We start from the raw sequence: 72,089 nt of genomic DNA, 5'->3' as shown, positions 1-72,089 counted from the left end.
AAATATTGAAATTCTTTTTCTGCGAAATACGAGACATAACGCCAGGGGTTTAACGCGTCCCACACGCATTCTAAAAACAAGATCAGTTATACTTCCCATTCTATACGTTGGTAAATGACCTTTTGGTAACGTTAGGCTACACAAATTTCATTTGAGGCTTGTAAACCTGCTCCTCTGCAGAAATACCTTATCCTCTAACTCTCTAGTGCTATCTTCACTGCTGTTCTTGCCTTCATTCTCTGCAATGCAGCTGTGTGGGAAGGCAGCCGCTATAGGCTACCTGACGAGACACCGAAGTCAATATCGGAAAAATAAAAGAAAGAAGCTAGGTTCATATGCTACAGGTCCATCATTCTAATGCATTGTCGACATCGACCAACCCACGCGCTTGACTGCACTCCCTCCAGGATCAGCCAGGTTTAGAAACTGCGTGAAAAGCCTCGCGAGGGCACATATCCAGCCCACGCGTTGGCATCTAAGCACCAACTCGCCACCATTGACTACGCACTCTGGCATTAGCCGAGTTTGCCCGGTCTTAAGCCCAATTGTGCGAAATTCTATGTGCGTAGAGTTATAAGTATTCGCTTTCAGGGATATTTGGCGCATCTTTTTACGTAGGCTATTCGAACATTTTACTTTCTCGTCCACCTAATTTCAAACTCACGTCATGCCTGCTGAACAGATCATCAGCCTGAATAGATCCCTAGCCTTAACGTACAGAATGAATTCTCAATGCCGTTACCTGTAACAGAAATTATTATTATTATTATTTGTTTTGAACACATATACACAGTTAAGGCATTCTATCTAAACATGCAAAAATGGCGTATGAAGAAATGGAAACATTGGTATACATTACTGGATTGAGATCACTGTTTGTCAATGAAACTCGCAATAAGAGTATGAGTACACGAAACTTGTACTGATGAGCTTCGACAATGACTTCAAAGTGAATCATCTTCGTTGGCGGCCTGTAGATAACATATTAGGCATTCAGTAAACAAGCAGCCGAAAAGCAAACGCACGCGCCACTTGAAGTGATAAGAAAGCGCTTAAAGCCCCAACTTGCAAGGCACCTCATTTCAACTTTGCTACAGGCCACGGCGTCCGTCCAAACCGTGGCTAATTGCCGTGGGATTTCACAGTGCGGGCAGTAGCAGGTCCAGCGCCGGGAACGTGACATCATCACTTGATCACGTGGTTTTCTTGCAATCCGAAGTCAACGCTCGGCGCTCGCCGGATCCTTCGCTTCATGGCGCCTTCGCCTTAATAATGGGGGAAAACGGGGTCGAAATTCGCCGGTACACTAAGAACTGGGCCTCGCTTAACGGCGGTGCGTAATTTTTGTCCGACAATGTGTCACACACCCTTTACAAAAAGTGACATCTTGGCTGACACACGCCTCTTGCGCTTGCCGTGCCATCATACAAGGGTCTTCTCTGTGCGGAAACAGCTGCGCTGAGGCATTTGCATCGCGCCTCTCGCTGACAGCGCGTGTCACAAGCCACTTTCGCTGGAAACAGAATAGACAGCTGAGAAGACTGTGTTTCCATAAGTGCGTTAGACACGTGTAAGCGGCATCTTTGACGTCGTTGTCCTGCTAGGCCGATTTCGTTGGGGACAGGGCCGTGTCTGAAGGAATTAACTTGAGGAAAGTGTTCACACTGGCATGGAGTTGTTGCCTTTGGTTTGATCGACGTCCATACAGATATTGAAAAATTAGTCCCGTTCAGAGAGCCTGCAACGTGAAGCAACCGGCGTTTTGTGACGCGGAAAAGTGCTACTATAGTCTTCTTCCCGTGCACACGTTACCAGCCACAGTAAAAGAAGAAGCCGACACCTAGGCAGCGAACGCACATTCATTGTGTGGTTTAAAGGGACTTAACTATTCGTGGCGGGAACCATCGAAAGTGCCTGTCGCAGTCAGGGATAGCTTCCTTGTGAAACCTTCACCATATAAGCACGCAATCCGTGAACCACATATCAGCAGACAAAGGGGGCAGTCTTGCTAGCGAGGACAATGCTAAATGACACCGTGACATAGTATACATTGTTTTAGTCAGAGCAACCCACTCGAAACTTCGTAGCAACGCCCAGTATCCGCAGTCGTTTTGCACATCCTTTCTGCGGGAGGGGGGGGAGGGGGGAAATGGGCACCTACTGAAATAACAAAGGCAGCGAAGGAGTTTTCTGGTTGGCACATACTCAGTGGCACACATACGCAATGGCCTAAGTTATCAACTTGCCCGGACAGCAGACAGCGCATGCCTGGCGAATCGAGTTGACCCTCCTCATATCACCAAAAGTCACAGGGAAAACACGGGGAAGGCGGGAGACGGAAATTGAAGACGATGAGCGAAACGAGAGCAAAGTAAAAGCGGGAGCCCACGTATCGACAAGTGGAATTGTCTTTTTCAAGGCGACATATGCTTTCTTCGCCAGAGTATATATAGGTAGGGTCCTTCTAAATAGGAGAGGAGGTAAGGCGGGTGGGTGCGACAATGAACGAAGGTATGTTAGCGACGAGGGCGTAGAATTGAGAATAGCAGATTGCTGTGCTCAAGGCCGGTGACACGGCCGTGTGTCAGCCGGCGTGTCAATGCCCGGATGTACAGCATCCCTCTATTACCTAGTGGTAGTGGTAGTGCTAGTGGTAGTGAGATATCGTGTCTTTGAAAGAGATAATAAAAGGAGCAAGCACCTTCAAACTGATAGGAAAATTAAAGCTCCCGAAGTAGTTATACACACGAAGCGAAAACTAACTTTATGTTTAGAAGTACGGATGTGATTTAGATGCTTGAATATTCCTTCTGTAAGAAACAATACGTCGTTGAAACGATACAATCAATGAACGTGAGATTAAACGGACATCACACGGATACAGTTTAAAAAATTGACAGTGGCTCAGCTCGGCTATGCCAGGATATACGTAGCGAAAGCTAAGGCTTAGGATGGTTAGCCTTGGTTAATGTCGATTGCAAGTCCAGTCTAGTCTGGTTGTCTAGCTATTCCGGCGTTTAGCCAGTCGTTCTGCGCGCTGTTCGTCTGTTTCCTGGGCGATTCGTTTCCGCTTCATCTCGTTCCGATGTCGATTCCAGGCCTCCTCCTGCTTATCAGAATTGTCGCCTTCCATACTGCCGCCTCCACTGTGGTTGCGGCGCAAGCGAGATCTCCTGTTCAATCCTCCGACATGTTATCAGGCATGCGACGCAGCTGGCAAAGCGAGCGGAGGCGAGCGCTACGACAAGGAACGCGGGGTGACGTTATGTGCCTCCTCGGAGCGCCGCCACGGCGAAATCGCAAGTTCGCGGCCAGTAAAGCTTTCGATTTAAAAGCTCCCAAAAGCCGTCGCCGAGCATTTCAGCCAAGCAGGTCATAACTTTGATGAACTTAAACTCTACATCTTTCAATCAAAATTCCGTTCTGATCGAGAAATACAAAGAATCGTACCTTATCCATAAGTTCAAGAGATTGCAACCAATAGGCATACACATTTCGAAGGCATCTTTAGAATCTATTTTCTATGTTAAATATCAAGCTATAGGCAACGAGACTTAGTTTGATTGCTACGTGTTTTTTTTACTGCCTTTCCTTAGTTTTTTTCTTTTATTTATATATTCATTCATTTTCAGATATTTTTTGTTACGAGCAGCCTTTTCTGCTGCTCCTTTCCTTATCTCTTTCAGAAACACAATAGCCCACGACCACCAGCGAAGCAGGTAACAGAGGGGTGCTGTGCACATGTGCACGGTGGTTGACACGCCGGCTGACACACGGCCGCCTCACCAGCGCTGTGGACAGCACTCCTTTTTTCTGAGTTCTACAACCCCGTTGCTAACACATTTTCGGTCCCTGCCACATCCACCCGCTTTACGCCCCTCTTCCCTTTAGAGGAACCCTACCTTTATATTCTGTGCAGAGAAAAGCATATGTCGCCTTGAAAAAGACATGTCGACGTATCGAAACGTTGGCTTCCGCTTCTACCTTTTTCCCGGTTTGCTCATAGTCTTTAGTCATCCCTCTTAATTCGCTGTGTATTCGTCTTATTCCGCTTACTCATCCTAATTTGATAAACCATCCTCCTAATTCGATTAGTTTCATTCACTTAGTCGTCATTTTAGTTGGTTGTCATAATAATTCGCTTAGTCATGAATCTTACTTATCTTGTCTTTAACACGCTCGGGTCATCCGCTTAATCCGCTTGGTCACGCTTTTAATTCACTTCGTCATCCATCTTAATTTACTTTATCAAACACCTTTATCATCCATCTTGCATGCTTACGAGGGTATCAACCATTGATGATTATGGTTTTTGTACCTTTCGTGTGGTCGACGTGTTTTACGGTGGGTATAAGCCATTGAAAAGCGAACGATGAGACATATAAGGCTTTCGCCTTAAAGATACTGGATCCCTCGGTTTCATTTCGTCTTTCATCTTTCAAAGACCAAATGAGAACATTTATGACGTTTATACAAGAGAAAACAAACGCAATAGAACAGAAAATGGCAATAATGGATCAGGAGATCCGAAACCAACGCAAACAACAAATCTGACAACAAGCTAAAGACAAATTCAACCTAAGAAGACAGGGCCTCGAAAACTACAACGCGTCTAACACCGAGGACTAATCATGGCCAGATGCGAAACAATAGAAATTTGGCAATGGAATTGCAGGGGCTATCGCAAAAAACAAGGGCAACTCCTACAGTACATAAACACGCAACTCACACCACCAGATATCATTGCACTACAGGACAAAGGGAAAACCACACCAACGCTAAAAGGCTACACGTGCTATGAAAAAGAACGCACAACAATACTAATCAGTAAATCCCTCACCGCCATAGCACACGACAGCATAGACGACACAGACATAGACCACGGTATTGTCGAAATCATTCCAAAAAAGAAAAGAAAAGAAATGCAGCGAAACGCACTTCGCTACTCGTGTAATTGCGACTTCTGTAAGTTACATGTTCATAATTACCTATATACACCACAGTATAACTTTCCACGGCTCGTTTCGAAGGCAACACCGCATTCACTAGAGGCGCGTTTGTACCTTTTGGAAGCATCGAAATCGTGGCTGAGTGGTAGCGTCTCCGTCTCACACTCCGGAGACCCTGGTTCGATTCCCACCCAGACCATCTTGGAAGTTGCTTTTTATTTATGGAGTGCCTGCCGTGATTTATCGCTCACGGTCAACGCCGCAAAAACGCCGACGCCGACACCGACGCCGACACCCGACACCGACGCCGACGACACCGGCTTTTCTGCGACACGAGCTCCTTAACGCTATCGCGTTAAAAGACAGCAGTGTCTTTGTCATAAATCTCTATGGTCCTCCGAGTCAAAAAATGGCTGTGGCTTAGGTAAGGTTAAGCCCAGGATGCGAAGCATACTAGCCTTTATTTTAGTTGTTAAACCACTGTTTAGCTTGGTGAACTGCTGTTGCTTGGCTATATTTGGTTCGGCTAGACGAAGAAACAACTCATGCGTTACTCTGCTTAGCCTTGGACGCCCCGCATTGGACGCGGTGAGCGTCGAGCAACGCAGCGTTCGGCGCGGCAACGAAATGTGCGTCTGAGCAAGCGACGCACGCCTGAGCCTTAGAAACAGCTCGTTTCTAAGGCAACACCGCATTCACTAGAGGCGCTTTTGTACCGATTTGAAGCATCGTACTCGTGGCTCAGTGGTAGCGTCTCCGTCCCACACTCCGGAGACCCTGGTTCGATTCCCACCCAGCCCATCTTGCAAGAGTTGAGCCAAAGCCACTTCTCCTCTGTCGTGACGTCACGGTGTCACGTGGTTTCAAGGCGACACCGCCGCGCCTGAGGAGCTGGGTTGAGCCCTCGTAATATGCTTCGCATAAAAGAGGCCGACTTCCGCAAACGTTTTGCAGGAGCGAGCAAATTAGCCAAAACAAACGCCCTAGTAATTGTAGGAGATTTCAACGCCAAAGTTCTGACCTGGGGTTACAAAACACCAGACAAGAAAGGCATGCAAGTTAAGGAAGCAGCAGATATGTACGGCTGCATCCTCATAACAGACGACAGTACGCCAACCATACTAGGTAACAGCGTAAGCTCCGACACATGCCCCGACCTGACATACATCCGGGGAACAGACAAGGCGGTATGGGAAAACCTGCTGGAGAATCTGGGCAGCGATCACTACATCCTAAAAACGCAATTGGCAACCGGAAGAATAAAACGCAAAATTGGCACCACCAAAATGACAGATTGGAATGCCTTCAGGAAGGAATGCAAAACTATAGAGGGAAACATCGAGTCCCTAGAAGGCTGGGGAAACAAGCTCAGGGGGGTGCTCGACAAGTACACCAAAGAAATAGAAAGAACAGAGGAAATACCTGAGGTGGACTCGCGACTACTCAAGCTATGGGAGGCAAGACGCGGGCTCACTAAAAGATGGAAAAACAAAGGCTAAACAGGAAGCTCAAAAAGAAGATCGCAGAGATAACCAATGTGGCGGAGGAGTATGCGGCTCAGCTGACTAGGCAAAACTGGCAACAGTTTAGCGAGTCCCTAAACGGAACGCTTAGCACGGCAAAAACATGGCACATACTCAAGGCGCTCCTGGACCCAACAAAAACAAAATCTGAAGACAACTAGGCCATACACCGCCTGGTATACCAATTCGAGGGACCGGACTCTGAACTGCTAGAGCAGGTCAGAGTCAAATGTTTCGGACAAGACCACCCGGCGGCCTACACACAACAATACAAAGGGAAAGAAAACGAGCTGCTGGACAGACCAATCACAAAAGAAGAGCTGTACGCGGCTATAAGAAGCGTAAAAAAGAATACAGCAGCGGGCGCGGACAAAATCAGAAATTCACTTATTCGAAACCTAGGGGACGAACAGGTGGAACAACTCACCGCCTTCCTCAACAAACACTGGGCTGCGGAAACGGTACCAGAGGAATGGAAACACGCCGAGATTGTAATGATTCCCAAACCAGGTAAAAAGCTACAGGTAAAAAACTTACGACCAATCTCCCTCACATCGTGCTAGGCAAATTATATGAGAGGATAGTAACAAAAAGACTACTACATTGCATGGAGGAAAACGAGCTATACCCCCATAGTATGTTCGGTTTCCGATCCAAGCTTTCGACACAGGATGTCCTTCCCCAAATTAAACATGAGGTTCTCAGCAACATACCATACAACGTAGAACACATTTTAATGGCACTAGACATAAAAGGAGCTTTTGACAATGTAAGCCACGCTGCAATCCTGGAAGGCCTTAACAGCGTAGACTGCGGGAAGAAAGTACACGGATACGTCAAAGCCTTCCTCTCCAATAGAACAGCAACAATAGGTTTGGGAGAGATTCGATCGCAAAAATTCGCCACACCAAACAAGGGGACACCCCAAGGTTCAGTAATTTCCCCGATACTCTTTAACATCGCAATGATTGGCCTAGGGCATAAACTAAGCGAAATCGAAGGCATAAAACACGCCATTTATGCAGATGACATCACCATCTGGGCCACTAAAGGCTCGCTGTGCCAAAAAGAAAGCTATCTGCAAGCAGCAGCCACTTGCGTGGAAGAATACGTCGGGGAAAGAGGCCTTGAGTGCTCCACGGAGAAATCCGAGCTTCTGAGAATTACACGGGGCAAGAAAAGCAAAGAAAGCCTTAACATATGGCTAAAGGGGCAGCCGATACCGGAAAGCCAACAAATCAGGGTCCTTGGAATGTGGGTGCAATCCAACCAGCGCTGCACCCACACGCTGAAAACACTCAAGCAGTCAACAACCCAAATAGCACGCATGATCACGCGGGTGTCACAAAAGAGATATGGGATGAAAGAAGGAGACACACTTAAGCTGGTTCGCAACCTGGTGGTCAGCAGGGTCGCATACTCACTCCCGTACTTCAACTGCACCAAACAGGAAATACAAGAAGCGGACACAATTTTACGCAAAGCGTACAAAACAGCACTTCACCTGCCAAACAATACATCGACAGAAAAACTAATGGCACTTGGTTTAAGCAACACCTTCGAAAAACGAAAAGAGGCCCAAAGTATCGCACAGCTCATGAGACTCCAGCAGACCAAAACGGAAAGGGAACTGCTAATAAGGCTAGGCATCGCGGAATCAATCAAAGAAACCCAAAGAACGGAGGGGATTCCTGATGAATATCGGAAAACATTCACTGTTAGCCCCCTACCCAAAAACATGGACCCAAACCTCCACACGGCGCGAAGGGACGCAAGGGCGAAATACGTCGAAAAGTACCTGGCCACAAAAAACACAACAGTATACACAGATGCTGCAGTATACGCCAAGCAAAGAGGCACAAACATAGTAAAGACAGCTGCGATAGTAATAAGCCAGGACTACAAAGAGATCAGCAGCGCGTCAATGAAGGACTGCTCGGTAACGGAAGCTGAGGAAATAGCCGTAGCTCTAGCGGCAGTGAAGGGCTACCGATCCGAAAGGTCTTTAACAATACTCACCGACTTGCAAACTACGTGTCGGAATTACATAAACGGCAGAATAGGACGCAGAGTGCTTCACATCCTCCACGCCTGCACTAACAACAAAGTCAGGCATACGATTTTCTGGGTACCGGGACACGCTGGAATAGAAGGGAACCTAAGGGCGGACAAGGCAGCTCGAGAGCACACAAACCGAGCGGCCAAAAGCACCGACCCTGAGGAACCCATACTAGTCAACCAAAGCTACTCAGACACATTGAATTACTATAAGGGGGTCCGAATCAAATACCCTCCACCCCACAACAGCGTAAATCAGCATGAAGCAACCTCTTGGAGGAGGCTGCAAACAGGAACATATCCAAACCTAAACACACTAAGCAAGATGTTTCCCACCCAGTATAGAGACATTTGCCCCTGGTGCGGCGCCCATCCCACCTTATATCACGTTACATAGGAATGCGTTCAGAATCAGCAACTCCTTCAAATAAAAGACCCGAGTGCGGAGCAGTGGGAGAGGGTGCTCTCCAGCAGCGACCCGAAAGTCCAGCATGGACTAGTAAGGCACGCTCGCCGAGTAGCCACCCTCAGTGGTGCCCTGGAATAGATGGGGCAGATGGGGAAGATGACCGTGAAGATGGCCGACCACATCTGCCACCGCTAATTTCTACACCATTAAAGCAAATAAAGTTTTTCCTCCTCCTCCTCATAACGAGAGTCCCAAATACAGCAGCTTTGATGCCTTCAGATAGCATGTGTGGGTTTATTGAACATTTGTCTTTAACGAAAAGGTTCACGTTGATGCGACGCCTGCGGCAGGGAGAATGTTCCGCATCCGCAGCCAAGGCCGTGATTGGTGGCGATGGCTAACGCTCCCAAGGTTAGTTCTAGTAGATAAACACAAGTACCCCAGAAAGTCGATGCTCTCCAGACCAATCAGGATCATATGCGCACCACGCCATGTGAATGCCTCATCAAGTCGTATTCACTGTACCAAACTTGCGTTGCGGCATTAACTTGGGTGGCATGCGAAACTTGATTTCGGGGTCGAACTTATCCAAATGGCGTAATCATGGTCTGCTTGTGCTCAGTAGTTGCAGGTTGTGTATCAAAGGAGCGATCAAACTGCTTGAATCAGGTCCGGTTCAGTATATACCGACATAAAATATACGTGCCTGTGCGCCAATAAGCATTACGACCCCCCCCCCCCCCGAAGCTGTATAATTTAACATGCTTTGCTGTAGGGCCTTTGTTCAGTAACTTTCTTTGGACACGAGCGCGTACGTGAAGGCATCCGAACGCCCATCATCATTGTTACTTCTCATACGCCTCCTTTTGTCCTCGTCTCGTACCATCTGAGCCAAGTAGCACAATATATGACATTTACATCAAGCCAACTTCTCTGAATTTTTTCTAATAAATTATCTTTTCCCTCTGTCAGTTGGTCACTGAACTGGTCGGCTCGTTATGAGAGGATGTAATTGATCTGCCAAAAAGAAGAAATCCAAATCGTGTCTGTTTATTAGCGGGCTAGGTGTCCTCTACTACATACGTTTCCTCGAAATGTCAAAATAGCAGGGCATTGTCTTGAGGCCCGACGTAAGTGCTTCAAGGTATGCGGACATCCTACTATTGCACGTACTTCGCAGAAGGGAGTAGCCTGGAATTTCCAGCATTGAAATGCTATGCGTGACAGCGAAGAGACAATCTTTTTTGGCCGCATTTCGATGGAGGCGAAATGCGATGACACTCGTATACTTAGATTTAGGTGCACGTTAAAGAATCCCAGGTGGTCGAAATTTGCAGTCCTCCACTACGGCGTACCTCATAATGAGAAAGTTGTTTCAGCACGCCAAGCCACATAATTGTTTAGCTTCTTTTGTGGAAGCTTCAATAGAACCAGACAATGAGTTACCTCATCCGTCCGGCATCCGAAAAAGTAGCTTCAACGAGGAGCACCTTCAAATCTCGGGATACGCCCAGTCAGCGGCACGAAGGACACCCGCGGCGTTGCACATCGAGTGGCACTGCTGTGTACTACAAAAGCGAGACACGTTTGTGGCGAAGCTCGCGCTGAACTGCGAATCTCATCACCATACCTGCTATCGACTGCGAGCTGTGCAAACAGCCCACCAACACAAGGACGCTTCGAAGTTGGGCGGTAAACAGCATTGGAGCAGTGCTAAACTAAGTTGGTCCAAAAGGCTTCAATTAGGCGTCAACTGGTATTGACAATAGCACACAAGCACGTCCTGTCGTCCGTAGACAATGCTTGCCGTAACACTGATGCCCTTGTGGCATGGAATATGCAGAATTCTTTTAGAGCGCAGCTCTTTGGCGTCCGTTCCTGGGTTTCGCGTCGTCGTTGTCGGCGTTGTCGTCGGCCTCGTAACCAGCTCGCTGACGAATCTGCTCCGCCGCCGCGCATGCGCGCTGTCGGCTCTCCGGGCGAGGGAGGATGATGGAAGGGAGGAGGAGAGACTGTGGAGGAGGGCTGGCTACACAAATGGCTCTTTGGCGTCCGTTCCTGGGTTTCGCGTCGGCGTTGTCGTCGGCCTCGTAACCAGCTCCGCCCCCCTTTCATCCCCCCAGCGCTAGCAGCGACCGACTGATACCGCTTTCGTGAGTCCGCTACCGCACTCACGAAAGACGTCGTGCACTTCCTGCAACTCGCATTAACCGTCCATCGATCCACACCGATGTTAGTAGTGGGGGACTTTAATGTTGACATAAAGACAAACAGCAATTTCCTAACACTTATGCGGGAGAACATCCCGTTCCTCTCGCTCGTAACGCGTCCCACGGCTGTGACAATCTCGCGACGCACTTGTATAGATCTCGTCTTTGAGAATCAAGCATTGGTGTACCAAGTCGAACATATATCAGTCTATTTCTCCGACCACAAAGCTTCCTTCATGTCTGTCAAGAACTGTTAGTGGAGTCTTGGTTAAAGGAATACGTGTGAAAAATAAAAAAAAAATTGGAGGACGCTTAAGCTTCGCCTTCAAGAGTGGGACGCGACAGCGTTCCCGTCGACCCGCCAAGGGGTATAAGACAATGCGCCCACCTATCACGCGGTGAGCGTCGAGCAACGCAGCGTTTGGCGCGGCAACGAAACGTGCGCCTGAGCGAACGGAACGAACCAAAGAACTCGGTGTCTCGGAGGGGAAACGATCTACGCCAGCCAAACGTCGCGATCGGCACGGGCAGAGAGATAGATAGTAATCTAAACCGGGAGCACGGCGAAGCGTCGTCAGGGGAGAGGGAGTCCCGCGACGCGCCTGGCAGCGGTCCCAATGCGCGCGCGGCGCGCCTCCTGTCGGGGCAGCGCCGTACATTGAGAGGAGGGGGTCTTCTGTGTTTGCCGCAAGATGGCTCTGCGTGTGCGGAAAGCGCAGAAGAAATGCTGCGGAAACGCACTTCGCAACTCGTGTAATTGTGACTTCTGTACGTTACATGTTCATAATTACCGATATACACCGCAGTATAACTTTCCACGGCTCGTTTCGAAGGCAACACCACAATCACTAGAGGCGCGTTTGCACCGCTTGGAAGCATCGAACTCGTGGCTGAGTGGTAGCGTCTCCGTCTCACACTCCGGAGACCCTGGTTCGATTCCCACCGGGCCAATCTTGGAAGTTGCTTTTTATTTATGAAGCGCCTGCCGTGATTTATCGCTCACGGTCAACGCCGCAAACGCCGACGCCGACACCGACGCCGACGACACCGGCTTTTCTGCGACACGAGCTCCTTAACGCTATCGCGTTAAAATTCTGTGATAGCGCATACATGTGTTGCTCGATTTCTTTGCCTCAATCCATGGAAAAGGTGAAACAGTTTATTTGCTGCGCTCAAATTTCGCATTAGGAAGTAACGTAATCGTCGGTAATTTTTTTTTGTGGGCACGCAGTAAAGCTAATTGTTTCATTACAAAACCACAGGAACATGCCAAGAAATAATTAAGCCGTCTTCAGACATTGCCTTAGGCCGACACCTTCTATAAAGCATTACCATTATGTTAGGTGCCTGTGAAACATACGAGAGAACGTGGGCTGTTTTCAGATGTTGTCATCACCTATCTTTAGCTCTGAAGATTGGATTGTCTCGTAAGCGTTTCTCTTTGTTTTAATTTACAAGAACACATAGGAAATAAAAAAATTGAGGAGGGAAGCTCCCGTGCAAAGTCACGAAGTTGCCAGGAAAATGTGTAACTGTGTGTACCCGAGCTGTGATATGATAGATAACGTCCTAAATACACTCCACGGGACTGTACAGCTCAGTCGCGATGAAGAATTACTGGTTTTGCAATGCCGATAAGGATTTGTTTGACGCACAGGTTAGCAATTTGCACCATAAAGGAAAAAAAAAACAGTAACCAGTGATACTTCACGAATCGGCACGTAAAAGGTAAGAAACGAGGAAGCCAGAATGGCCTGCCAAGCATTCTTAAGTTCCCCGACGTCAAATGCGGATAGCTTTCATGGCGGAGATTCAACGACAAACCACCTATTTCGCGTCGACAAGCCTATTGGGGCAGAAGCTCCGTTGTCTGCGACTACGTACATAGAAGCCGTGTCCCTCGGACAGAGTAGTATCCTTTTCTCTGCGGAGAGAACGACAACGTGGTGTCAAGCGTGTGTTATTTGTTGGGATTGGATCATAAAGAGAGACAGAGACAAAACAAATACAGACAAGAGCCCCAGCCATAGAGGCGGCTTAGCTCTGGCTTCCTGTCTCCCTTCTGGCTTACTTCGTTTTGCTATAGCTTATCCGTCTCGACTGTGATGAATGCTTGCTCGAGTTGGGCGTGGCTTTCAGGCTTCAGCGGCTGTGGTGCGTCATGAGGGTAATCTCCCACAGTCTTCGTCCTCGGAACAACTGTCGACTGCGATGCAGTTTTTCGTTCCTTATTTGCACACTGTTTCCACTTCTTGCGCTTCTCGAGCCGTGCGCTTTGTTACCCTTCAATCGAACATCTGCGGTTGATATTATTTTTATCTCTGGACAACACAGCTTTGAAACTGTTTTATTGAAAGAGTTCAAGACTTGCTTGCTTTTGAAATATGTGAAAATTCATCAACGAGGGGTTGGATGCATGTTACGTCTTAGACAAGACAATGTAATGATTTAGGATGAGGAAGTAAAACGAGAATGAAAACCAAACAGTCACACAATATTCGTTGCCTGTTGTGCTAATGAACGCGAACCTGGGCCTCGGAATATTCGCAAGCCTTACTCAGAATTGACCATTTCTTGGATGTCAGAAATCCTGTGACATTAAAAAAAAATTAATGGGGAGAATTTGCACAATCACTCCGCTTTGCAGCGCAATGACTACCTGCCTCTCAATACTGTCACCCTTAAATTAAATGGCCTCAGGTCAAAAAGAAGGACAATGCCAGTATTTAGTGATAGATCTTTGCAAGCATAAAATGAACCAAAGAACGGGTTAACATTCCTGTTGTTGTTTCAGCCCCGCCACGCCCCTGTGAAAGTGCGTTTGAGTCGAAGTTAATCGCAAGTAGCAACTGAAAACATCGCCCTAAGAGCTAGCGCAGATGCCGCAATACAAGCCCAAGAAACAACTACAACGTTAACAACGGCAAATGCGGTGACGCAAGGTACCAAGAGAGTGCATCTCATATATATATATATAACTTGCATATAGTGAACATGTACGCCACGTGTAATATATGTACATGGCACAGGGAGATAAATGTTTTATTCCTATTTATGTATACTTTCTCTGTACAAAAGTTTCAAAGTAACGTAGAACCTTGCATAAGAGTCTTTCTCAATCCCGCGATGCTCCGTTTTCTTCCCGTACAGCTCTTGCTATGGGTTTTGACGTCGCTGTATTACCTCTCCTGCAATCGCCGTCGTACTGTAGTGCCAAGGGCTGTCGTCTTCATCCAGTACACACTCTACATGGGGTTCTGCTCTTGGTAGCGTCATTGGCTGTCATAGTTCTCAAGTACGTCATCATCGTTATGTCATAGCTCTGGTAATTCTCTATCTTAGTCTCACTACCATGCACAGTCCACAGAGCGCTAGGCACTACAACTGTTAGCCCGTTTTTGTTGCTCTCAAGGTAGCACAAATGTCCGGCACATGTTTTCTATAGAGAGCCACGAGAAGCTAATCGTCCTGAAGTTCGCCACTGTGGAAGCCGTCTGTATTACTGTTAAAAAGTTTTCGAACCTATTCTACTATGTATGAAGACTGAGAACTTCACTGTCCTTTTCTTTAGATGTGTTCCAAGAAAGTTTATGAGACTAAGCATGAGCGTATAGGTCTTGTTTTGTAAAGAAATATAATAAAGGAAACAAATTTAGTCACCCCATATATATTACTTGCTACAGCTTTGTAGATAACATAGTAATATTAGACGAACTATTAGAAGATATGATGAACCATCAGGTGTTTGATAAGTACAGAACCGAGTTAGCTGAGATCAGTTATGAAAAACCGCCTAAACCATAGGTACGCTGCAGCAAGGACAAAAGTCAAATACAAGTTGCACCAAGAACTATACCAAGTACTTGCATATATGCGTATACAGACTCCGTCGCACATACGCGAGGCCTCGATTGGTAAGACATGTGCGAATGCTGGATGAAGCAAGCAGATATGAATAACACACACACACAGAAAACCACGGCAGTCAAGGGCTCATTCGTCGCACAGGACGCACGCAGAAGACTATAACACTTATTACACAATATGCGCACATGGACACAAATCGTCAAAAAGTGTGTATCACATACATAATTCTGGCCTGTGAGTGGGTACCATGTAACATTCTTGCTTTTTCCAAGCAATGTTTCAGTGCAAGAAATGTCTTTCGCAGTGCTATCTTTGATGGCCATGAGCTGACCACATTTACGAGATCAGTTCTACTAAAGTGAAGTCCTATAACCATCATATGTCTCCAACTACCAAGACACTCTTAGAATATAAGAAAGCTTGAATCAAATCAAGACTCCGAAGAAATCTCGTCTGGTCGGGAAGTCATGCCATAACAGAAAGAAATAAATTTGGTTGGCGCTCTGTTTTTCTTATTATTGTGAGAAAGTTGATTCAAGTAAGAATCTAAAACATTGTTTTGCAAGTGGTTTCACTGTCCAGCGCAATGTTCATCATTCTCAATAAGACGATAACTCCTGCTAACGACTGTGTCAGTGCTGCTGATTGTGGTGTACGGTTTCTTGTGTATCGAAGTTTCAATCACTTGTCATTTTCTTTCTCCTGCAAAAGACCCAGACACAGCGAAATAAGAAGGAATCACGTACCGACTACGCCGTGATAACCAGCGGCTCGCAAGCAGCATGTCGCAATTACAAAATAAAAAAAAATTCGGAAAGTCTCAAATAAAGCACTGAACATAGTCACACAAAGCTCTAGCCGAAAAGATGAATAACTTTTCAGAGACATACATTGTCTGGACCCTGGGACACGGCTTCCTGGTGGGGGAACGAAGTGGCCGACGCCACAGCCCGAAAACGGTTCTCGTCCTCGGGAAAACAACGGCGACGAGGCTGGAAGACATGCATAAATACATATTTATTGTACAGTACCATAGACTCTAACGAAGAATGTACCCTCGACTTCCCCTGACATTCAACAGAGACGACACAGTTATACTAACGAGGCTGCAACTGCAATGTTAACGGTATTTTATTGCGTAGGAAACCTCCAACGCCATTTTCGTACCTCTGCAAGTTTTGCGGTGCCCCGGGCACTCTTCGCCACATAATAATGGAGTGCTCGGGGCCTTCGGGACCCTCACAGGAACCAAAGACGGGTGATCAAAAGAGCAGCCGAAGGCGAGATGACAGAAGAGGACGAAGAAGAACAGTGTGAGGCCATACTCTCTCGCTCACGGCTAGATCACGAGCGACAGTTGATGGACAGGGCCAAGGTGGCATGACAGCCCACGGGTAGCTGGAATGAGGAAGCCGCCCACGTGAGGGCGAAGATACATACCTTTGTCTCTATCGCTAGTTTATACAAACATTTATTTATCTCGCTCTTTCAATTTCGTTACCTATTCCCCTCCCTCGAAGAATGGCGCAAAAGTAGATGCTATTGCTGCTATGTTCCTACGGCCATGCCCGTTGCTTCTCAACTTCTAGCCTGGACTTCAATTTCAGCAGAAGTTACTAAAACCAGCATCAAAATTTGAAAAATTGCCAATGATCACATGAGTTGAGTAAACTTAGATAAGCAATAAACGGCTGACTTCCTCGGGTGCCTTCTCAAGTATATAAATCGATAATTATTTATTGATTTGCTCATAGTGGCCACTGTACCATCGGGAGCCAGTAGAAAGGTACATGTACTCGTGCATCCTTTCAAGTGGCTGAAGCTTTCTTCTTCTATGAGCCTTGTTAAGCACCGGAATACGCCTTTGGGTTATGGCGGATGCATGTTGAAGATTTGCATCTGCTCATGCAGCACCAAAGAGTTCTGAATATTCAGTTTCCTGAACGATATGAGTCTTCAATTAATAAACCTACAGCTAAAGAACAAAACTATTCATCTAGAAGTCACACACCAGTCGAAGACGTACAGCACAAGACATATTTCACTAAAGGGGGGAAACACGTGAGGAAACCAGCTCCGGTATAATAAAGGTAATCGATGAAACCCAGCTGTCATCGTCCAAGCGTGCCGAGGGAATTCGGTATGTCATGTCTTTCTGGTATTCGGAGCCAGGCGACACAGCGGTAGCCCCTCGATGATTGCTCTCTCTCTCTCTCTCTTCGTCCTGTTTGTTCCTTACAATGAAAGCGAACGCTCACAACAGGAGGAGGGGTGATGCTAGGAATGTGGCCTGATCCCATATTGGCGTAGTCGTCGAGGTGGTGACAAGGCTGCCACCTCAAACACATTAGCAATTCAGATTGCGGAGCACCAACGTTGTATCGGCTTTCGTACAGAGTGCCCCACAGGTGGCTTTTGCACTGTCCAGAGACAGTGTGTGCAGAGTCAAGCTATGACGCCGGCTCTCGGTAAGATCTGCAAAGAACGTCGCTTTGCTTTCCTAACGCAGTCTTTGCACACTCTGTTATTGAACGTGCGCTCATATTTCTTGCGGTGCGAATCGTGCGCAGTATGGCCCTCGACGTTCGACAGGTTTAAACAAGCAAAAACAAAAGTAATTTTGTAGATATCATAATTCCTTGAAAGGATCACCGGCTGTTCTTTTTTCAGTAATATATTTATTATGCAAAGTATGTACATGTAACAGCTGCATTTGTTTACTTGTTTGTTTGTTTTCGTTCTAACAACTTATTTAAACAGCGCTGGTGAAAAATAGCACTGTTGCACCCGTAGTGGCTGACGTCTGGAAAACGTTGAATTTGTCTTTGTGAAAACTGTATGAGAAATCGCAATGTCCCGGATAGGTAATAAAGTGATTCACTGCGTTATTGCTTGTTCCTTCCCGTTTGGGAACGATTTTAGGCTCCTAAGCAGAAGCCCAGCATCTGGGTACAAAACTTCAGACTAGCACCACATGAAGTTTACAAGAGCCGGAAACTTGCTAGCAAGTTTTTGACGCCTGAATAAATGTGGTCGCGCACTGTGGAGGGAGGCTTTAACGGGTAAGCGCAACTGTTCAGCTCTTCAAAACTGCACCGTCTGTCTGAACCTGCGAAGCAAGCGAACGAGGAAGGCGCCTGCAGGTATAGAAAATCACGCGAGGGAAAGAGCCAAGGATATCAAGTGCGCGGCAAGGTAGCGCCACTTAGAGGAAAGTGTAGGTAACGTTGAGCGAAGGCAGAAAGGTCAAATGAGGCGAAGCGTTGCGGAGGACGAGGGTAGGCAGAGGCACGCCGGGTTGACCTCCTCTCCCAGTTGCCGCAGGTTTTTTTTGCGATACAGACGTACTGGGATAACATCGCCCTTGCACGCCCCACACTGCGTGTACGAGTGAAAGCGTGCGACGGACAGTCCGACGATGGCGGCTCAATTTCGCGTGCGGAAGGGAGAAAGCCCGTCGTATTCCGTCGCGCGTGTCACACCGGGGGAGAGAATAGCACTCCCCGCGTAGGCGTTATACTTCGGCCACGTGCGGTCTTACGGGCTTTATCTTAAGATCTGTCTGCTTTGGGGTCCCAGTCTAAGTGGGCTGAGTACTCATGACTTCACCAGCGCTATGTATTCAGCCCTCAGTTTGCAAGGAAGCGTCACGGCGAAGCACTGGTGCACCGTATAGATCTGCCTCCTTTAATTTTGGGATTTCGGCATAGCATGTATCAGCGGTGTTGTGAATAAAGATAAAATGTGCATGACACTAGAGTTGTTACCTTTGCGGGGCGCACCAATTGGCATTACATGACATTACGCGTTGCCGCGGGGTGAACGTGAACACAATTGTATGCGTTGCTATTTGTCGTATAGCGAATAATTACCCGTATCACTGGAGCTTTGCTGCACATGGATATCAACATGTACGTTCGATCTGCGTCCTTTTGATTGGTAGGTTGCACTTTGTGGGTATCTAACCTAGTATGGAAATCATCATCGTAATCTGCACCCGGCCACCGTCTGAAAGCGATACAGTTGACACGCGAGCACTGTACCTGTGGCTACGGCCTAATGGTTAGAGAGTCGTGCTGCTGCGCTTAAGACCCGAGGTTTGAATATGGCAGCCGTACGTGATTAAATTTTGTAGGGAATGCGAATCAACTGCATGACGGACCGACCAACCCAGGTGAAATAAAGGAATTGTAGGCAAACAATGCTTCGCTTTAAAACAGCTGCCACCTGTATCCTTTAGCGAACTTCTTCCTAAATAAGACATCTTTGGTGGCGCCCAGGAAATCTCACCGATGTTACACGTCATAAGGAATGATAAGCAAACATAAAACGTACCTGCCTCCAGTAACTTTCAAATCCTTTGAATTCTATAACTGTGAACGGTGCTTACCGAGAACCCGACTACTCGATGCGTTTAGAGATTCCAACGTGATTAGAGGAAGCCTCAAACATTTTTTTGCGAGCTCTAAGATTTTCAGGGCCTTTCTTTCTGGTGCATATATTGTCAGGATTTGTTTTCCCAACAAGTAAATCTCAAGACAAGCACCTGAAGCGAAAGGTGAACACAGCAGCGGCAAACAGCATCCTGAGGTGCATCTGCACTAAAGCTGCAGGCACTATGTATTGAAGGTATCGACTAATACTGCCGCTATTGGTCGATGCTCACTTTGAAATCGCTTGACCACTGATTCGTTCCCGGATTGATCCCAACTCAACTCCAACTCGATCCAACTTCCGACTCGATCCCAAGTCAAAAGACCTTTTCGGACACCAGCTTATGCCGAGCAAGAAGCAACGGGTGCTGAACTACGAAGCACAATCGGCCCATTTCTTCCCGACATGTGCTCTTCTCGGTAACAATAACTTGCAAGAAACAAAAAAAAGAAAGGCTCGTTTTATAACCTATAGGTAGCTCCTGTTGTTCTTCATTAGTGCCGTGAAGTTTCCACAACGATGTGTATCACCCCAATTTGCAGGCATTCGACCGAGAAGCGTAATGCAAAGCAAATGCATCACAACGATAGGCTAGGAGGTATTCGGGCATCGCGTCGCTTGCGGTCATTTGGTTCGCTGCCACTACGGGCACGGCTAGAATCATCAAAACGCGCAAGGCAATATTTTCGAACAGAGACGCGGTAACGTTCCACCTCTGTACACCGGACGGCAAATGTATCCCTCCCGCTTTCGTGTGAGCGAGCAATTACGCGCGCTGTTATTTCCAGCTCAGCGAAGCAGCCGCGCAGATCGGTGACTCCCCGTGGTCAAATAATAAAAGGCGCCATCGACCCACACCACCACCACGCCACAAACCTCCTGGAAGCGGAGCACCACGACACTTCTTTTTTTTTATTTGTTACGCGACAGTAACAGCAAGCCAAGGGCCAATTTCGGCAGAAAAAATAACACCCATAACTCCTACAGCCAGATATAAATTGTGTGGCTGAGTGGACACAGGCACACTCGGATCCGCCCTGGCAGTTCGATGGCTTCGGCGTTGTCCTATCGAACATAAAGGATGTGGTTATGATCCTTGGTCACGCCAGCCATGCGGTACCTGGAACATTCTGACGCAGTTTCGTGCTTCTGGACGCACGCGTGCCAGGTGAAGGGTGTTGGACCATCTAAATAAGTCAAGGATGCAACACACCAAGTGCTGATAGCACGGATGAGAGAGAGAAAAAAGTTTGTATTTGATGTACGAAAATAAAAAGAAAGATGTGGAGTTTCGCGGGTCATGTGAGGCGTGGAGCAGACGACGGACAGTTTGTGAAGATAACAGAACAGGTACCATGGGAAGGGCATTGCAGTCGAGGATGGCACAGAATTGGGCGATGTGATAAAAAAAAAACTGGAATTTCCGTGCAAAGGATGTATTTATGCAGTATAGCGAGTCAACAAAATTCGGCGATAAACGAGACACTGCTTTCAAGGTGTAGCCCGGAATACGTAGAATCTAAACCAGTGGCACAGGGATAAATACTTCAAGTTGACAGAAAATAAACAGCGAAGAAAGAAGGCCATACTGCTGAGCACTCAATCAAATTTTCACACGTCGACTGCACCACGAATCGGGTATATAACAAGCTCAACAACTACACACCGCTGACAATACTTGCATACAATCGTCGAGCGTACAACGTGAAACGATACCAACAAAAATCGCTTTTTTTATGCGTCAAATGGACGTAATTATCGCTCAGAATAATTAGCAGGAGAGGCTTGTGGTGTGTGTTGTCAATATGCGTGGCTCCATTCGCTGACTTTCTAATTTCGTTATATCTTCCCGAAAAGTAATATCTTAGTGCGCTTATGGATTATTTACCAGGCCGCAGTAGGGAAGTGCGTGCTTTACAGTGCTCCGATTGACTGCATCGTGTCTGGCACCGAATGAATTCAGAAAACAAAACATCGGAGCTCATTTGTTGTAATTTTGAGGCAAGCGAAAAGTACATTTATAAGGGTTTGCGGGAAGCAATCACGTGTCGCACGCTAAAAATCGGCATTTCGAACGCATATGTTGGACTCTATGTGGAGCGAAACTTTTGTCAAGATTGTGGGCGTAAACAAACAGCAATGCTAAAAATAGTGTTGATGTTCATCCGATACTGCGTGCGCCACCACAAACGAAAGTGTGTATTCATCTTCCACAATGGTTACAACATGATCCTCATACAATTTCTACCTTTAATGCATTGCACCACTCATAAGGTATGCCGAGACTAATCCTGACGGATGCAGAATTAGGGATATGTTCTTAGCAATCTCGATAAACGAAAGCTATGTCTGATGCTCTTGAAGGGAAGATTAGTGATGACAGATGAATTCACAGTCAATGTCACATATCTATCTAGCTCTATATGTAAGGATTGTGAACCTCTTATATCACAGCGGCGTATACCCAATAGGTACATCATAGAAATTAGGGAAATGAACAAATCAGATAAATTATTGCGGAATTAAAATAGGCGATACTGGCTCTGGCGTTCGCCGCGCATGTAACCTTTGAAAGTATACCGGATGTTTGAGAAAACACTATCATTTTTTTTTAACATTGCCTGTGGCGGATAGCACTAGTTCATGAGCTGGTCACTCGTAGAGGCGAACATCACTTGCACAAAAATTTGAGATGCATGATCAACAAGTTAACAACAATTTACTAATTAAGCTTTTAACTAATTACCCTACCGCTCATATTACAATTCACAAATTCTAGCCGTGGGGTTGGCAAGGCGATCCGGATCGACTTTGAACGAATTCTCAGGATGACCCCAGTTTCGAGGTAATTCCGGAACTTTGCCAAGAAATTAAATGGCGTTCCAGTTACTTACTTGACATCGTTTTACGCATTCAAGCACAAAAGTAACTGGAATGCCATTCCATTTCTCCGCAATGTTCGGGAATTAAAATCTCAAAACTGGTGTCATCCTGAAAATTCGTTGCAAGTCGATCTTCCTTGCCAGCTCCACGGCTAGAATTTGTAAATTGCAATATCAGGCATGGAGAAATGCGTTAAAAAGTAAATAATTTTTGGTAATTTTTCGATTCTGCATTTCCATTGCTTGTGCAAGTAGTGTCCCCTGCTTCGAGTAGACAACTTCATGAACTAGACTTGCGCTACCGGCCTCAGGCAACCTTTAAGAATGCTTGAAAGTTACTTAAGGCAAAATGAGACATCCACCCAATCGTAGCAATTGCTACAAAGGAACCCCATATGGGTTCCTCGAAAGAAAAGCCTCGCAGTTGAAAAAAATTCGTCGTGGTCCGGGACTCGAAAAATTACTTCTATACACCTTGCGGGTTTCCGCAGGACTATTGCTTCAAACTGCTGCCTTTGCTTCGCGTTGTTGACAAATTCGAATTCGCAGTGCCATATGCTAGTTGCCTTGTTATCTTAGATGGTAGTAGAGTGGCTGCCGCAGAAAGGCTGTGGTGCCAGGCTTGAATCCCGGACCAGGACGAACTTTTCTTCAACTGCAAGGCATTTCTTTCTAAGAATCCGTTTGGGTGTCCTTTGTAGCAATTGCTGCTATTGGGTGGATGTATCATTTTCCCTTAATTACATCTATACACCTTTCGGGTTTCCGCAGAACTATTACATCGATGTTTGAAAGTGTCCGCTGAAACACTCGGTATATCGACAGATATATCTGCCGAGGTACCGACTTATACCCATAATCAGCAACTGCGTTGAGGGCTGAAAGAAAGGTACCCAGGTCAACTAGGCAAAGAAAGCGTTACCTTTAAACAACCAAATTACTCCTTAATTAATGTCATAGGAGTGAAATAGAAATGCTTGAAATACCATTACGACAGAACGAGACATTCAGAAGTTTGCAGGGTACATTCACACGGTCGCGCAGATACATAGGTGATCATACCAGTGGCAAGGCATGCCCTCACGACACGCATTGCTTGTGGCGTACATTACGCTATATAAATAAGAATGCTTCAACACGACCTCATCCCACAACCTCGCAAATACTCTAAGCTTTCCACGAGACACGAAGTTTTATACAAAGTGCAATGAGAGCCCGTACGTAGCTTAATCGATTTTTCCATTGTCTTCAGCTGTCGCGAAGTCGGCAGCTAAAGCCGGCGCGAGAGAGGTAAACATAAAGAAAGTGAGCATAGCACAACAAAAGAAGAATTTTTCTACATCGGTGGCAGAGTTGACACTCTCTTAAGCCAGAGACTTCAGAGAGAGGAATGACTGGCCCACGTGAGCTCACTAATTCACCCGTTTCGGGTGACGTTTTCAACGCACCCCAAGCTTAAGACTGTGCCAGTAGATTTCTTCCGCAACGAAGAATGCTGAGAATTAAAGACCCTGCTTGGATAAATGCTTTGCGGTTGTTCGAAGAAGCGGATTGTTCTTTTTTTGTTTTCCTGGGAAGGTTTCGTGTTTGTCGCATTATTACGCACAAACAGAATGGGTTGATGCTGCTGCCAACAAAGCGTCTTCCAATTCAATCGCAATGCGTGCTCTTTGCCTTTCTCAATTTTTCTTATGGTAGCCAGATGAGAAATTGAATAGTCGAATACGCACAGTCGATGGTCACAATGTTAATGGCTGTACCAGGATGATCGAGGAAACATCAAGGTGCAACATTAAAGAAGGCAAATGTGTAATAAATTGCAATGAGGGGAACAGCGACTCGTAGAGAAATGAATCATAGAATAGCCAAACAGTGTGCGTAATAAATAACCTTTCAGTTGGTTTTCGCGTCTTTCCTTCCGTCTTTCAAGTCATTGGTATGAACCTTGCCTTCATACTTATACAGTTCGATGGAGATTCCGTAGAACTAACAGAAACAGAGATGTAATGCCATTAAACAATAAAATGTATTGCTGCTGATACTTCTCGAGCCCCAGCACTTGTCGCGTACTAATGTGACCAAGAAGGCCAATGAAAGGATGATCATGCAAGACGGCATAAAAAGCGTAATGAGAGTTTGATAGTTTCATACCAAAATTAAAAAGGTGAAATATGGCTCTGGTTTGCTCCGTGGGCGTCAGCATGACGATTAGGGCAGCCTTGTAATGTTGAGCAGAACAGGTACTTGACCTTGTCCCACAGGGTGCAGGTGTCATCGTGGATATGTCTTCATTAGGCTTCCTGAAACTTATTTACCTTCGAAATTCGCTCTATTACAACAGGTCAATAACCTAGCCTTTCGGCAGCTTTAATTTCGTAGTTAGAAAAACCCAGGAAGAACACATTATTTCAGTATTTTTTTTCAGTGATTGTTGAGTATTCAAACGTCCAAGACATACAACGGTGAAGTTTAATAACTGACTCATATAGCTGAAAGAAGAAAAGTGCGACAGAGCATATCAAATTATGACTGTCGACGCTAATGCTCTAGCATTTAATCAGCCTAGGGCCACAACACATTGCCGCCATCGAAATGAGTCATGCGTGAGGCGCGCACTGCCGCGGGGCTCCTCTTTCATGCTTACCTCAGACGACGAGCAAAACGAAGTTAAAAGCGGGAGCCAATGCTTCGACCAGTGGACTTGATTGAAGTCTACGGTCAATGTTGAGCGTGGCTCATGCATTCGATGATACTACTGCTACGGCACTGGCTCCTCTAAGGGATGGTCCAAACTGACGAAACACAGCCCCCCGGCCTGGCGAACATGCAGTGATCGTCGCGATGAAAGCGCAGTAGATCAGCAGGCACACAGGCGATGGATTCGAGTGCTGCGGTTCCATGATCAGGCTTAAGTATGGCACTACCTATGCCGGCGTCATGGGTCTTGAAGCCGTCGTCTTTGCTGTGGCGAGACACGCCCGCATTCGATGTTTTTTTTAGATTATTATGCAAGCGCCCTTAAGGCCCATATAAACATTACATCCGGGTGTTACTGATAATCACTGATAGTTATAGTATATGTATTGAAGCAGATAATGCATGCTATTTTAAAAAGAACAGGTGGAAAAACAGGGAAGGAGAAAAAATACAGTGAGATCACTACGACACATTCTTAACGTTAAAGATACCTATAGCATTAAAATGGGTGTTACACAAAATCAACATTACTTGATTACTTCATACAAGAAAAATGCCTGCTGGAAAGGTGCACAAACCAGCAGATACTGCATGAAACAATAAAATAACAAAGCCAGAGAAAGTTTTATGCGCCACAAGGAATACGGTGGAAACGCAAAGTCATTTGTGCAAAGAACATCAAGATATGGTGAGGAAGAAAAAGTAAAATAAGAAAATGTGCACAATAACACAGTGACGCCTAGAACGAATGAGCAAGAGAATCCTACGTGAGTACGATAAAATAGTGTTTTAGTTTTGCTAGGATATCATCATGACTTCGAGCTGATGCGATTTCATTTGATAACATATTCCAGGGATATATTGCGAGAAAGAGGGGCGAGTGACTTAAGAAGTTAGTGCGCGCAAGAACGGGCTGAACTTTAAAGCGATGCTCAAGGCGCGGGAAGAGACGATGGGCGGGCCTGATGTGGCCTGCTCTGAAAGACGACCTGCAGTGGTAAAGCTGGTGAAAAGGGGAAAAAGTTCTATCAGTCTTCTATTTTCTAGCGAGGGGAGGTTTAGACACATTTTAATATTAGTGATGCTAGACGTTCGTGAGTAATTTTTCCTAATGAAGCGGGCTGCTTTGTTTCGGACTGACTCGATCTTGTTTATGAGGTACGACTGATGCGGATTGCAAATAAAAGACGCGTACTCCATTTTCAAACGAACGAGTGTCGTATAGGTTAATAATTTAATAGAATTCTTTGCCAAGTAGAGGTTCTGGTCAATGTTCTGCTCATTTTGGGTGTCAGGGCGACCAATTTTTGTGGCGACACTCGTTCTGTAGAACCGTGGTTCGAACCAGTGTTTCGGCACCGATTGCAACGAATCGAGACACAAGCCATGGCTTCCCCGATCTTCCTTTTAAATGAAACCCCAATATTAATGAAGATGATGGTATGAACGCGAGAGGGGGTTGTCGTTGTCTTCTGTAATAACGCCGAGTATTGAGGCACGAGCACCTCAAAGGGAAATGGACGTGTGTGAAAATGTTATTTGAATATACCCTGTACAGCCGCTTTCCCAAGTTATTTTCATTTCCAGACGCAGGCGTACTGAATTTTCGCGAATTAAAACGTGGGTCCTGTTTCCAGCTTGGCTAAGGCACATTCTCGCAAACCTCGAAAACCTGGACGTGTTTAACAACCACGCGCTATAGTGTGCGTGACGTTTATGGTTGCGTTATTTTTGACCAGCAGCAAAAAGAGAAACAACCAGGGGAACAAAGGTTTTTGCAAGAAGCAGAAATTTCACAAACTTCGTTACCCTGAAGGAAATCATCCTGTAAATGACAAAGCACAGACTGAGAGGGCCTGTGATATGTTAGCTGGGAACTCATATGACACCTAGTATTCCTTGCCTACCATTTACAAATTCGATTTTTGTTTGTAATTTCGCTATATTAAGTTGGCTAAAATTTGCTGGAGCTGCCATAGCGTGTAGGTTGTGGAATACGCCGTACTTTGTTATCCGACGAGCCTTGTCTACATTTGCCTGTCAGTCGAAGCACCATTTTCTCAAAAGCGGCTTTCACGACGGCGAAGTACGTAGTCACTTTATGCCACAACACTCGACGGCAGCAATGCAGTTGGGTACACTAAAGGTGGTGGGAAAGCAATTAGGACGTCGTAGTGAAGTTTACGTTGTCTACGCAGTTTCGAAGCCCGACACTGTATTCTATGACTACCTGAGCATGCTACGGGAATAACTGATCATTGTTTGATCACGTACCCTTGACCAAGTCAACCTCCCTGTCTTTCCTTCCCCTTTGTCGCTCCTTCTTCTTTGACCGTTAAAAGTAGGGTGACGAGTTTACGAGGTAAGGAGTGTAGTAAACTCCTACGTATGCATGGCAGTCGATTATGAACGCATAGCTGAAAAATATGGGCACCCAATCAGTAATAAAAAAAACGCACAACAGTGGCGTATGTACAAAATCATCATTACTGTATTCGCCACTGCCAATACACACTTATTCAGCTGCAGTCATTGCCTTGGAGCCAAGGAAGAATTAAGCAAAGATTTCCGGGTGAAGCACGTCACCAAATTTGTGTCATGGAGTGCGTCAGTAGTGTGCCAGATTCCCGTGACGTGTGGCACGACTTTCGCGGGCAAACGTGGTCGATGTATTAACGCGACCGAGGGAAATACAAGAATTCCTTGTCATTTTCCCATTCACATTTGGCAGCACATGGCCTCGCTTTATGCTCTGATCCTGATTTTCATGCCACAGTTGTCATGGCTAGGCATAATAAACAGACGTCGCTTGAAATTGTTGAGACATTTGATAGGAAAAAAATATGTACGGAAAAGCCATTACACAGTTTCATTTGGTGTCAAAAATATGCGACCTTGAAAACCATTCGTAGTGTTCTCTGAATAGTTTCTGTACATTTTTAAACAGCCTAGTGAACTATGCTCTTTACTCTTCACTATTCTACCAATTATGCATGTATTCAAGGGAAAGCAACTAGTTCTGTGTAAGCGCTCGTACCGTCGTCTTTCCTTTGTGTCTCTGTCCAGGTTGCCCTCCTTTTTCTTTTATTACGGCACTTTAATAACTCGCCCTGATGACTATTGTTGTGGGAGAGAACTACCTTAACTTGTTGAACTTCAACATGCGTGAAGTATTACTAGGAAGTATCTGAGGAAGTGAAACAGAAATATAAAAATGATGATGGCAACAGCTACAAAAACTTGTCAAATGTAGAAGGCACGCAGAGGTGCTTGCAACAATATTCAGAAACTGAACGTTTGCTATGACTACAATCCTAAAAGTTCGCTTGTGTCCCCGTTATTAGGCATCGTAGTCACGCCTGAAAGGACGTAGCTGCTTGAGACCAGAACCCATCACTGTCGTGCACGAAGAAATCAGGGAAAGAATTAGCGGAAATTCCAACACCAGGCAGCCGGAAGAGCCGTCAAGCTGTCGCCATCTCGGCGGCTGTGCGCGTCATGAAGCCTTTTGTGTAGTTTCTACGTAGTTTCTATGCGGCAATTGCTTTTCGTATTGCGACGCCAGCAAGCGTCACACGTCGCCGCCATGCCGATGAAGGGGTCCCGCCCTCCCTCAGCAGCAGCCGCCACATAGATGGAGACAATAGCGGTGCCGTCATAACAAACTTGTCACCGGCAAATGGGTAATCACTTTGGAATCCCCGTCGAGACAGCTCCCTATCACCGCGCTGTCTGGTTCCCATGTTTTCGAGAGCAACTTTCCTGGCCGTGCACTCTCTTTTTTCATGCTTCCTCCCAGCATCTCACTAGACGTAGGGTTTCTTTTTTGCACGGTGTCCTGTGAGTCAGACATTATAATCTTTCGTATGCCTTACTACTGTCCACCGAAACAAAGAAAGTTTAAGCACGTGACATGGCTCACTCGGTCCTGGTGCCACTACGAGCTCTCTTGGAAGGATCCTAATGATATGTTGTCCTAGACTGCGCAATGGACGCCACCTTAATTTCACTGAGGAAAATCATTTACCCAGCTGTCAGCTGTGCTGGCGAAGAAATTGGGGCAATCGGAGTGAAACAGCATGCATCACTTTCTGCACAGTTTGCGGCGAAGCGCACGAAACAACTCGAACTATTCCTTTGCCACATTCGTGACAGCACGTTCACTGCTCTGGCCTAAGAAATGGTCACTCATACGAAGGCTCACCCTGCCTGTGCGCTGTGAAGTACCGAAGTATTTTTTCATAGTTAATTTATTGATGGCGCTCTTTGCATCTGTGTCGTCTTGTATATTTATTTCTAATGCGACTTCAAGGTAATCTAGTGCCCTTAGTATTTACCCCTGTCTGGTAAATGAGGGGGCTTGTTGCTACGGCATATTTTATTTTCTTGTAGCGCAAGCTGAACGACAAGGACGACAGAAATGCTCACTTTGGACCACACAGTGCTAACCTTCAATAATAAATATATTTTCAGGTTGCGTCGCTGTAATTATACCTAGGAAACTTCACACAACACGTGTAAAATTTCAGAAAATATGAGCAAAAAAGAAACAGGGAATCACGCACAGGCGCTTTACCACAAAGACTGACGGACATGTACACATTGAACGAGAACAAAAATAGTCCAGCTCTTTTGCAGATAATAAAACGGAAGGCTTATGATGCAGGTGTCACCAAAAGTTGATATGCACCTAGCTTCTATTATCACGCGCGTCATCTCACGCCTGCTTCTACTCTTGGTGACTGTTTTTTAAATCTTGCTTTGCATTAGCACCTTTGGCAATGGACGTCATTATTATTATTATTATTATTATTACTGAACCATACGAACCCACGAGAGAAACAGGGAGGGAGCAAGCTGACAACTGCCACCGAGAGGAACACAATGCATGCTTACTCTTTCGGGAGGAGGGAATGAAAAGAGGACAAGAGAAGAAGAAGATGGGAAACAAAGAAATTGGAGAGGAATACGAATCAAAGAAATGACAGAGACAAGGACAAAAGAAAGTAGAAACCCGAAAAAAGACGTCTATAAACGGGAGGCGAAATCAGTTTTCTGCATGGAGCTTAGCAAGGCTCGATGGGCCTGGTCGCGTTGAGCAACACTCCCTCTTGGAAACAGGCGATCATCAAGGGTCGTACACTTGAGTCAAATCAGTACATATTCCTTAATTAGCAGCGCATGTTGTGTGACGAATGCAGGGCACTCCAATATAAGGTGTTCAAGTGTCTCACAGGAGCCACAGGACATACACGACGGACTGTCCACGCGTCCTGGACGATACAAACCTTCGCGAACCAACACAGAGCCAACTCTTCATTTCACTGACAATGCTCTGGCACTACGAGGCAAGCCACGACCATCAACTGCGGGGAAGGAATGAGCCAGGAAAGCCACCAGCAGCCATATTGTTTTCTTTGTTATTATGTTCTCGTAGCCTCACATTTATGCATCTGCCTGTTTGACCAACGTAGGATCGTCCACACTCGAGAGGAATGCGGAATACCACACCGACGATGCAATCATGGGATTTCTTTTTATGCTATTTTTTCGCATGCGGTACCTGTGATTCTTTCTGGCCTTGTGTTTCTGCAACAGGCTAACCAATTTATTAGGCGCCGCAATAACAACGTTGATGCCGCTCTTTCCGGCAATCTTCTTTATTTTGTGGGAGAACCAATCTGTGTAGAGCCTGATGACATTTCTTTTCTTTAGGTCGATACTTGTACCATCCATTTGCTCCGAACTGCTTTCCTGCGCCTTCTTAAGCAGTTCTGCTGCGAATGACACAAGCAAGTGGCTCGTGTAATCAGCGCTGGTTAAACTTGAGGCTTGCCGCCCGCAGCTATCGCGCATTAAGTGCTGCCATGACTTCTTCAGTGTTTCAATGGAACACATCTTCGCGATTCCCTTATTCACAAGCTTCGTATGATTTGAGCGACGAGAAATGGAAATAAATGTATTGTTGAAAGTTAGCGCTGTGTGCGTCCATTATGCCTTTCTGTTGTCCTTGTCGTTCAGCTTGCGCTACAACAAAATCAGACCTGTATGGTTGCTTTACATCCGTTTACGTATCTTTCAGATAAACTTTCCATTGCGATGAAATAGAAAAAAAAAGACAGCATCTAAGCACCAGATGCCAGGCAAATACTCATCTTTTTCCGTGCTTTCTATCGTATAACGTTATTTTTTAATTTTTTAAAGTTGAGTGGTTCAATGTAGCGGGGAGGGGGGCGATGGGGCGCACTATTTGTATGCTGATTACCAAGTGCGGCGCCCACTCTGAGAAGCACGGATATCTATGTCGAAGTCACTGCACTAAATGTTCTAGCCTGCATTCTCCTTTAGCCTGACATTATCGATGCGTATTGCCTCATCAATGGTGATGCTCCTGGAGTGAGAGCAGGTAACAGCGACACACCCGAGCGTGTACGCTTCCTTTTGCTGCGTTTGCAGCTCAAGTGCCCAAATACGAGGGTGTCGAGAAGTGCTGCAGCTGAAGGCACCCCCCCCCCTCCCTAAAGAAAACAGAAGAAAATCGAGGGCAGTGAAATTGTTTTATCCACTAGAGTCGAAAGGAATCTTAACTTTACGTTCCTCCTCATTGGCCATGGCATTTGAGGGCCGCAACCAACCCTCGCACCTGCGACAGGATAGTATAGAGGATCAAGAAACGATATTATCATATAGGGTATAATATGTGCAGAGATAGTGGTAAAGCGCAAAATTTCTTTCCGAAAATCTGAGTGCCTGAATGCACGTGGATTTTGCCGTAAATACTTATAAGCCGTCACTTTATCCGGCCCTGAGAAAAACGAAATGCTCTTCCACTCTGTCAAGAAGGATGACTAGTGCAACTGTGTATGTGGGCCCCTTAAGACGAAGCTTTAGCTCGGGTGTTCCTATCTAAATACATGTAAAGTAGAATTCATTTTTCTCGGCAACCACTGCACCAAATTTGACGAGGTTTGTTGCTTTAAAAAAAAACTTAAAATCTAGTGACCGTTGCTTTCGAATTCTTGATTTAGGTCCTTCATTTTTTATTAAAATTTGACAAAATAGAAAATTTTCAAGAAAAGAAACTATGAAGTTTACAACTCTGTACCTCTAAAACGAAAAACGATAATAGAATTCTTTGAAATGCGTCTAATGGTACATCTAAAACGGACAAAATTGATGTGCTATACACCGAATCTAAAAAAATTAAGTAATATGGAAATACAGCCTTTGCAGAACCTTTGTAAACAACATAACAAATTCACGTAAAATATAAAATGACATGAAATTTGTCCGCTTTCAATGGTCTAATGGATGCCATTTACAGAAATGCGATATCTGTTTTTGATGCAGAGTTATGAATTTGCAAACTTCGTTCGTCTATTTTTTTTTAACTTTCGAGTTTTTTAAAAGTTATTTTAAGAAGATTCAGGACCTAAATCGAAATTCCGCTTGCAACAGTCACTAAAATTTAACTTTCTCTCTCAAATGCAAGAAACTTCATTAAAATCGGTCTAGGGGTTATTTCAAAAACACGTTTTTGAGTTTCACATGTATTTGAATAGGCCGCGTCGGAGTTGGGCCCGAGCTAAAGCTTCCTCTTAATGGTGAACCGCACCTGCACCGTGGGTCGGCCCGGCATTGTACTATCTTCGGGGTCGGTGCTCGTATGGGGAGTGCTTAACGCTTGCCTCGCCTCCGCCGCGACTCGGCCTGGCGCTGCACTATCTTCGTTATCGGCCCACGTATGGAGAGTTTTGTGTCCACACACGAATACGGTTGGCAGTTGAATTTTCCTGTCGAAGCGTGTTTAGTTGCCTCTCGCTAGGTTCATTTTCGTATCAGGTACAACGTTGTAATATAGCGGAAGTAATCGAAATATTACTACTCCCCGGCATCCCTTCGGCATATTTAGTATTACAGAACAGTCTTGAGGTGGCCTATACAACAGGATACTTGTTACTGTCGCAAATGCACAGCAGATGTGTTTTATTCGGATAGGTATACCCATATATGTTTCATTTTAAGTTCGTACCAGAAACTGTGGCGAAGTGTAAACTTCGTCATCGTTACTAGTGGCGCGCTGTTATCAGATGTCGCATGGTGAGATGCGCAGAGCTAGAGTGAAGTGACTTCTTGCCAGTTTATTTATTTATTTATTTCTTTATTTTTAACTTCCTTCCTAGTAAAAGTATCAGTCTACTCACCGTTGACATACTATCAGCAAAGATTACCGGCATGTGATAGTCGTTGTGCACTCTTCGTAATATACTAGGAATCTACATACTATTAAGAAGTATTCCTAGGAACCGCTCAGTGGATATCGTTGGGATTATAATACCATTGTATTGAGGGAATTAATCATTAAAACATACATCGTCATGTTACCCTTCCTTAAGTGTGTATCAACCATTGCTAAACAAAAGTGTGATCGAAAGCGAAACTTTTTTGCCTTTTTTGCCCAACCTTAATCTGCACATTCTTTTAATAATTTTACAGTAAGCTTCTTTACCTCAATATGCGGTGTACACTAAAGAAAGCCGCTCAAGAAAGAGCTTTCTTGAAGTTTGGAGCAACATTGCTTTTTTGATAGCGTTGCCGCCCATGTTATCTCGTGCACTGTACCATGCTAACTCTTGCTGCACAATGAGAAAATCTGCAAACTGTGCTCGCAAACAGGACCTTACGCTTCCGGGCCCGACAATGTAGTGGAAGGAGTGCCTATTTATGGAGTATCGAGCAGAGATCCCTGAATTCAAGTAGACTCAAACACAGAAACAAATTAAACACGGGCAAGCACCATTGCACCACATTTGCAAAACTTAACGCGATGTCCTTCGTGCGCAGCCCTCCTTAAACGTGTGCACATAGTGCTACTGCTAGAGGTTGTAGCAAACATTGGTCTATAATTTGGGCTAGGGCATTGTTTGAGAATTTCCTGAAGTTTAGAAGTATGAAAAAATTTCCAATAATGTTTTGCATGTTTAAGATTATACTATTATCGGCAAACACAAAGGAAAATGTCGGATATGATATCGAAAAGGCAGCGGTAAGGACAAAGATGTCAAGCCGGGCTGCGTTGTAATCCAAGTGACTATAATAGGAAGATTTCCCTGGTTACACATTCAGTAAGAAACATACCTTCGGATGATATCATCAGTGACTTCAAGTAGTGGCTTCATATCAGTGACTTCATGCAGTGACCTAGTAGTTCTGCGGAAACCCGCAAGTTGGAGTCTCCACCTTGCGGGTTTCCGCAGAACTACTACGTCAAACACGTGCATTTGCTTCGTATTGTCGACAAATTCGACTTCGCCTTGCCACCTGCTAGCCGCCTGGTTAGCTCAGATGCTAGAGCGGCTGCCCTGGGAAGGCGGTGATCCCGGGTTCGAGTCCCGGACCAGGACGAATTTTAGAGCCCAGCTCTTTGGCGTCCGTTCCTGGATTTCGCGTCGTCGTCGGCGTTGTCGTCGGCCTCGTAACCAGCTCCGCCCCCCTTTCATCCCCCCAGCGCTAGCAACGACCGACTGATACCGCTGGATGCCGCTGACGCCGCTAGAGAGTCAAGATAACGTGACTGCATAGAACACCGTCGCCGCCATGCAGAAAGAGGAGGAAAGGGTCCCCCCCCCCTGTTCTTGTGTGGCGGATAGGGTGCTCTTCAGTTGCCGACACGCCGGTTATTTCACGTAGGCCCCGGCACGTCGACGAATACGTGACCACCTTCCCACGGTAGACCTGGTTCTTAGCGCTGCGGAAGCGAGGGTATCATATTGTTTTTGTCGGCATCGGCGGCGTTGTCCCTGAAACCAACTCCGCAGCTGGGGTTGACTCACTATCGGCGTCAGCGGCATCAGTCAGTCGCTGCTATCTCTTCCCTCCTCCCTTTATCGTGTTGTCCGCTTGCTGCGCGCGCTTCTGCCCCCATTGTTTGCCGCTGGGTGTACACGCCGCCCCCCTCCCCCCTCTTCCTGCGAGTCTCCGGTTGTCAAAGCGCCGGCTCGAACTTAATTCCTTTCTTCGCTCCTCCTCCAATGCAACCCCTGTGCGGTGGCAATCAGAGAGCCAGATCGGTGGCGGCGGATCTGTATATGTGCACCGCCCGAGCCGAAATTGCCGCTGCCGTTCGCCCTGTGCGGTGGCAATCAGAGAGCCAGATCGGTGGCGGCGGATCTGTATATGTGCACCGCCCGAGCCGAAATTGCCGCTGCCGTTCGCCACTGCGAAATTATCTGCCAGTTCTTTCTGAGCCATGAGCGAGACGACCGATGGAAGTCCTCCGTCTGCTGCTGCTGCTGCTGCTGCTAAACGAGCTGCCAGTGCAGAGGCCCAGCGCCGTCGCCGTCAGAATCCAGAGGTGCGTGCCGCCGAAGCAGAAGCTTACCGTCGCCGCCGTCGAGATGATCCAAGAGTACGCGTTGTGGAAGCTTAGCTCGATTTCTTTGCCTCAATCTATCGAAAAGGTGAAACAGCTTATTTGCTGCGCTCAAATTTCGCATTAGGAAGTAACGTAATCGTCGGCAATTTTTTCTTCAACTCTGACGCTTTTTTTACGAGGAACCCGTATCGGTTTTCTTTGTAGCAATTGATACGAACGGGTGGATGTCTGATTTTTCCTATTGATCGTTACACTGATACCTTTCTGGAATGTAATAAGAAACCGGCATTACAAACGCTATGAAACGGAATTCTACGAGCATGGTACTCCAGCACGTATCGTTAAAATGGTGCATTCGGATATTTTGCCACCTAAAGACTTGGCAGACCATCTTACCCCAAATATATGGAGTTATGGAACCTGCATCTTTTGCGAAGAGCATATAGTGATCTAAGAATTGGTGATAGACTTACCTTCTATAGTGCATTCGGAAATGTTAAATATTCACAACGCCTCAGGTAACAAATAATATGTAAGCTCTTATTCATTATCTCCTTAACGGCTGCTCACTGTTTACAGTCATGTCTATCCTCTCAGCCAAGCGAAAGTTTCTAACGAAGTAATACTGTATCTATTTATTTATTTATTTATTTATTTACCCACAGCGCCACAGTGGCATTACAGTGGGGGGGTTGTACAAACGAAAAAATATTACAATGGCAGTCACAATGAAAATGCAAACACTTTATTGTCAGCAATATTAACAAGAAATGAAGATAAAGTATTCCATTCTCGAACAGTGTGAGGAAAGAACGACATCTTGAACATGTCGGTTCTTGACCTGAATTCACGCACTTTACGATTATGATCAACCCGCTCGGATCTGTAGTGTGGATGAAAAATGTACTTCTCCCTAGGAATAGCAATCTTAACGTAACATCTGTTATGAAAAAAATTAAGCCTTAACTTTCTTCTTCTTACTTCAAGGGGTTCCCATTCTAATTCCTGTTTTATGCCAGACACACTAATGTATCTACTATAATTCCCAGAAACGTAGCGAGCCGCTAAGTTCTGGATTCTTTCTAACTTTTGTCTGTCAGTCTTTGTCGGCGGGTCCCATACAGTACAAGCATATTCCAACGCGGACCTAATATATGTCTTAAATAGTAAATCCCTAGAGTCTTGCGGAAACATTCTCGTGTTACGGCGCAAAAAACCCAACATTTTGCAAGCTTTCCCAGCAACATAATCAACATGTCGATGCCAACATAGTCTTGAGGTGATGTACACACCGAAATACTTATATTCGAGAACAGTTTCCAATAAGTGGCCGTTTAAGTTATAGACGTAATTAGGTACATTCTTTTTCCTCGTGAAACACATGTGCACTGTTTTTTGCAAATTTATATTCATGTGCCACTGTTCGCACCACCGGTGCAATGTATTTAGGTCTTCTTGCAAAGCAAGCGAATCCTGGGAATTTTTCACTTCTCTGTAGACCACACAGTCATCAGTGAAGAGTCGCATGTGGTAAGTAATATTCTCTGATATGTCGTTAATGAACACAAGAAAAAGCAACGGTCCCAAAACTGACCCCTTTGGGACGCCTGACGTGACGGAAGTTGCATTTGATTTGGCTCCGTTTATTGTGGCATACTGACACCTTAAACATAAATATTCCCTAATCCATTCTACAACCTTCTCATTCACATTTAAACAACGCAACTTGTGGACTAAGAGACCATGATCTACTATGTCAAAAGCCTTTTTAAAATCAATGAATATGCAGTCAATGATGCTACAACGATCCATAGCTTCGCATACCTCATGAACAAACTCGGTTAGTTGTGTAACACAGGATTTCCCTTGCCGGAAGCCGTGCTGATTTGGATTTAACAAAGGATTGAGATGATTCATTATGTTCGTGTATAGGATGTGCTCTAGAGTTTTACAGACATTACTTATTAAGGATATAGGACGGTAATTAGAGACCAATTCCCGAGGCCCGGTCTTATGAATAGGGACCACGCAGGCAACCTTCCAATCTACAGGAAGAGAACTAGTGAGCAAAGATTTCTTGAATAGGAGAGCTAAAAAAGGAGATACAGATTCGGCACACAACTTTAAAAGGCCATTGGACAAACCATCAGGGCCTCCAGCTTTGGTCGCATCTAGTCGCTGAAGTAATGCAGTAATTCCCCTTTCATCTATTTCTATGGGTGCCATAGGATTAAGCTGAACTGGCTGATGAGGGATGTCACAAGTTGTGCTGGGCCGAAATACCGAACTGAAAAAATCATTGAAGGAGTTTGCTTTTTCAAGACTGCCGTCTATCATGTGGCCATTGTGCGCTATGGTTGGAATGCCTACATTATCTTTACCATTGCGTTTGACGTACCGCCAGAATTCCTTTGGGTTCTTTTGGAACCTTGACGAGAAGGAGTCAAGGAAGCCCTTTTTAGCTTTTGCAACAGCCATCTGTAGAGCATTGTTAGCCGCCTCTAAGTTTGTTTTCGTCAAGGGGTTTCGATTCTTCTTATATCTTTTAAACGTTCTTTGGCGTTTGTTATGAAGGCGTCGTAAATCAGCATTGAACCACGGCTTATTCTTCCAACGCCTTGGCGACTGCACCCATGAAAGAACAAACCTTTCCTGTAAATCTAACATTTTGTTTTTGAAACTAAGCCACAGATCATTAACACTGCAAGTTTCTGACAAGGCCTCGTAAAGCGGAAAGTAAGCTTCTAACGCTAAGTCTATTTCTGTAGTATTAGCTTTCGAGTAATTATATATCTTTCTTGATGCACTCGATTTTGCTTTTTCATACGACACCTGCATTTGACAAAAAACTGATCCATGATCACTGATTCCTGGCAGGACTAAAGTGGACGAAACCCAAGCTGGTCGATTTGTCAGTACTAAATCTAATATATTGGTTAGTCGAGTTGCTTCGGTCACCATCTGGGTCAATGCGAAGTCATGCATGATGTATACGAATTCTTTCCCTGCACCAGAAGCAGCTCCGCACGAGCTAGATTGTTGATTAAAACAGAGCTCTGGTAAGTTGAAGTCTACTCCTATCACAAGGCACTCTGCTTGTATCATTTCTACTGTTTTGTACAATTCTCGCATTATATCAACCGAGCTTCCAGGGGGCCTATAGAAGGAGCAAACAGATAAACCTTTCCCGTTTGGCAACCTAATCCGGCTCGCTGCTGTGATATCATATGCGGGCCAATGGCAACTGAAACCATGCTCATGTAGCTTTTACCTCTGCCTGCTTTATTGCTTCTTGCTCAAGTAAAATAAATATAAAAATAAGGCAAGATGAGCTGTCAATATATCCAAATAAGGTTCAGGCAGACTGCATTCCCACTTGCTCTGTTCAGTCAGTAAGCCTTGATTTTCTTCCGACCCATACCAGATCTTTGAAACCATATCCCTGAAAGCAATCGGTGCAAGATAACCGTGAAATGAGAACTATCATGATGTGATCTCAATCAGCCATAAATTTGGACACAACAGACGAAGTGCTGTGTGCATTCTTTTCGCTCGTCCCAAATGTGGATAATGTTTGTTTGAAATTCAAGATGAACCACTAAGGAGCCGAAATTCTGACGTCATGACGTCATGCGGCAATCAAGCCTACAATCAGTACGCCTCTACCACCGTCCCTGCGTCGTAAGCGAAGACGGACACCTCAGTCACAAGGGGATGCATTACAAGTAAGGTAGATTATCCCTGACCCTTGGCCTGCTGCGCGAAGGCCACGCACACAAGGCGTCAGCTAAACTGTATATAAACCAGATGACACACAAGTGCCGCCAACGACACACGCAGGGAAATAAAAGCATGCACCGAATGAGCGAAAATATTTGCTCAACAAATGCGCACGTCACCATTCAACACAAAAGAAAATTCTTGCCGAGAGGCAGCATTCTAGGGAGCGAGACGAAGCAGGCGAGTGTAATCAGATATTTTTGAGGTCGGAAGTCTTCTCGTCGATGATAAGCAGCGTGGTTGCAGGAAGTGGGGCTTTATTATCGACGAAATTTTAGTGCACCTGTCTGAGGTGCCTTCATATGAAATGCGCATTTGCACAATCCATGTTGTTCAAACGTGAGAAGATGCTTTTCTTTCACTTGATAGTTATTTGGAAGTATTCTAATATCAGCTGCTCGTACGGAAAGCTAGTATGGCGACTATTAGGGAACATTCTTTACCACTTGCTGACATTTGAAAAATGTTATTTTATTCCTCTGCGTAGCTACGCCAGATCTCGGGACGCTCTCAACGCCATCATCCGGGTCATTGAAAGTTCCAACAAAGCCAGCCGTCCGAGCGACGTCGGTGGACCCGACAGGATCGTCCAAATCTGGCGCACGCTGGCCTTGGACGTGTCATACGACGCATACCGCGCTGCCGGTGTGGTAGAGGGTGACGAGCGCCTCTATGGATTCGAGGGCTACGGCAGTGCTGCGATGTTCTTCATCGCATCGTGTTATGCTCTCTGTCGTGGAAGCGACACCATACTGCCCTTCGCCGGCGCCGAGTGTGACGAGACATTTTGCAACGTTGAGAGCTTTGGCAGCGCTTTTGGGTGCGAACTCGGCATTGCAATCAATCCCTCCAACAAGACGGCCCTTATGTGAAATTTATGCGTGCGTCTAAAAGACATGTCTTCCGGTTTATTTAGCAGGTGGCACAAATGTTTTGTTCATTTCCTGTTTAATTTAAAGCTCGTGATGTCGCCCCCCCCCATTACTCATTCCGTAAATATATTTCACTGTATTTAAGTACGGCTAATGCATGCAGGCTTCAATGGGCTCAAAGACTTGAGGTACACAGAGAGCATGAGGAGATGTATAATTTTGTTTTTCCGATGTTCTTTCCACATTATTTTGCGTAGGTTTCTTATTGAACATGGTATGTACATATATCTTGTGCCTCAGCTTTCGTAGCACGTCTAAATCATCATAGTAGTATAAATACTGACTAGCTCTTGTGCCTTATTCAGCACATACTGGGTCACGCTTCGATTGAAATAAAAGATACAATTTGGCACGCAGAGCTGCTGCTGAGTAATCATGCTGTTGTTATTGTTGGCTCGGAGAAAGCAGAGCGGCAGAGTCAAGCCAAAACTAATCATTGCTTTTCCTATGACTTGTCATTATTCTCAAACTCAGCTATCGTGGAATGTTGTAATCTCGACTGACGCCTAATCTCACTAAGATTCATCCGATAGCTGGACCAAAGTAGGACTTTTCGAAATAATTCATGGTGACAATGCCATGAATGACGTTTCGACTCCTTTCAGGTGCTGTATGTGTGACTTTTTCTATGGCAAATTTATATTGTTTTTGAAGCATTGTGTACTCAGTGCAAAAAAAAAATACCGTTCATAAAAATGTGGACCACATTGACTGAAAGGCTGCGCTAGTAATGTGCGTTATAATTGGTGATTCTGTGCCGAAAGCGAGAGAAACGCATACGGAGTAAAACTGATTTTTTTCAGCATCTGAGTGTTCTCTCTCTCGGTGATTTGATAACCCGAATTCTCCCATAGAGTCTGCTTGTACCTACTTTACCACCCTGATTCAGTCACGTGCGGGTGCATGACAACTGTGGCTGCAATAGGCGCAAAAGCGGAGTATGTCGTATATACTTGAAAGCGATGAAAGTCTCAACATGATCCCTACGCATGTTGAATAAACCTAACTTCAGAAGTAGATGTGTGTCGTCCCATTGCTCAAATGCTAATCGCATTACTGTCGACAGTCGTCTTGAAATCAGTTTCGCCATAATCTCTTTTTTTCTATGACTACATTTTGCAAACAGAGAACTCCGGTGCCAGTTCTTTATTTCTTGTTTTTCGTGGCTTTATTTTCAGCAACTGTTCCACCAGCCAGGGAATCTCAGGAAAGCAGCTCGTCAAGCGCAAATGAACACAGTTCTAGCGAAAAATATCCTGCAGCGCATATGCACCCACGTCGCATGCCCCAAGTATAGAAGACATCGATGAATGCTGCAGTAATATGTCAGCGCTCAACCAAGAACTGTATGACCACCGACTCCATTTCGCGTCAGGTATTTTCGTTTGACGCCAGCTTGTGCCGATCCCAAAAAAAAACTAAGAAACGCAATCGGCCCTTTCTCTTGGCGACTAGGAGTTCTCGGTGAAAACAGTTTGCTGCGGAGCAAGATGCCTCGTTTCATAACGCATAGACGGGGCGAGTAGTTTTTCCGGTACGGTGGAAGTGAGTTTTGACAGTGATCTCCATCATCCCCGTGGGCTCAGGCGCTCCACACGGAAGCGTAACGCAAACACAATGCAAAGATTTGGAGGCACTGGCGCGTCGCGTCCCTTCCAGTCAATTTGGCTCTTCCTGGGATTGCACCGCTGAACTCGCCAGAGCACGCCCTACAATATCTTTTGGACAGGAACAGGGGTAACACACCGCGCCTCTGCACGAACCTCACGGTACTTGCATCCATCCCGCTTTCGTGTGGGCGAGCAATAATTGCGCGCACTTTTAGTTACATCTAAGAGAAACAGCCGCACAGAGCTATTACTCACTGCCGTCCGATAATAAATGGCGCCATCGACTCAGGCCAACATGCAACAAACATCTTGGGTGGAAAAAGAAGCAGCACGACGTTTCGTTACGCGACAGTTAACAGCAAGCCAAGGGCGCAATTGGCGCCGGCAAACGAAACCCGCAGCTCTTCCATTCCGGAGATAAATTGTGCGGCCGAGCGTACGCAGGTACACGCGGATCTGCCGAGCCGCTTCGACGGCTTCACCATTCTGCTATTGAACAGTTTATTATTATATGGGGTTTTACGTGCCAAAACCACTTTCTGATTATGAGGCACGCCGTAGTGGGGGACTCCGGAAATTTTGACCACCTGGGGTTCTTTAACGTGCACCTAAATCTAAGCACACAGGTGTTTTCGCATTTCGCCCCCATCGAAATGCGGCCGCCGCGGCCGGGATTCGATCCCGCGACCTCGTGCTCAGCAGCCTAACACCATAGCCACTGAGCAACCACGGCGGGTTCTCTGCTATTGAACAGGTCAATGTACAACACGTACGTAGAATGTGCTCGCTGGCCGCGTCCTAGCGGGAACGCTTTCGTGTGTCTTCGCGTGTCTGGTTGTAGACTTGCCTCTTGAAGAGTGCCGGTCGATCTAGATAATTCATTTATTTACAGTACTTTACAGGCTCCGCGGACGTAGCAGTGAGTAAAAAGGAGAGAAAGTACACCCTTTGGCTGTGCTCAAAGGGCGTCGGCATTCAAGCTCTCGCGCGCTTTCATTCCGGCAACACAGAATCGAGCAGTTCGGCGGCCACTGGTAAGTTGATGGCTAAATAAAGTCGTATTGCTTTCACTCCACCGTTGCGGTGTCCTTCGGTCAGACAGGACGGAAGGTAACATAACTAGAGCCAAGATAAGGAAAATGTATTCCGGGCGGGCAGAAACTTGGGTGATGAAAGTGAATTTGAGCGCGCAGGAGGCATTTAGTCGACACCAAGAGATCGGATGCCAGCTTTGGGAGGTAAATACCATATTTACTCGCCTACGGCCCGTCCTCATAAAAGGCAACCCACACCCACTTTGGGCAGGACGCGGCAAGCCTTTCTGGGAAGTTCACCTTTAAAGTGTTTCACATAAGTAGACCATGCATCGCTGACTGAATTCAATTCTGGAAATGTTACATCTCAAAATCACGATTTGAATATGAGGCACGCTGTAGTGGAGGACTCCGCGTTAATTTTGACCACCAGGTGATCTTTAACGAGCCTTCAATGCACCGGACACGGGCAGTTCGTGCATTCCGCTGCCCATCCAAATGTAGCCGGGATTCGGCCGGCATTTGATGCCGTGGCGTCGGGCTAAGCAGAGCAACACCATAGTCGCTAAGCCACCGCGGGATTGGGTGTGAGATCACGCGCACGGGTTCTCCTGACGGCAACACGTGCACGACCCGGTGTTTGGATTCTCATTCTACCAGAAGGCAACTACCGCGAACAGTTAGCAAGTTGCTGTGTCCGTTTACTGGAAGGAAGAAGGCGCGAGCTCGCTTGTAGGCACTAAGCCAATAATGTTCCAAACAGATTTTTCGCAAGACAGCCTACACTGACAGCGCCATAGAGTCAAGACTGCATGCATGGTATTTGTACTTCACGGTGAGCCGACTCAAATCAGACTGAGCAGCAGGTGAACGCGAAACGAACCCGTGGCCTTGTCCGTCATGAAATCTTAAGTGAATTTCCTTTTAATGGAGCACCACACCAAGCAAAAGCCTGTAAACAAATTTATTGCTGCGCGTGCGCTATCACAAAACAACGAAATCAATTTTATCGTCCCATTTTTTTTTAAGACTGCCCGATCATTTGGAAATTTGTGCGGCATTTTTGGGGTCCGAAATACCTGTCGGTGACATCAGGCATGTTTATTGTTTGCCACTAGTGCTTGCCTAGTACTGCATATAGCATTCAGGGCGAAGTTCTATGCTTGAGTGAGTAGCTATAAGCATACCTTGTGTAAGGTCCGCATTCTGCAAAAAAAAATTATAAAGAAATGTGCACCTTACACGAGCAAGCATGGTAAGGTACTGATGTTCACGAGCAACGCAGGTTAAAGAGAAATGAAAACAATTGTTGTAGAAAACACGAAGTTGCTTGAAAATAAACTGCGCGAAAATACGGGCAGAATGCGTATAGCCCTGCGCCGGCGTTTCACCGGTGAATTACGATGTCAGCCGGGTAAAACGAGCCGGACAGGTGTAGACAGTCGACAGTGTGTACGTACCACCATGTCACGCACTATGTAAAATGATACAAACCGAAGATGGAGCTTTTTGGTGCGTCCAGTGGACCTAATCTAATGTTCGACATAATTAGGAGGGAAGGCGCGGGGGGCGTGTTGTCAATACGCGCCGCTGCTGCCACCGACTTCCTAACTTCGTTATTTATCGCTGCAACGCTGCGTCTGGGTAGTTAGTCCACCGAGGCATGTCTTGCCAGAACACTGTATGCAAGGGCTTTTCAGAGCTCCGGTCGATTCCATCCCGTACTGATGCAGAACGATTTGACAGAACGAGACAGTGTGGCTGATTCCTTGTAATGTTCAGGTGCGCGAGACGTTAACTGCAGGAACTTGTGAACAACAACGACGTATTGTATGATGCATGACGGCCATGAAAACCTCCTTAAAAGTCAATCCGAAACACATGTTAAAATTGATCAGTAGCGGAAATCTAACATGTTGTGTGTATTAAATTCCATAGCACTGTCGAAGTCTATAGAACAGTGCCGCATACAATTATGTTTCTTTTCATCGAATGGTGGGTGCAACCTAATGAAACATTTATGTTTATCCCCTAAAAAATCGTGACTTTCGTCTCAAGCAATATTTCTTCTCGCACATTGCGCCACCCACGAGCACTCCGGAATTGAAAACGCCAATTCAAAAGGAGGCAGACAGCACGAGACATCTACGCAGCGATGTGACGAGTACGAAGATGTACTATGCTTGTCGACAAAAGAAATGCAATGACAGGTGTATGGCACAGAAAAGTACGACACATATATAGCTGCAGTATTCGATACTTGTTGTGTCGCAGCGGTCCGTACCAATCATGGAGGATGGGTGAAGAATGGGCGCCAGCTCGGCGGTACACACTCAGTGGCCAAATAAAAGAAAGTGAGCTAAAGGAAAAAGTTGAAAATATTGATTTTCTATTAAAAACATAGTGTGATTTTGAGATCGCAGTGAATCGACATTTTATGTTCCGGTGTATGTAGGTCACATATCTTTTTTTTTTAAAGCAGAGCGGAGGTGTTCTTACAGACACTACTTTCGTCGTCAGCATATGGCTCGTTTCCTTACAGTTGCACTTATATAAATATATCACTGAGGCTATCAATATATGTCGCACTGACGCCATTTACATTTTCGGCGACTGTAATTTTCCTACAATAGACTGGAACCAGTTGCCTTCCCCCTTCCGCATGTCCACAGAATTTATCTACCTAACCTCAGATTTTAACTTGTTTCAAATAGCGAAACAGCCCACACGTGGTTCAAATATCCTCGACCTAATCCTTACAACGGCTCCTGAAACAATAGGTGCCCTGGTACACATGGATGGTTTTAGTGATCACAAACTCCTTCAAGTTTACCTTAAAATTCCGCCACCATTCTCCGGCAGTGACAGCAAAAAAATTCGCGATTACAGTAACGCCAACTACAGCAAAATTAACGCCGAACTCGAAACCTTCTACACTGACACATTCCTACCATCCTTCGACAGTCGTCCCAGCGAAGACAACTGGGTATTTTACCGAGACAAATTCTGTGCGCTAGCAAATCAGTACATCCCGCTAATAACAGTCAAAAATGATAAATCAAACCCCTGGTTTACGAAATCCCTCCGGCATCTTAGAAACAAAAAATTGGAGGACGCTTAAGCTTCGCCATCAAGAGTGGAACGCGACAGCGTTCCCGTCGACCCGCCAAGGGGTGTAAGACAATGGGCTACAGGGCAGCCATCACTTAAGAGGCGCCCCGCATCGGACGCGGTGAGCGTCGAGCCATATGGTCGAGCAACGCGGCGTTCGGCGCAGCAACGAAACGTGCGCCTGAGCAAGCGGAACGGACAAAAGAACTCGGTATCTCGGAGGGGGAAATGATGCACGCCAACCAAACGTCGTGATCGGCACGGGCAGAGAGATAGACAGATAGTGATCTAAAGAAAGGAAGGACGCTTGATTCTGCGGAGGGAGCAAGGCGAAGCGTTGTCAGGGGAGAGAGAGTCCGGGCAACGCCCCCCTCGCACCGGTCCTTCCACAGCTCCAATGCGCGCGTGGCGCGCCATCTGTCGAGGCAGCGCCCTACATGGAGAGGAGGGGGTCTTCTGTGTTTGCCGCAAGATGGCTCTGCGTGTGCGGAAAGCGCAGAAGAAATGCAGCGGAAACGCACTTCGCTACTCGTGTAATTGCGACTTCTGTAAGTTACATGGTCATAATTACCGATATACACTGCAGTATAACTTTCCACGGCTCGTTTCGAAGGCAACACCACATTCACTAGAGGCGCGTTTGTACCGCTTGGAAGCATCAAACTCGTGGCTGAGTGGTAGCGTCTCCGTCTGACACTCCGGAGACCCTGGTTCGATTCCCACCCAGCCCATCTTGGAAGTTGCTTTTTATTTATGAAGTGCCTGCCGTGATTTATCGCTCATGGTCAACGACGCCGACACCCGACGCCGACGACACCGGCTTTTCTGCGACACGAGCTCCTTAACGCTATCGCGTTGAAAAGAAACGTTTATACCGCACAGCTAGACGACATAGCACGCCTTCCGCGTGGAAGGCATACAAAGATTTTATGATAACTTACTGTTCCGTAGTAGAATCTGCTAAGCAAAAATATTTTTCTAGTGTTTTACCTTCCCTTCTGAAATCTAGCTCTAAGAAATTTTGGAAACTTGTATCCCCCGAACACGATCCGCAACAGATATCTTTGCTAGAGAACAATCATGGTCCACTTTCAGACAGTCGTTGCACCTCGGCATTTAACACATTATTTTCATCTGTTTTCACCCGGCAAGACAACTTCGACGTTCCATACGTACCCGATTTGGACTTCCCATATATGGAACCGATCGAAATAATTGCAGAGGGCATAGTACTTCTAATTAAACACCTTAAATTATCCGCTTCAGCCAGAATCGACAACATCAACTCTAAAATTTTGAAGAACACTGTCTCCATTTCTGCTAACATTTTATACCACCTTTTCAGGCAATCTTTAGCGACAGGTCAACTTCCCTCCGATTGGAAAATCGGTAAAATAGTGCCTGTGTTTAAAGCCGCTGATAAATATACTCCCGAAAGCTACCGTCCAATTTCTTTACCTTGCGTTTGCTGCAAACTTCTTGAACCCATAATCGCTTCTCATGTTTACCGACACTTAGAATCTAACAATTCCTTTTTTAACAACCAACACAGATTAAGGAAAGGTTTCTCTTGCGAAACCCAGCTACTAAAATTAGGTACAGAACTGCACTGCAACATGAACAATAACCTCCAGACTCACTGTATTTTTCTTGATTTCTCAGAAGCCTTTGACAGGGTTGCCCATTGCCATCTGATTTCTAAATTATCTGCCCTTCGATTAGACTCGCTAACCTTATCTTGGCTCCGTAACTTCCTTTCACTCCGCCTGCAGTTCACGGTTATTAACAATTTCCGATCCTCCCTTTCTCACGCAACTTCTGGTGTACCACAGAGGTGCGTCCTCGGCCCCCTATTGTTTTTAATCTATATAAACGATTTGCCAGAAAACATTTCTTCCTGCATGCGAATCTTCGCTGACGATTTCATCATATATCGCCCATTAACCTATGCCGATGACCACTTAACGCTGCAAAACGACCTTTACCGCATTAACTGGTGTAAAAAATGGCTTATGTCGCTGATTACAGAAAAATGCAAAAGATTCTCCTTCACACGCAAGCAAAACATTTCCAACTACTGCTACACCATTAACAATTACCAACTGTCGCAGGCATCATCTTATATGTACCTTGGTATCCATTTCACACCCAACCTCTCCTAGTCTCCACATGTTACCACCATATGCGCAAAAGCTTCAAAATCTTTAGGATATTTACGTCGAAATTTACATAACTGTCTCACTCACGTTCGTCATCTAGCTTATCAGACCTTCGTTCGCCCACAGCTTGAATACGCCGCATCTATCTGGTCCCCCTACCAAAATTATTTAATTAACGTGCTTGAAGCGGTTCGGAATAGGGCTGCCCATTTCATTTCACGCAATTATGACAACCATAACAGCATAACGCAAATTAAGCTCAATCTTTCACTTGAGCCCCTTAGTGCTCGTCACGACATTTCCCTTTTATGCCTTTTTCACAAATACGCATACAGCAACAGACCATTCCCTTTTCACCTTGATGCTCCTTCCATCACATCACATCGGTTGCATAATCACTTAAGTTTCACGCGATTATATGGGTCAACTCACACCTTCAACGCATCTGCTCTTCCTCGCGCCATACGTTTATGGAATGGTCTTCGAGGCAACATTGCATCCGAACCAGACCACGATAATTTTCGTCAACTCCTGCACTCTTTCTTTTCGCAATAAAAACTTGCCACTAGTATTTCCAGTTTTATTTTACTTCCGGTGCCATGTTCTGTATACCACCCATGTATTTATTTATTTGTTAATTTGACAGCTTTAAGACCACAGACATCCGTCATTTTTTTTTTTACCACTGCACGTGTGTTTTTTTTTCAGTATCCCACTTTGTGCCCTACTACATTCCTTACATTGATAAATATTTTTACTGTGCACGCCAGTAGTTGCTGCGTTTTTATCATGCCCTACCATTGTGCGTATCTTAAACCCTGCCAACTGTTCATGCGCCTAGATTCTGCATATTTTTCAGTCTACCTTTGGTTGTAGTTTCTTTTCTTTTTACTGTTGTCATTGTAATCGGTATACTTTATAGTTCTTGTACCCAGTTTTGCCATATGTATAAAGCCAGCCAATATTTTTTTCTCTCTTCGTGTTATCCTGTTTCCCGCTCAACCTTGTACTTGGCGCCATACCACATTATCATCGGTTCTTCTCTTTATGTTAAACTGCAAATTGGCGCCATACATTGTACACCGACAAGTTACTTTGTACTTTTTTATTACCGCCCTTACTCTCAATGCCCTGTCAAGGAGCCTGTAAGGTATGTTCAATAAATAAATAAATAAATATATATATATATATATATATATATATATATATATATATATATATATATACATATATATATATACATATATGTATATATATATATACATATATATATATATATATATACCAGAAAAAAAGCAGTTCTGGGTCCGGGTAAATATTCACAGTGAAGTAGACGCGCGTATGAAGCGGTTTATTGACGTTTCGGCCGGGGTCCGGCCTTAATTATGATAGAGAAGCCCGCGAATCCTTCCTTATCTATAAGTTTGATACTGTCGCGTGTGGTATGAATGAATGTGTAGGAAAATTGAGTTGCCTGTCTTTGTAGCCCGTCACTTGTCCCTTCTTCTACTAGTACGTCGCTATTCCCCTTTTTCTGTGTCTGTGTTTGCTTGATAACATAGCACATATTGAGCGCATATCGACGTTTTGTTGTCACGTGGCGATTGGTTCTTACAATTCATTTCGGTACGTTTTTATACTTTGTATCTTAGATTATATGTTTTCAATCGCCATCGGTCTATACACGTGTCAGCTATCCTTTGAACGATTCGGATGTATTTTGTTGGCCCATTTTATTCGTTTTTGATGTTAACGTATCTTCATTCGGTTGATAAGCGCATGTATATTAACTGTAGTGACACCATGCAATGCATTCTGATGAAGGCCGGACCCCGGCCGAAACGTCAATAAACCGCTTCATACGCGCGTCTACTTCACTATATATATATATATATATATATATATATATATATATATATATATATACATATACATACTGAAGAGCACCTGCCACGCGAAATACGGCAGGGGACAAAAGCTTCGCTTTATTATACCCAAATCACTTCAACCGCACCCTTTCCATATATTTACCTCTCTGTAATAGCAATTCAATTTACAGCCAGTGCAGCCTTCTTTCATTCGTGAGCTACCGTCTTTTCACGCTATTCGAGGCATGAACACCCACTCACCGAACATTCAATAACAACGAATGTCATCTTAGTGAAAGAGAAATGAGAACAGAAGCAAGGAGGTGATAAATAGAATGTGCAATATTGCTAGAGAGAGAAATAACGGTGGGATGTTTACCTGTGAAGACTCTGGTTGGCTACCCTGCGCTTGGGGAATGAAGGAGGGGAATAGAAAGAACGGAGAGGGCGAGATGGAGATAGAGAGGCGCTGGAACAAGCATCATACGCAAGAGCCTCGAACTACGTAACCTGCACGTCTCGTTAAGATGGTGGGATGAAACAGTGAATGTGAACGTTCCGGCAGCAGGTGCACCATGGCACCTGCCAGCATTTTTGAGAGAGGCTAGGCAGCTCCGCATGACGTGTTGCTCCACTCTGGCCGCATCTGATGTTTTGATTTGGTGGTGCAACGGATACAATACTTTCATAGTGGCGTTACACTGCAGTGCGTAAAAGACCTTGACGTACTTGCACACATGTACACGAGTCGGTGAACTATAGGTGAAGCGGAAATGTGGGCTTGTAGCGGCACCTAGCTTTCTACAGTGTGAAATTTACGTGTTGTGAAATAACAAATTACTACAAAGCAATCGCAAATAAGGAGTCAACAGTCCTGCCTCTTGAAACTCCTCACTATAGGTCACAGCAGTTGTACATTCGGTTCAATTTCATGCGCCTCTACAAAAAGAGTAATTGATTTAACTATTCCGCTCTTCCAAGAGCAATTCACCTTCGGAAAGACCTTCCTAACGCCTTCGCTAATGAGAGCAACCAAGAAAACTTCCGGCTTCTTTAAACAACGCATTTTTCAAACTTTACATAACATAACGCCTTATTTTGTGTTGCCTTACCCGTTATAATGTGCAACTACCCATTAAATACTGTTTTGTTATATCCTAATTAGGTCCCGCTCGCTCTGTAATTCTATTGATTATATTCTACTGTGTGAAATTTTATTGTTCAATAAGCTTTTGCGTTCAAAAACATTCGGATCGTCCATTGTACCATTATAACGCGCTTTACTTTGTTAGCGCATTTCTTACACTGTATTTTTGTATACGTATTCACATAAATATTCTAATTATTGTATAATATAATCTTTGAGTGTACTCTCCACCCTTACTTAAGGCCTCTAGGGGGCCTGTACAGTATATTTAAATAATAAAATGAATAAAAGATGAAGTATAGGCTATGGTGGGAAAGCATGTAATCAGCCTTAACCAGAGATGATACGGCCACATTATGAACCCTGAAATATACAACTGCGGACTTGCCGTTAAAAATGCAAGCATTACAGCTTTTCGAGTATAAGAGTTTAATGATGTTCAACTACAGCGGTAGTTGTAAAAGTAAGTGAAAATGCATTCCTCAGACTTAAGCAAAAATCTTCTGCTATAGCTGATTAAACATAAATAAACGCATATCAAAGTTACTTAGGTTTATACATTCATCTGTGCTCATTTATTCCATAAAATTCAGGGTACCCTGATTGTCTTCCCTGTTTTATCACATCCTTGAAAGAGGTTCTAAGTTTTCGTAAAGTATTCCCTAGCAACGTATATTCAGACACCTTCTCTTAATAATCCATTCCTAAATTTCACCACATTGTAATGACTTCGGGCCCTAAGAGTTGCTAATATGAAATAAAAAGGAGTGTTCAGTTTAATATATTAAGTAACAGAAATGCCAAAAAGTTATGTCGTCAAGGAATTCGTGACATCAGTTTTATAAAAATATCATTTAGAATACAATACAATAATATATAGCTTTCTTATTGAAAATGTGCGAAAGACAGGTGGGGCTCCTTGCCGCTACCTACTACCACTGTAATTTATGCTATGAGCTACGGGAATGCGTTAGCAGCAATAAAGTAACGAATGTAGCGAAAAAAGTCGTAGGTTCTTGTGGCTTGCTAGAGATAAATTGCAAAATTGTGCATTCCAAGAGAAGTATGCGGGAATAAGAAGGCTTGAAGTTATGAAGAGTCGCAGTATAGAAGTTTCATGTCGCCATTCAATGTATTAACTCTATCTAGTCTTGGCTATAGCAGGAAGATTGAGCTCCTCGCCCAATTTCCAGTGCACAGTACTTGAAATCACTCTTGCCGGCACTTTCTAACTGTGGCACCCAAGACACTCGGACGTAGCCTTAATTATCGCAAAAAGATCGAGTACATGGTGGAAAAGGTGGCGACGTAGAACTAATCAATTCTATTGCTTTCCCTGGAAGAATTCAAACATGAAAATAAAACAAAATCATTCAGAATTGCGCATGGTCTACAAATACACGTTCACGTTGATACAAACTCAATAATGCCAGTGATAACCCAACGACACTCGTTATTCGTGGCGCATTTGTCGCGGTGTGAATAAGAATGATTTGACACCAACTCGTCCAACAACTTGAGCTACAGTGTCTAGGAAACATTCGAAGCATTCCTCGACAAAGAATATTTCATAAGGAAGCTAATGCGCCCGCATGCATCCTCTAATCATCTTGCTCATTGGGTTGTATGTCGACCCAATGCCTGTACCGATGTCGACGGTTAAAGCTGGCACGAGAGGGTGTAAACAAAAATGAAGCGCGCAGAGCGCGAGAACAAAGCATCCTTCTACATCGGCAGCTGAGTTTGACACCCGCCTAAGCCGGATTTAGTGGGCTCACACACGTGAGCCCCCTAAATCGCCCGTTTCTGGAGACGTGTTTTCAACGTACCTTGAGCTGAGGATTTCGCCATTGAAGTTGTTTAAAATAAGAATGCTCAGAATGAAAGAAGATTGTGATTCTCTTACAGCTGTGTCTTGTGCTCGAAGAATCCAACCCCACTTTTTCGCCGGAACTAATCTGTCTTTTTCCGCTCTAAGGTGCACGGGTTGAATGTGTTGATGCCTGGCACCAGCAATACTTAATCCAATTCTTTCGCAACGCGTATCCGTTTTTTTTTCTCGAAGTACGGTTGTTCTGGGTGCTGATTCGTAATTTGGCTTGTCCATCAAGCTCTATTATGGTTGGCAGATCAGATGACGAGGCCGTATCTTTACAGAGCATGGTCTGAAAGACCTATGGGGCAATTACTGTACAAGAAACAACAAACTGCTGCTTTCATTTGGCAGTTCTGAAAAAAAAGGATGAAAAAATAACTGATTAAATCAATCCTTTTTTTCCGCGGTGATTCTTGATCCTCCAATTGTTCCATACATTAAATGCTGTAGCTTTTCCACTAACGCGTTTAGCAGAAAGAAATAAGAGTATCGCCATTCACTTGAACGAAGGCACTCGATTGCAATAAAGAAGACAGCGTTTCGAGGCTTCCATAAAACACAGGCCGTAGATATCAATAATAAAAATCAAGCCTTGACTTGAAAGACAGTCGTGTCAGGGGGCAAACGACAAATAATATCCACATGATTCTCAAAGAGATTAAGAAATGATAGTGCCACATTTCCCTTCATTAGTTTGATAGCATCAAATTCTATGGTTTCTTAACCCCGATTGCTCGTTTCGCTTGCTGGAAAGTGGCCCATATGTGTCTGCGAAGGGGTAGCAGAGGACGGAAGCCTAATTTGCTGCCGTAATATCAGACGAATTGGCTTTAAAAGTGCACAGGCGCTTCCTCATCACCCCCCCCCCCACTTTTGTTTTCATGACACCTTTTTTTCAGTGATAGGCGCTGTCACGTTACGTAGGCAGGCAGGTGCCATCTATGGAATGTCACCATGCATGGCTTGGACGAACGCTCCTTGTTGTATGCTCGGTGATAGTTACTTGTTTTCGGGCTCACGCGGCGTATTCTAACATGGAGACGCTTCCATGAGACGTACTAAAGTGATTTACGTCTACATAGCTGGAGTTTCTCCTGGCGTTGAGGAGGACGGCTCAACGCTATATGTGTGCCTGTGTTTAAGCTTACAATCTGCCATGGAGATACCATGTACATTCGTAAATAATTGCTTGAGGAATCTACGCTAACTGAAACATTCTCACTGTAATTCGAAGTTGGGGTTTAGCAGCAATTATTAATTAAAAACATTCCTGACGATTGTAACAGTGTGTATTGCTCTAATAGAGAAAAAGTAGTGCAATTTATATTTGGCAAGCTTTTGAAACTTATCTGTAGATCAATTCAGTGATTACTTTGATTGTCGTCCTCCTCTCCCGAAGAAAAGGTCTATTGAATTGAGTCGAGCTCTCATTAGAGAGCGATTTCTCTCGTCGACGTAAGCCATACAGTATTTAGGAGACCATGAACTTGTAGCTTCATGACCGAGAGGTGGCATGCGCTCAATCGAAAGCTTCTCCTTCAGTTTGATATCCTATTCATCTCATATTCTTTCTTCTAGCAGCCTATTCTAGGCTGCTAGAAGCTAATAGGCTAAAATTAGCTGCTATAGCTGCTAATGGCTATAGCTATAGCTATAGCTAATATAATATTAGCAGCTAATAGCTGCTGATAGGCTGCCATCTAACAGCCTATGAATGATTTAGATCAAGGTTTTGGATATCTGCCCTCTGAAGGCACGCTGCAGAAAGACGACATTTCAAGGACTCGACGAGGAAGCAAGAAGGCGTCGCATAAGCACTCTGGCAAAGGCTGAGAAGAAAAGAAATTGTGCCTTCGTTCCGCTCTGTGAAGGTTTATGTGCCGCGAAGCTTTTGCCGACGCCAGGCAAGCACAGCCGACGTTAGACGACGCTACACAGGTGCCACCACTACAAGCGACGTAGGTCACGTGCGCACGCACGTGTTCCGAAGTGCAGCCTGCCTCCTCACTGTTGGAGGCCCTCGGCCATGCGCAACTAAACTAATGTGTAAAGGTGTGTAAAAGCATATATCGCGAGAAACAATAATAAACTTTTGGAAAGCATATATAGCGCCAGCGAACTAGGATGGAAGGGAGACGACAGCGCAATGTGCTAACTTCAACAACTTGGTTGTTGATGTTAGGACATTGTGTATCTTATCTATCTATCTAGCTATCCATCTTTATATTTCCGCTTCCACATCACAGTTTTTGAAGTGAAAAGATAATTATAATGTTGTTAAAGTTGTTGAAGTTAGCGCATCATGGTGTCGTCTCCCTTCTACCCTTGTTCGCTGGCGCTAAATATGCGTTTCAAGTGAATTTACCAACACACCCAGCAAAGGACAATGCCGAATAATGTTTTGTAATGATGATGATAATAATTTGAGAGAAATGCGTAAAGTACCGATTACGCGCAAGCTGCAGACAGGATAGCTGTGGATTGTTAAACCAATATACGCGAAAATATAAATTTGTTGCAAGGAAACTGAAAGACAAAGCCATTTTTGAGCAGCCGTTTCAGCCGCGGTTTGAGGTCGGTCTGAGTGGTGGCGGCCGCTAGGTGCCAGTACTGTCAACACAGCATACCTCCTCATTATTGTGGGCCCTCCGCTTAGTGTTAGTGTGTTATTGAACAAATTGCATTTCTCAAAGAAAAATGCCTAATAGTATTCCCAAAGTACGACTTAGACGCAACCTGCAGACAATAGCATCGGATAGCAACTCTAATATACTAGAAAACATATTTCTGTTACGCGGAAACTCAAATGCGGTTCCTTCCAGATACCGTTACAGTGACCACCACGCACACCGACATAAAAGATGCCCCCTAACTAGACATTAACAGCTTCGCTCTAAAAAAAATACTAAGCAGTGTCACCCTGAACGTAAGGTATCGAAGGCGATAGGAAGATTTAGCGTTGCGTTTGAACCTGCTCAGATGGTTTTGGAACTACACGCTGGTGCGACGTGTAACCGCGACGCATAACGCAAGACAAATGCTGTTCGGCAGAAGAAACAGTGCCCCGGCAGCTACAGGTGTCTCATAATGCCGGCGCGACAAGGAGCACCGGCAGTGGCGTTGCAGGCGTTGAACCTTGATGGCGCGGGAGATAACACCAACGGGCAACGGTCGGTGTCAATCATCACCCAGCGAAATACGCAATAACGTTAGCGCGACTTTCACGATCTGTTACGAGCAGACCAGCGCATACACACAGGAGCTCAGCAGGAACGTTAGTGCTCTTATAGTACGCCCGCGCGCGGCACTCACGTCGGCAGCCGAAACGCAGAACGTTCTGCAGGGTATTGAGCGTAGCTTTGACGGTGCATCCACGTCACTTCACCGTGTGAGCAGCCAAACGCCAAAAAGCGCTCTGCGTCTCTGGGCATCTTCTAATTCGATGCGCGGAAGCCTTGCACGCCCCGAGATAGCGGAAGAGGGGGATGGTGCCGCCGACAGCGTCAATGCGCTTCAAGCGTCCGGATAACCAACACCTCCTGGAAGCTGTTTGGTACAATTTCTATCTCAATAAAATGTACTTTCTGCGTGCTATTTGTGCGTTATAGAAAGAATATTTGAGGATAGTGAGGGTGAAGTAACTGGTTTCGAGTAATGGAAACTCAAACCAAAATTGAAAGAGGCAGCATGTTGTGATCTCATCTTTTATGCAGATCCTATGTACTTCTAATGGGTTCTTTTTTTTTTGCGCCTAACATAACTGTTCTGAACACGCTTTGCAAACAAATTCAAGAAACCGAGTCGGATCAGGCCAAACGCCAAATGTATTATTTCCAAGGCTTCAGCTCCCGCGGCACGTGTATGGTGTAGCTAGTGCGTTAAGAACTTACAGCAGGTCGGTCGGTATTGTCACGGCTTTCACGTACGTTAATTCCTGAATTCATCTCATTTCACTAAGTGGACTTTACGAGTGACGCGCCGTGACGAACTATTCATCTGCAACTGCTTCCATGGTACATTCATTTACCATAAACCTTCTCAGAGGATATGCTTAAAGAAATATTTTTGTCTTTCGCGCGAAGTCGGTGCGTTGTTGGGCGCGAGGTGAACTCAGGTTAGCTGTTTTGCTTGTATTACCTGCCGATAAGTTAGCACTATAAATTCTGATCTTCAGCGAAAGTGGCTGAGGCTTGATCGTTATAACGACTCAACGATATCAAAGCGTTCAATAACTGTGTGGTCCCACTTTCTTACGGAAATTATTTATAAAGCATATCTCTAAACACCGGGTGCTTCATTTTCAGAAGTGCTGGTATTGTAAACGTAGCGCTGTACACTTTCTTGTTGGGGGAAGATGGACGCTGGTTGATGACGCATAAAAACGACTTTCGGCTGAAGCAACCAAAAGTTAACCGTAAGCGTGCTTGCATAAATACAAAAGGCCGGAAAGAAAGATGCGCGTTAGACACGTACGCCTCCCTTTAGCTCACCTCATATGGTCAAGTGCGATACAAGCTCATTTTGTTGAATATTAGCATGCGTGACATGTTGTTAGACCGTATTCGAGCAAGTCAAACACATCAAAATGAAGATTACCATGGCAACAACAAACAAAAACCCAATCAAAACAAAAAGGCACACATAAATATTCTTACTAACGTAGCAAGATGAAAAGTTGAATGATGGCCTAAAACTTTGGTGGTGTTCCTTTGATTACGCAGCATTGATATTGTCTAAAATGTCAATGGTGCGTTGAGTCAGAATCCATCATGGTCGAGCCCGAAGGAACCTGGGAAAAATTAAGGCGAAATCCCGTGACCAAGGATCCGTAGCAACCTGCAAGCTGTCGCCGCCTCGTCGACTCCGTTCATCCTCGAAGCTTTGTGTAGTTTCATCTTGGTCTTGTGCAGAGCGTTTGGTGTGTTCCGATGTCAGGATACATCATACGTTACCGCCACGTAAAGGAAGTGGGTGCGCTGCCTCGGGAGCAGCCGCCATGTCGATGGAGACAATAAGGTACCATCACAACAAACTTGTCACCGGTAAATGGGTAATCATTTTGGAATACCCGTCCAGAACGGCTCCACCATTCTTTTTTCTCTCGATTTCTGCTTCCACACTTTCCAAGCTCACGTTTCGTGGCCATGCTCTTTTTTTTCTCCACGCTCCCTTCTTGCGTCCTGCGATATATTTTGTTTCCTTATCTCTATACGCGGGACCATTGGCCCAGACATTAGATTCGCCCTTCCGCTTCAGTCAGTTCTTCGAAATAGACTAATTTTACTCTAGTGACGTCGCTCACAGACTTTTAATGCCACTGTAACATGTTGGGAAAATGCTAATGATACCTTGTCATTGTCAAAGGAAAATCAGCCACCTCATTCTCACTGGGCAAACTTATTTAGCAGCTCTTACATATGCCGGCGACGAACATAGAGCAATCAGAGGGAGACAGTGTGTATCCCTTACCAGAGTTTGGGACAAAGGTCACGAAAAAAGTACAAAAATATTTTTGTTCCTATCTTTTCTTCATGACATGCGTGGCCATGCCTCGACAGCTCTCGCCCAAGAAACGTTTACTCATAGGGTGGCTTTCCCTGCCCATAGAAGATCAGTATTTCATAAAGTCTGTAGAAAAAGTCTTCATAATGATTTCAATATAGGAATCCTTATCGTCCCTGTGTCAGCTGTATCTTTATCTTCTGCGAACGCGATGTACTGAGGCAATAGCATGCGAATCGCAAATTCAGAGCACGACATAATGCAATGAAGAATCATTCTTCTTCCTTCTTTACCGTACGTAATGCACATACGCAGATTGCTGTATCTTACATCGTCGTGCGAGAAATGAACGTTTAGGGGCCGCTAGCCTGGTGGTAGCCATCCTGTATAGCACCTTACATTCGTAAATACAGAAACAACGTTCGTTGCATTGCTAGAAGTGCGACACGGTAACATATATTCCAGCATAGTTACTCGTGATATCTATTCAACCGCATCTCGAGAAACAGGGCCACTGTAGGAAGCTCTCTAGAAATGTTATGGTATGTTGTAGCGTTCCTTATAGATAATCATCATAATAATAGTAATAATAATAATCATCAGCCTGGTTACGCTCACTGCAGGGCAAAGGCCTCTCCCATACTTATCAACTACCCCGTTCATGTACTAATTGTGGCCGTGTTATCCCTGCAAACTTCTTAATCTCATCCGCTCACCTAGCTTTCTGCCGCCCCCTGGTACGCTTACCTTCCCTTGGAATCCAGTCCGTAACCCTTAATAACCATCAGTTATCTTCCCTCCTCATTACATGTCCTGCGCATGCCCTTTTGTTTTTCTTGATATCAACTAAGATGTTATTAACTGGCGTTGGTTCCCTCACACAATCTGCTTTTTTCATATTTCTTAACGTTACATTTTTCATTCTTCTTTCCATAGCTCATTGCGTCGTCTTTACTTTAAGTAGAACCCTTTTCGTAAGCCTCCAGGTTTCTGCCCCGTACGTGAGTACTGGTAAGACACAGCTGTTATACAATTTTCTCTTTAGAGATAATGGCAACCTGCTGTTAATGATCTGAGAATGCCTGCCAAACGCACCCCAGCCCATTCTTATTCTTCTGAATATTTCTGTCTCATGATCCGGATCCGCAGTCACTACCTTTCCTAAGTAGATGTATTCCCTTACTACTTGCAGTATCTCGCTGCCTATCGTAAACCGCTGTTCCCTTCCGAGACTTTTAAACATTACTTTAGTTTCCTACAGATTCATTTTTATACCTACCCTTCCGCTTTGCCTCGCCAGGTCAGTGAGCATGCATTGCAATTGGTCCCCTGAGTTACTAAGCAAAGCAACATCATCAGCGAATCTCAAGTTACTAAGGTATTCTCCATTAACTCTTATCCCCAATTCTTCCCAATCCAGGTCTCTGAATACCTCCTGTAAACACGCTGTGAATGGCATTGGCGATATCGTATCTCCCTTTCTGACGCCTTTCTTTATTGGGATTTTGTTGCTTTCTTTATGGAGAGATACGGTTGCTGTGGAGCCGCTGTAGATATCTTTCAGTATTTTTATATACGGCTCGTCTACACCCTGATTCGATTACCGATTACATTACACCCTGATTCTTTACAGTTACTCTGGTACGATTCACTCAGACGCCATACGGCCAACCTCATCGTCACATTCATGGCACCGGTAACTGTCCTGAGACAGCGTGTCCTCGGTGGTTTCTCCTAAAAAAAACTGGTCGCTAATGACGTCAGTACATGCTGCTAACGTCGCGGCAGTCCCATTTTGGAAGTGAAACCGGCCAGGAAACCCTCTCTCCTGGCCGAAGTTTGTACCGCGACAGTGACGTTCCGGGGCAGATGATGTTTCTTGGAATCGGGCCTAAGGTCGATTTTGAGAGCACCTTTGGAATAACGGCGAGAGAAAGTTAGGAAACGTAGAAGGTGGGTGACGCCTGGCAATAAAGCTTTATGCGGCTTTACTAGCTATCAAGGCTTACTTTACACGGTAGTGGAAGGAATTGACAAATACGCAGAATTAAGCAGCCGTACACTGCCTATGCTGGCAATTAAAATGCGTGATGCCGCAACTCGCAAGTCATTATGCAGATAACACGATGGGGTTGGGTTTGACGTGAAGTAAAATTAAACAAATAATACTGCTTTGTAACTGAATAATTTGTTCTGCGGAATGTGTGCTCGACTGCGCAAGGTCTAATATGTCGCTGCTAGGACATGGCTCCGGGCTGGTAAAGGGACATGGAGACGCCACATTTTGGCAACTATTATATCTATTTATTTATTTATTTAACAATACTGTCAACCCCCTTGCGAGGGTCCTTACAGAGAGGGTTATGAAAAAAATACATATAAAAGAAAAGAACATGTGCAATAATCACAAACACAGAATACATCGAAATCAAGCGGCGCATTCGCACAGATAGTCATCCAGAGATTTTTTGAATTGGGACAAATCAGTATGTTCCACTACACACATCGGTAACTTGTTCCACATTTCAATCACGTCGGGGAAGAAGGAGTGCCTGAATGTATTAGTGTGAGTGGTATAAGCTTGGATGGACCGGTTATGGTTGGTTCTGGAGCTCCGTTTGCCAGGTGCGAGTATGTATGTTTCCTTCCTAATATTTATTTGGCCTTGAAGTATTTGCAATAATAATTTCAATCGACGTTTTTGTCTACGCGTTTCTAGCAGGTCCAGTTTAGAAAAACGGAGCATTTCTGTGACTGAATCAGTCCTTCGATATCGGGAGCATATAAAGCGCACCGCGTACCTCTGAATTTTCTCTACTTGTTTCTTCAAATAACCTTGATGAGGGCTCCATACCTCTGACGCGTACTCAAGAAGCGGCCTTACAAAAGTTTTGTATGCGGCGAGTCGTACATCGCATGTAGCGCCCTCCAATTTTTTTCGCAAGAAATATAACCTCCCGTATGCTTTTGAACAAAGATTATTTATATGTATACTCCACGATAAGCTTTCTGTTATCGTTATTCCCAGGTATTTAAACTTACTTGTATTCATCAGACACTTGTCACCAATAGTATATGGAAACAAAAGACGGCCCCTTTTTTGTGTGGTAATATGTGTATATGTTGATTTAGAATAATTTATTTCCATCCGCTTAACGCCTTTAGGCAGTTATTAAGCTTAAGTTGGTCAGCCGTGCTTCGTACTGTAGAATAAAATAAACAGTCATCCGCGAACAGTTTAAGATGTACATCTGGTTCCATCACAGTAGTAATGTCATTAATATACACCAAAAATAAAAGCGGTCCCAGCGCAGATCCCTGCGGGACTCCCGAGAGTACTGCCAGTGAGCCGGAGACATGACCATCCATTCTGACCACCTGGTTGCGATTCGTTAAGTAAGCTTTAATCCACTTTATTATAGCGGCATTAAGGCCGGTTAATTCCAGTTTGTAAATCAGCTTCTTGTGTGGCACCTTATCAAAAGCCTTGGCAAAATCTACGGCGATTACGTCAATCTGCTCTCTGGCATCAATCGCCATTGCGAAATCATGAATTGTCTCTACGATTTGTGTGGTAGTGGAAAGGCCTGTTCTGAAGCCATGCTGGTATGGGTAAAGTAAACAATTATTTTCTAAATGGCGAATGATATGCTTAGCTATTATGTGTTCAAGAAGTTTACAAGAAATGGATGTAAGAGATATAGGCCGGTAATTATTCACTATTGTTCGATTGCCACCTTTAAACACTGGAATAACTATTGCACTGCGCCAATCTTGGGGTACAGAATGAGTTTGCAATGATTTTTGAAATATTAGGGTCAAGTAACGCGACGCCCATTCAGCATATCTTTGAAGAAACTGGGTCGCTATGTCATCGGGTCCACACGCTTTTTTTTGCATCTAAATTCAAGAGCTGCTGAAATACGCCCTCCTGTGCAATTATGATGTCCTCCACTTGGCTTGGCTCTGTGCTTTCAGAACTAACATCGACGTCATCATCGCTCGTGGTGAACACGGACTGAAAGAAGTGATCAAAGTGCTCTACAATATCTTTTTTGTTTATCAGAACTTGATCTTCTTTCCTGATTTCCTGTACCTCTTCCTTTCTATCACTGAAATATCGCCAAAACTTTTGTGGTGATGTTCTGAGGAAGCGGCTAAGCGTGTCACTGAAGAATGTTTTTTTAGAATCGTGCAGGGCTTGCTTCATCTCAGCTCGAAGTCGCGAAACCGGAGTAGATTTATTTTTGCTTTTACGTAGCCTTTTTATTTTTCTTTTCATATGAATTATGTTCCTAGTCATCCAGGGGCTTCGGTGCTTTGTCTTCTTTACGCGTTTAGGGATATAGGTGTCCTCGCAGTGTTGTACAATTACCTTAAAGTTCTGCCACAACTCTTCTACTGTTTTAGTATGGAAATCAATTTCAAAGTCAGTAAATGCAGAATCCAGGTAGTCAAGAATGGAAACATCATCCGCGCGTCCATAATCGTTAATGCGTACAGGGATGTAAGGCCTGAAACAAATACTTGCTCCCACTGTGATTGTAACAATAATCATCTTGTGGTCAGAGATACCATTCGCAACGTTAACAGTATAATCACCTATTTTATCTGACACAAACACCAGATCCAACAATGACCGTGGTGGGGCCGTTACTCGTGTGTCTTCTTGAACAATTTGGTTTAGATTATATATGAACATGAGTTCCAATAGCTTCTCTATTCTAGATGAATCGGAGCCAATAGTGCAGGGGTTTTGCCAATCTATGTTATGAAGATTAAAATCGCCGGTCATTATTCATCTCGCGTCTGCTTTGACGTTTGCACGTAGGAAAGTGTTTAGGTCTTCCAGCAACCCAGGCGAGGCAGAAGGTGCGCGATACACTGCGCCAACAATGTAGGTAATACCATGAAATGTAATCTTGCACCAAACCGTTTCAGGAACATCGCAATCAATCAACACAGCAGATACAGACTTTTTTACTACGATACAAACGCCCCCACCACGCGTGTCCCTGTGTTTCCTAAACATTCGATAGCCGGGAGGAACAATACAGTCATCAGATATATTTTTATGTAACCACGTTTCTGTTATTACCACAACATGTGGGCTTTGTGAAAGGAGCAGATATTCTAATTGTGTAGTCTTATTGACAATACTTCGCGCGTTCAAACTTAAAATGCGTAGCTATATCTGTGATGACGAGCCCGAGGATCAGGATCATCAGTGCCACTTGGCCGATCTGACCTGTGCTGTTGTCTGTTATCAGCCCTATGCCCTAAGCTTTTAGACAGCAGGCAGCGTTCATTGCGGTTGTGATCCCAAAAATATGTATCGTTGTTTATGCGAAGTTTATCATGAACGAGCAGGACCTTTGCCTTCTTGGCCCTGTCTGCGGCTGCGCTTTCCCATAGTTTTCTGCGTATATCTAATGTTTCTTTGGCATAGTCAGAGCTAATACGCCAAGCAGTACCTTTTAATTTAGCACCTTTTTTCAGCAAGCTTTCCTTTTCTCTGATATCGTAAAACCTGAGAATAACTGGTCTACATTTTGTTGGTTGGGGTTCACCAAGGCGATGAATTCGCTCAACTGTGTGAACCTGTACACCCATAGTTTTTTGAAATATATTCTTCAAAACAAGTTCTTTTAGTTTTGACTCTGTTTCTGCACCATAGTCAGTCCCCGTTTCAGTGACGCCAAAGACTAACAAATTATTACGCCGGCTCCTGTTCTCGTAATCGACTAACTTTGCAGCCTGTTCATGAACTATACTTTCTAAACGCCCAATCCTGCTGTTCATTGTATCAACTGCATCAAAAAGGCTCTGTATCCTGTCTGTCTTTGCGCTCAATGTGACAATTTCACTTTTAATGTCATCCATCTTACGAGCGAACGCAGTCTGATTGCGAATAATTTCTTCTAGCATTTCGTTTACCTTGGGTCCGGGATTCTCCTCAACATCTCCCGCCATAAGCAACAAAAGAAGCATTGACCAGCAGTCATACAAAATATCACAACACTTGCGACGGCACGGCAAGACTATCAAAAAGCGGTTGTCGCTACGGTAAACGACTACATTGTCCATAGCACTTGCCTGCAAGAGCAGTAGTGGTGGCTTAAGCATCTTGTTCGTCAGCCAGGTGCCGTGCCCTCTGAAGCGAATGTCGCATCGAGGCTCCTTAAGTACGATGTCGAGTGATGACGTCACACTTGCGGAACGTTGATCAAAGATAGTGCAGTCCGCGGTGTCATTGCCACGAGGTACTCGGAAGAAAGCCAGTAGTCCGTTGTTCGTTGTTGTGGCGGTGAAAATCCACGGCAATACCTGCAAGAGCAGTAGTGGTGGCTTAAGCATCTTGTTCGTCAGCCAGGTGCCGTGCCCTCTGAAGCGAATGTCGCATCGAGGCTCCTTAAGTACGATGTCGAGTGATGACGTCACACTTGCGGAACGTTGATCAAAGATAGTGCAGTCCACGGTGTCATTGCCACGAGGTACTCGGAAGAAAGCCAGTAGTCCGTTGTTCGTTGTTGTGGCGGTGAAAATCCACGGCAATACCTGCAAGAGCAGTAGTGGTGGCTTAAGCATCTTGTTCGTCAGCCAGGTGCCGTGCCCTCTATTAAGCCCGAAGGGATCGGCAAGAAAATGCCCCTACTCCCACGGGCATGCTGAAAATTGCAACCATGAGAGGCAACAAATTTACAGAAAGGTTCCCCTCTTTTTCTCTAAATTTCTTATCAAATCACCTTTCTTCTTATGAAACCGCACAGCTATAGAGCTGAACGGCATCGTTGTTCTTAAAGAGGAAACGCTAGACATGGGAATATTGTTAGCTCTCGATTCCTGAACCACGTCATTGATGAAGAGGTCTATTACGCGTTAAGGGACGAATTATTTTAGTGAATTCATTCTCATCGCGGGTCGCGGTTCGGCGTTTTACAATGTTGCCATGCTGTTGAGGTTTGTCTAGTTTTTCTTCGCGTATTTAAAATGTGTTTTTTTTTTTTCACCTGACGCGGGACAACATATTACGGTTGTTCACCTTCAAATTTTCTTTTTCCAAAAGTGGTTTGCTAGTCAATTCTGGCAAGGTGGTTGGCCGTTTCACAGAAGGCAAGAGAGCCCTAAGCAATGACATGTGAGATTGTGCGCCCCATAATTCCCTTCTTTATCTATTCTAAACTTTCCATAAATTGTACCTGATAGGTTCGCAGAAACTTCTTGAAATATTGTGACTTGTAAAGAACGGACGTCAGCAGAAAGCAATGTTATTTTTTTCTCCATATTGTTCAAATATAAAAGAATAAATAGAAAAAGCTAGAAATTATGGTTAGTAAATTTGGTTAGCATGCTAACCACCGATTTGCCTGTGGTGTAACTACCCTAATCAATGTTAACGGCAACCACGGTCAGATTGACCGTGGTTAGCTACCTAACCATTATTTCGCCTTCTTGGAATGGCCAACAGCGCCACGTGTGCGACATGCAGCATTGATGAGACGCTTGCACATAGTATCTTTGTCTGCCCGCGATATAGTGTTCAGAGACAAGTGCTGTGCACATTGATTGGCCAGTTGGACAATCGTCCTCTATCAGAACTGAAAGCTTTAGGTCGATACTCCCACAAAACATCCACGTAAAGGCCTTACTCGCGTTATTAAGGTTCCTGAGGTCTGCGTGGCGTAAAGAGATACGGACACAAAATCTGAACATTTTACGATAATACAGAAAGCGAGTACTCAGTTTGTGAGTACACCTAAAACAAGTAGTCATTTCGCTCATTTTTCAGCGAATGGCTTTATTTTTGGCGTTTTTGTGAGCGCGCGCAACGCCGCCCGGCCCAAGCGAGTTGGAAGGTGTGACGTCACGATACCCTCGTCGGATAGCCAGCCGGCCATCCGCGGTCATTCGAGGCGCGCCGCCGTCACCATCGCGAGCATGGTTTCGGATTCTGGTGCCTCTACCAGCGATGAGTACACGTATGTAGATGAGGACCGTTCCAACTTAGCAAGAAATATAACCGCTTACGGTTACGACCCTTCCGCGTCAAGCGGCGAAGAAGAGCAGGCAACCTTGAGGCAGCCTTGTCACGCAGTCCGGGCCAGCAATATGGTAATTTTTTTTCTAGTAACCTTGAAGTGCAGCGGCAGCAGTTCGTAAGGTTATGTTACGTAGGTTGCAAAATGCCTAGTTTCGTGACCTGCGTTGAGGTAGAAGGCAGCTATCACGGCTGGATACTAGGTAGCGTAGCTCGTCGCTTTGTGCTTACCTACGCTGTCGGCTTTCGACCGCTGCACACTTCGTTCTTACGCGACGAAGCATGGCATGTGTTCAATTTTCCAGCCCTTTCATAGCCCTGCGTTTAAGGCTACTATCACATTCGCGGAGTTAGAAGCCATTTACTGGTTGAACTCGTTGAGATGGGCGGCTGCGCTAACTACCCGTCGACCAGATCACTTAGCTACATCGATTCTGTGGCCACAGAGAAAGGAAAGTCTTTGGCTGTTACATTTACTAGGGAAATGCTGCGCGAACGACCAAGTCATGAAACCCGACGCATGATCACGCAGAGACCTATGAAAATCCGTAATTTCTTGAGGTTGGAAAGCAACTTGTGAAAGGCAATGTAGATAAATTTGCTGCGCATTTTTTATTACTACACATGCATGCTGTTGCCTGGCGTTCATGCACTGGCTGTGTTTTGTATATTTAATCAATTAAAAGAGCGTTCATATGCTGTCGTTCAATATTAGACGCAGCGAAAGTGTACACAACATGACTGTTTTGTTTTGTGACAAAAACATGCATCCGCAGGATAAACAATTTCTGTCACAACCCAAGAATATCTGCTCTTGCACAGCCAATGAAAGGGTAATTTCCCTTCTTTCAACAGGCGTTCCTGCGGTCACCGCTGCGGCTACAAGCATACAATAAGAGAGAGGGTCTGTTGTCAGAACAACAAAAGGTGGCGAACACAGCTTACAGTTACGATTGCATCACTAAGCACCCACTCTTTGAATTGTATTGCCTCAACAGGAGCCTTTTGAGCGGCATGCCAAGGCTTTGGAGCACAGCCGGGCTGGTCGCACAATCATCGTCGGCGAAGTGGTCCGCGCAAATGAAGCCATTTTTTAGAAGCCTCCATGCTGGGTGTGGTGGCTGACAGGCAAGTATGAAAAGTTCACGCACCTTCTTGTCTCTGGGAAACGTGCGGGACGGCGTGTCACGACCGATAATGCTGTTATAACAGCCGTGGACGCAGTGATGTCTGGGCATTTTTTTCCGCCACGATGAATGCTTCAATACCGATCGACGACCGTGCGAGCACGCGTGTAAGATGCACCACCTGCATGGAGCGCTGACGGGGATAATGTTTCAGACGGACCACGTGCGAACATAGCCGACGGCGATAAACAAACGCCAAGATAAATATACCTGGTAGCGAAGCTTCCATAGGAGCCCATACGTTCAAAACATGGTGGTCCATCGCCGGTTCATGGGGCTTAGCGCCATCTGTATGTGGTGGGAACACTTCCGGTGGAAGCAAAAATAACGTGACGCCATGTCCGTTAAAAGCAGAAGTGACGTCATTTTGTTTTCGAAGGCGCGAAATTTGTTTTGTTGTTCTTCCTATGGAGCTATATATTCAAATGCCCCGCCATTCGACTTGATGGGCGTTTCGAGCTTTCAGCGTGGAAAGCGATGCAGGAAAAGGCCAGCCGTACGGTTGTCGAAATCGCATCCCTGCACAGAACATACTTTCTTTGGAGGCCGACGAAAGCTTTAGGTGTAGAGTGCTGATCCTATTGTCGGATGCCAAGCCCGTCGGCCAGCGCAATCGCACGAAAACAACTACACAATTATCTGGCGGTCGGAACTCACTACTTTTGACTGAACAGATTAAGAAGCAATGAAACTACCCGCGTCACCAAATTCAGACAAACTTCGACAAGCAAGAAAGCACAAATTGTGAGGGGGGCGTATTTCAACAGGTGATACGAGTGCGCCTTTCTGCCCATTTCAAGACGTGCATTGCACTGCGAGTGATAGTGGCGTCAACACCCCCTGTAGCGATGGGCGCTGGAAAGAAATGCATTTATTAATAATAATAAAATTAAACGTATTTTCTTAAATCATCACAAATATATAAAACTGACTGGGAATTTTATTTTCGTTGAATGAATCTAACTGTGTCTCGTTTGAATTAAAAAACGCGTTTTTCTTTCCCAATGTTTGCTCCCTCCAAACATAGTCGCGCTTCACTCGCTGCTCCCATAACCCCCCATGCTGATGTCGGTGACAATCTGTACTGAACCGCTTTTCGCCCGAAGCTTCGCGACCTATTTGAATCGACCTTGCAAACGCTGCAAGGGACCGACACTCCGGAAAGACTGCGCCGGCTGTGGCTGACCTTGGCCGCGCTCGCGGGGGTGTCTTGAAGCCAAATTTCAGTTTCTCCCGGCGGCCGCTTGGAGGCAAGGCGGAACAGAAAATCGTAAAAGAAAGGTGTTTCTTGTTCTTTTTTCTAAGCAGTTTGTTGTATTCGTCATTTTCAGTAGTTCAACTTTTGTTCTGAAGCAGAAAACCACCCACCAACTTTTGTGTCCGTATCTACTAAAGCCGCCCCCTACCGCTATGTAGTGTACGCGGTTTGGTCATGATCGCCTCTGTTTGTTTCTATCTCTCCCTTCCGCTCTCTTTCTCTTTTTATCCCCCTTCACCCTTCCCCCCGTGCAGGGTAGCCAACCGGAACTGCCTCTTGTTAACCTCCCTGCCTTTCTATGCATCACCCGCCGTGGTTGCTCAGTGGCTATGGTGTTGGGCTGCTGAGCACGAGGTCGCGGGATCGAATCCCGGCCACGGCGGCCGCATTTCGATGGAGGCGAAATGCGAAAACACCCGTGTACTTAGATTTAGGTGCACGTTAAAGAACCCCAGGTGGTCTAAATTTCCGGAGTCCTCCACTACGGCGTGCCTCATAATCAGAAAGTGGTTTTGGCACGTAAAACCCCAAATATTATTATTATTCTATGCATCATCTTATCTCTCTGTGTGTGTGCGTGTGCGTGTGCGCGTGTGTGCGCGTGTGCGCTTGTGTGCCTGCGTGTGTTTGTGTGTGTGCGCGTGTGTGCGTGTGTGCGTGTGTGTGCGTGTGCGCGCGCGTGTGTGTGTGTGTGTGTGTGTGTGTTTGTGTGTGTGTGTGTGTGTGTGTGTGTGACTATTAGGGGCGCACTTCTAACAAGGGCATTATTTACATGATTTAGAATGCCAAAAGAGCGAGTACTTTTTCCGAGCATGTCTATGCTGAACCGATGTTCAGAATGCAGACGCGTGGTACGGTTAAAAATAGAGCAGTGATATCCGCGCGTAAACGCGACTGTGATACAATGTTATCGTGGCTTTAACATAAGGTTCGCTGCTACATGCGAAATACAGCCACTTGGCTTCTAAAATCTTATTTATATGAGCAGTTTAGAGCGCTGCATTTATAAAGAAATTAAGGGAATCTTATGCCCATACTGTTGTTGAAGCTGGAGTCCTACAGAGGCATACCTAACGATATGAATGCATTTGGAAAACGATCGTACGAAGTTGTTAGGTTGGCTTCCTCTTTGAAAGGAGGCGGGGAGAAATTTTTTGGCGATGTAGGGAATGTTATGTTGCCAAATTACGCAAGTGCTAGTGCTAAGGAATGTAGTCCCCCAATTGCATCGGTATTTCCTGCATGAGAAAGAAACAAAAAACTTGGCTTCATTTCCTACAGGAAGCTATTTCAAAGACGCGGCAAACACCAAGGGTATATATATATATATATATATATATATATATATATATATATATATATATATATATATCCTTGGTTACACATAGGCGAACGGCGCACCGTTTACGTGCACCTCAAAGGCAAAATAGCGTCTCGGTCTTCAGATGAGCATTTGTCACCTTCTGGCTCTTACGTCGACTCGCCGCAGAAGCTTGTGGCGAATTGCACTAACAAATGTCTGTCTAAGCAGATGGAGCAACTGGTAGGCACCATTTATGCTGAAACCATGGGCACCCAACCGGAGCTCACTACCGTCACCATGCATTGAAGATTGAGCCGGCTGACCAGCGTGAATTCGCATTCCGTGAGAAGGTTTAAAAGCAGGGGAGCTTCGAGGTACACCGCTATCTCCAATGCGGAGAAGACCCGACTTCGAGCAGGGAAGAAGCACCGAGAAAAGTGGATGGACAAGAATGCAGTTTGTACTACAGCTTCCCCCGTGATACCTTCAAACGCAAGGTGCGTTGAATATTTCATGCGTAGCGAGCTGCCCACGTTCGCGAAAGTCGCCAAGGATCTGTCGACTCACCCCAACATGCAGATGCCAGGTGTGATTGAAAAGACTGTGCGAAGACTGCTAAACGGCATTGCCTTCGCTTTCCGGAAGAGGAAACGAAACTCTGTGCTGTTGGAGGCAAGACGTTGACGTGTGGTAGATCATGCGGTAGATACGAAAACAAAAACACACAGGTATGTTCACCAAATGCTCGTTCATTGCGCGTCAATCTGTGCATAATGGCGGTGCTGAAGAAGCATCTTAGAACGACCGCATCCAGTGCTCCGAGGCGCCTTCCACTTAACGCTGAAAGATGTCGCAGTTTCGCCCGAACGGCGAAGCATCGATGACGATAACAAATTAGTGGACCGCTATACGAAGTAAGGATAGTAGTTTTATCAGCCATGTAAACTTGAAAACATAGGCAGACTAACTAAATGAATAAGCATGGTCTCTCACACGCACAAGCAAACATGAACACATCTCAGTCGCTGACAGCGGAAACTCCCTGTCCAAACACTGGCGTGAGGAAACGCGGCAGCAGTGGCTAGCGAAGTGACATACGCACTGTCTACGGCTTCAATGCAGAGTGACCACCGAGAACACAAAGCACGCACAAACCTACGAGCCGCCGACGCACCTAGACTCATGTCCCCGACGCAGATCGCTCGCAAGATAGCTGAACAGCGGAAATAAACGCATCTACACATCGTGAGGTCACCATTCCTACACCAGTGATAAGCTTACTCACAGTTGGGTCGAGGCACAGCTAAGAAATATTCTTGAATGTATGTATTATAAATGAGCTGTCATCATCATCATCATCATCATCATCATCATCATCAGCCTATTTACGCCCACTGCAGGGCAAAGGCCTCTCCCATCTCCAACTACCCCGGTCACGTACTAATTGTGGCCATGTTGTCCCTGCAAACATCTTAATGCCATCCGCCCACCTAACTTTCTGCCGCTCCCTGCTACGCTTCCTTTCCCTTGAAACCCAGTCCATAACCCTTAATGACCATCGGTTATCTTGCCTCCTCATTACATGTCCGGCCCATGCCCATTTCTTTTTCTTGATTTCAACTAAGATGTCATTTACCCGCGTTTGTTGCCTCACCCAATCTGCTGCTTTCTTATCCCTTAACGTTAAACCCACCATTCTTCTTTCCATAGCTCGTTGAGTCGTCCTCAATTTCAGCAGAACCCTTTACGTAAGCGTCCAGGTTTCTGCCCCATATGTGAGTACTGGTAACACACAGCTGTTATACACTTTCCTTTTAAGGGATAGTGGCAACCTGATCTTCATGATTTGAAAATGCCTGCCAAATGCCCCCCAACCCATT

At 45.2% G+C, this 72,089-nt stretch overlaps 1 long non-coding RNA gene across 3 annotated transcripts; it reads right to left on the bottom strand.

Moving 5' to 3' along the window:
- Positions 1-14,171: 14,171 nt before the first annotated feature.
- LOC135921643 (uncharacterized) lies at positions 14,172-67,789 on the bottom strand. Of its 3 annotated transcripts, none has more exons than XR_010570565.1 (4): positions 67,613-67,789; positions 16,184-16,414; positions 15,907-16,008; positions 14,172-15,718 (listed from the first exon to the last, which is right to left on the bottom strand). It is a non-coding gene; the product is annotated as an uncharacterized lncRNA (long non-coding RNA). The 3 variants fall into 3 exon arrangements; XR_011510177.1 differs by lacking the exon at positions 67,613-67,789 and adding an exon at positions 64,520-65,027; XR_010570564.1 differs by lacking the exons at positions 16,184-16,414; positions 67,613-67,789 and adding an exon at positions 64,520-65,027.
- Positions 67,790-72,089: the final 4,300 nt, after the last annotated feature.

The sequence above is a fragment of the Dermacentor albipictus genome, unplaced genomic scaffold (assembly GCF_038994185.2).
Source record: "Dermacentor albipictus isolate Rhodes 1998 colony unplaced genomic scaffold, USDA_Dalb.pri_finalv2 scaffold_59, whole genome shotgun sequence".
NCBI classification, from domain to species: domain Eukaryota; kingdom Metazoa; phylum Arthropoda; class Arachnida; order Ixodida; family Ixodidae; genus Dermacentor; species Dermacentor albipictus.
Note: the sequence above shows the minus strand (reverse complement) of the source record. Positions and strands in the feature narration are given on the sequence as shown.